At 49.5% G+C, this 71,238-nt stretch overlaps 1 protein-coding gene across 2 annotated transcripts; it reads left to right on the top strand.

Moving 5' to 3' along the window:
- Positions 1-22,341: 22,341 nt before the first annotated feature.
- Positions 22,342-69,827, top strand: ABHD17A (abhydrolase domain containing 17A, depalmitoylase). Of its 2 annotated transcripts, XM_029052801.2 has the most exons (6): positions 22,342-22,495; positions 23,730-24,293; positions 32,009-32,203; positions 35,818-35,997; positions 37,015-37,075; positions 69,529-69,827. In XM_029052801.2, the coding sequence occupies exons 2-6, from the start codon at positions 23,965-23,967 to the stop codon at positions 69,556-69,558; spliced, it is 795 nt and encodes a 264-aa protein (XP_028908634.1). In that variant the 5' UTR covers positions 22,342-22,495; positions 23,730-23,964; the 3' UTR covers positions 69,559-69,827. The 2 variants fall into 2 exon arrangements, with proteins under 2 accessions (XP_028908634.1, XP_028908633.1); XM_029052800.2 differs by lacking the exon at positions 69,529-69,827 and having other exon boundaries at positions 37,015-38,191.
- Positions 69,828-71,238: the final 1,411 nt, after the last annotated feature.

Raw genomic sequence — 71,238 nt, 5'->3', positions numbered from 1 at the left:
GACTTGTAGCAGATTGCCTTCCACTTGCTAGTTACTGCCCAAGCTAGGAATGGAATAGGTAGGACTCCGATTGACTCTTCCTCCCATAGCTGAGACTGGTACAGTACTGGAAACTCTCCAAATGTGATCCTGAGAAGGGCTAACTGTGGTAATGAGAAGCAAAACAGTTTAGGATTGAATATGAGTCCTTCTAGGCTACACTGCTTCACACTGCTCCAATAATGACATATTTTTTTCTTACTTAGATAACAATTAGCACAGTGCATGTATTACAGTGTCTGATTTCCCTGGTAGACTGTAGGCTCTTTGTGGGCATGGATCATGTCTCCCAACTGTTGCATTGCACTCTCCCAAGTGCCTAGTACAGTGTTCTGCACCCAGTAAGTGCTCAATAAATACCACTGATTGATTAACTGATTGATTGACCTACCTCTCCAGCTCTGACCTCTATACAGGTGATACCCAAATCTACATCTTCAGCCCTGATCTCTCTCCTTCTCTGCAGTCTCACATTTCCTCCTGCCTTAGGACATCTCTATCTGGGTGTCCCACTGAAACCTTAAACCTAATATATCCAAAACAGAACTCTGCATCTTCCCACTCAAACCCTGTCCTCCCTATCGCTGTAGACAATTAATCAATCATATTTATTGAGTGCTCACTGTGTGCAGAGCACTGAACTAAGAGCTTGGAAGAGTATAACACAACATTACACGTAACATAACACAACAGGGACACATTCCCTGCCTGCAATAAGCTTACAGTCTAGAGGGGGAGACAGAAATTAATATAAATAAATTATGGATCAGTTCACAAGTGCTGTGGGGATGAGGGTGGGGCAAATAAAGGGAAGGATGTCTACAGATTACCCTATGCCTGGAATGAAAGCTCCAAGGGTTCTAGAACAATGCAGTGACAAGTCCAGATACCCTAGAGCCTAGGATTTTCCATTAGGAGGAGAGCTGGGGAACCCTTAACTTGTTATAGGGACACCATTCCTTCTGGTGAGACAGACTCCGAAGAGTTGTTACTGCACAGGGCAGAGGGGAGAGCACAAGAATCATCACACACCAGGGTCACACCAGTATCCCATCCTCCTTCCCTCACTGCCCTATGCAGCAACAGCTCTCCAGAGTCCCACTCACTGAGAAGGATGGGGCCTCCTAGGTGTGGAGCCAAGGACCACTGGGACTCTCACCAGGAAGGGCAGGGAAATAATAATGTTGGTATTTGTTAAGCGCTTACTATGTGCAGAGCACTGTTCTAAGCCCTGGGGTAGATACAAGGTCATCAGGTTGTCCTAGGTGAGGCTCATAGTCTTCATCCCCATTTTACAGATGAGGTAACAGAGACCCGGAGAAGTTAAGTGACTTGCCCACAGTCACACAGCTGACAAGTGGCAGAGCTGGGATTCAAACCCATGACCTCTGACTCCCAAGCCCAGGCTCTTTCCACTGAGCCACACTGTTTCCCTAAATGCCAGTACAATGTTGGTCCAGAGGGGGAGGGAAATTTAAGGGCAATTTTCCACTTCAATTCTTAAACTTCCACTGCTTAAGAGTTCCTTCTCTCCATTTCCCAAATGTGACAGATTAGTTAGTTGCTCTGGGTCCCACTCTCACCTAAGGGCAAGCCTGCACACATGGCCCTGTCAAGTAGTCATTTGCAGCTTCTTTTCCAACAACTGCTCCTGATCCCGTTCTCTGCCCTGCACAGTAGCAACTCTCAGATAGCTACACCATGGTCTAAGCTCTAGTCATACCTCACATATTCAATCTGTCACCAAATCCTCTTTGTTCTACCTTCACAATATTGCTAAAATCTACCCTTTCCCCTTCATTTCAACCGCCACTACACCGGTCCAAGCACTTATCCTATCCCTCCTTGACTACTGCATCAACCTCCTTGCTGACCGCCCCACCTCCTGTCTACCCACTCCATTCCTTACTAAACTCTGCTGCCTGGGCCATTTTTCTACAAAACTCTTCAGTCCATGTTTCCCCATTTCTCAAGAATCTCCAGTGGTTGCCCATCCTCCCCGACAACAAACAGAAACTCCAGCTCAACGGCAGGGCGCAGTCTCGAGCTGCAGGAGAGTGAATTCTCCGGGACTGCGGTCATTCTCGGGGAGGTTGCATGGTTCCTCTAGCTCGTAACTTCACCTGGCTGGAAGTGCCCCCATCCCCCCCACCCTCAAGCCCCCCCCCCCGGAGATGGGGGTGGGACCCAGGGACCACGGCAGTTCCTAGCCCAGAGGAACAAACTCCCTTATTTGTAGCCTAGGGGCTCCGGTTGGACCCCCGGCACCATGAGCTGGCTGTTGGCATGTCCGCGCTCCTAGCCGCCGCCACCCACAGTGAGGAGCCAGGGCTGGGCTGGGGCCACCCGGGAGGCTGAGCGGAGCCACCCGGTAGGTCTGCGACCCCGACTTGCTGCACAGGTTCCCGTGATTAGACTAGACTAAAGCATGGGTCTGGGAGTCAAAGCACCTGGGTTCGGTGGGGGGAAGGGGGCGGGGGGAGCCGGGGGGGAGGGGGGCGGGGAGAACCGGGACTCCCAGCCTCAGCTCCGCCTCTGGAGTCCAGCAGGGTGGTGTGGGGAAGGAGGGGGCCGGTGCAGAGCGAGCAGCGGAGACAAAGAGGGGCAGGCTGCGGGCTGAAGTGGGGGCTGAACAGCAAGGGAGGAGGGGAAGGGGAAGACCAGGGAGTAACCGAGGAGGCTGAGTCGGAAATGGTGTCTCTGTGTGATCGGTGACCTGGGGTGGCGGGGAGTTACGGAGGGGGAGGGAGAGAGGGGTACAGGAAGAGAAGGGATGCAAGAGCGCTGGAGCAAGGTAGGGGTGGAGGGGGTGTCTCTCATCAATCGGAAGAATCGTTCCGGGTTGGAGTTATTTCCTCGGGACGTCATTCACATGCAGAGTTTTGTGTTGGGGAGAGGGAGGTGGGTGGCGAAATGCCAGAAGCCCGCCCAATTCAATCAATGGCATTTACTGAGCGTTTACTATATGCAGAGCACTGTACTAAACGCTTAGGAGAGTACGAGAGAGTTCGCAGACACGTTCCCTGCCCACAACGAACTTAACTCCTAGACAGGGCCCCCGTGCATGGAGAAGGGTCCGATTCTCTACTAAGTGGCTCTGCTAAGTGTATAGGGACAAGAGAGGATGCAGTGGCTTTGACCGCTTTTCCCGCCATTCAACTCTTAGCTTTGTGCATCAAAAAACAATCAAAATGAGAGTTCAATGCCAATTTCCCTAGAGCATTATTATTCTTCCCCTAGCTAGTCCTTCAGAACTCTGATTTAAAATTGAAAACTTGACAATACTGGTACCCGTCAGTGCCAAGGAGAATAAGGAGCATTCCCTAGGGGCTCCCTGAGCTCAGCCTAAACTAACTGACTTTCCTGACTTTCCCCTGACTTTCCCATCACTGTAGATGGCACCACCATCCTCCCTGTCTCACAAACCTGTAACCTTGGCGTTATCCTTGACTCCTCTCTCTCATTCAATCCACGTAATCAATCTATCACTAAATCCTGTCAGTTTGACCTTCATGACATCGCTAAACTCCATCCTTTCCTCTCCATCCAAAATGCTACCACCTTGCATGGCTCAGTGGAAAGAGCACGGGCTTGGGAGTCAGAGCTTATGGGTTCACATTCTGGCTCTGCCACTTGTCAGCTGTGTGACTGTGGGCAAGTCACTTAACTTCTCTGTGCCTCAGTTCCCTCATCTGTATAATGGGGATTAAGACTGTGAGCCTCATGTGGGACAACCTGATTACCTTATATCTACCCCAGAGCTTAGAACAGTGCTCTGCACATAGTAAGCACTTAACAAATACCAACATTATTATTATTATTATTATTGTTATTAATCCAATCACTTATCCTCTCCTTCCTTGATTACTGTATCAGCCTCCTTGCTGACCTCCCAGCCTCCTGTCTCTCCCCACTCCAGTCCCAACTTCACTCTGCTTCTCGGTTAATTTTTCTACATAAATGTTCAGACCATGTTTCCCCACTCCTCAAGAACCTCCAGTGGTTGCCCATCCACCTCCGTATCAAAAAGAAACTCCTTACCATCAGTTTTAAAGCACTCAATCACCTTGCCCCCTCCTAGCTCACCTTGCTTCTCTCCTACTACAACCAGCCCTCACACCTCGCTCTCCTAATGCCATCCTTCTCACTGTACCTCAAGCTCATCTATCTCGCCGCCGACCTCTCGCCCACGCCCAGCCTCTGGCCTGGTGCGCCTTTCTTCTTCAGAGCCGACAGGCAATTACTTTCCCCTTCAAAGCCTTACTCAAGGCACATCTCCTCCAAGAGGCCTTCCCTGACTAAGCCCGCCTTTTATCTTCTCCCACTCCCTCTGCGCCACCGTGACTTGCTCCCTTCATTCATCCCTCCCCTCCCAGCCCCACAACTCTTACGTACATATCTGTAATTTTATTTATATTAATGTTTATCTCCTCCTCTAGACTGTAAACTCACTGTGGGCAGGGCATATATCTGTTATATTGTTAATTTGTACTCTCCCCAGTGCTTACAGTGCTCTGCACACAGTAAGCGCTCAATCAGTACGATTGATTGACTGACTTAGCTCCTCCTTCGTGTTCCTCCTCAAGAGGGGCATGGAAAGAGCATGACCTGGGTTCCAACCCCCTCATATGGGACAGAGACTATGTCAGACCTGATTAACTGATTAACAGTGCTTATCATAGTAAGAGCTTAACAAATATCTTTAAAAAATGATCACAATAGTATTTTTGAGTGCCTACTGTTTGCAGAGCTTGAGAGAATACAAAAGTGTTAGAAGACATGATCCCTGTCCTTAATGAGTTCACAGCCTAGTGGGGGAGGCACACATTTAAATAGGGGGAGTAAGAGGCAGTGTAGGCCAGTTGAGAGAGTACAGGCCTGAGGGTCAGAGGACCTGAGCTCCACCACTGGTCTGCTATGTGTCCTTGGGCAAGTCACTTTTCCTCATCTGTAATATGGGGATTTTACAGATTCTTCCTCCTACTTACACTGGGAACCCCTTGTGGGCCAGGAATTGTGTCTGATCCAGTTATATTGTATCTACCCCAGCGCTTAGAACAGTGCTTGGCACATAGTAAGCGCTTAATAAATACCAATATTGTTAATAGTGTTTGAAATGAACATAAGTGCCATGGGATCTGGGGTAACAAGTTAAGGTGGTGCAGAAGGGCCAAGGTGGCTACTGGAGGCTGCAAGTACTGCTGAAAAAAATCTGTAACTGAAATACCAGTGGCCTCTGCTGCTCACTCCCACCATCTCCTTGTTGCCTCTTCTGCTTCCCTGAGGTGAAGGGAGGTGAAGGGGGAATGCCAATGATGATAAGCAAGCAGGTTTTCAGCAAGGAGCGGGAAATGGCTGGTCAGCCAATCAGTTAATGGTATTTATTGAGCACTTCCTGTGTGCAGAGCACCATACTAAGCTTTGGAGGGAGAATGCAATACAGTAGATTTGGTAGACACTATCCCTGCCCACAAGAAGCTTACAGTGCAGGGGGGAGCCAGACATTAAAATAAATTACAGTGGATCAAGTGGTATTTATTTAGTGCTTAGTGTGTGCAGAGTAAGCAGCGTGGCTTAATGGAAAGAGCACGGGCTTGGGAGTCAGAGGAAGTGGGTTCTAATCCCGGAACCACCACTTGTCTGCTGTGTGACCTTGGGCAAGCCACTTAACTAAGCAGCGTGGCTCAGTGGAAAGAACCTGGGCTTCAGAGTCAGAGGTCATGGGTTCAACTCCCAGCTTTGCCACTTGTCAGCTGTGTGACTGTGGGCAAGTCACTTAACTTCTCTGTGCCTCAGTTCCCTCATCTGTAAAATGGGGATTAACTGTGAGCCTCACGTGGGACAACCTGATTACCCTGTATCTCCCCCAACGCTTAGAACAGTGCTCTGCACATAGTAAGCGCTTAACAAATACCAATATTATTCTTTACCACGTGGGCTCGGGATCTCTGCTCTCCTGGGGGTGAGTTTTGGACCGCCGGTCCCCTTATTCCCGACTGAATCGGCCACCACATGGACTCGGGAGCTCTCCTCCCTTTAAGCGGATCCTTGGACTGCCGACCCCCATTCCCGGCTAGCTCTTTGGCAGCTGGTTGGCCGCCGATCGCCGACTCATCCACGCTGGGACCGCCTCTCCTGGGAGCTTAGCCTTGTGACCGCCCGGACCCTTGGAGCCATTACCACGTGGGCTCAGGATCTCAGCTCCCCTGGGGCGCAGCCTTGGCCCGCCCGGCCCCTATTCCCGGCAAGCCCCCCCTTCGCCTGCCGCTCGCCGACTCATCTGCGCCGCCACCGCCTCCCCCGAGGAGCTGCGCCCTGGACAGCCCGGACCCGCGCCCGCCTCATCCTTTCGCAACCTGGATCTCCGCACCCCCGCTCAAGGACTCCGACACTAAGGATCTTCCCCCCCACCCCTCACCGCCCCCACAGACCCCCAGCCACCAGCCCCCATTCTGCCCCCCTGCTCGGCCCTGGGGACATTGTGCCCCCCTGCTTGGGCCCGGGAACATTGTGCCCCCCTGCTCAGCCCTGGGGACATTGTGTCGCCTGGGGGCATTGTGTCCCCCTGCTCGGGCCCGGGGACATTGTGCTCCCCAACCACCCCCCCTACCCACTCCGCTTGCCCTCACCCCCTCTTCCCCCGTGAAGTGATTGATCTCCCCCGCCCTGGGCGACGATGTCCTTGTTCTCACCGTGTTACCTTACCTTAGCCGCCACCTACGCCCACAACCCACCCCGAACAACCTTAGGGCCCCCGCTGCCGCCTCAGAGACATTTGGTCATGAGCTCTGGGACTCTCCTGGCCGCTGGGCTTTTGACTTTGAGTTTGATCAGGTCGACCCTTAGTCAAGCCGACCCCCGACCCTGGTCATCGCCCGCTTATTAACACTATTTTATTGTATCATACTGTATCATGTTACTATATTACCAATTTCGCTTGTTATTGTTTATTATTGTCAGTGCTGCCACCTACCTCTCTGGCCTCACCATGTCCCTCCAACCCCCTTCCTCCCTCCTGCCCCTTCCAATCCTCCCCTTCCCCTTCCCCTCTCTCACCCAGCTCTTTCCCGCTCTCTCCTCTGCCTCCTCCCCCCTTTTCTCCCCCGCCCTAGAACCCCACTTTACCAGCGCCACCCCTCTTCCCCCTCCCCCTACTCTCCCCACCAAACCCACTCCTCACACCCTCCCCCCTTCCCTCTTCCCCACCCACGCCCCATCCCAGTCCTCCTGTCCCACCGCCACCCCTCCTCCCCCTCTTCCCGTCCAAGGTCCTGCCACCTCGTTCCCATCCAAACCCTCCCCTCCCCCCGCTCTCCTCCCCCCTCCCCTTGCACCCACAGCTACTTTCAAGTTTGGCCTCAGGAACCCCCGCTCTATTACAGGAAAACTACCTTTCATCCATGACCTTTTTCTTTCTGGCTCTCTCCTCCTCCTCGCCCTTTCGGAAACTTGGCTCACTCCCGAAGACATGGTCTCTGCCGCTGCTCTCTCCAGCGGAGGCCTCTCCTTCTCCCACTCCCCCAGACTCACCGATAAGGGAGGAGGCGTCGGCTTCCTCCTCTCGCCCCGTTGCCGCTTCTGCACTATCCCTCCTCCCCCTTCCCGCTCCTTCCCCTCCTTCGAAGCCCATATCATTCGCCTCTACCACCCCCTCCAGATACTTGTTGCTGACATCTACCGCCCTCCTGGTCCCACCTCCGACTTCTTCAACCACCTAGACCCCCTTCTCACCTTCCTTCTCTCCTCTCTGCCCACTCTGATCCTCAGAGACTTCAACATCCACATGGATGTACCCAATGACTCCTCTGCCGCCCGCCTGCTATCCCTCCTCGACTCTGCCGACCTCCTGCTCCACCATACTTCGCCCACTCACTGACTCGGTCACACCCTCGATCTCGTCATCTCCTACCGCTGCACTACCTCCTCCCTCACCAACTCTGAAATCCCTTTTCTGACCATAACCTTCTCATCTGCCTCATCTCTCACACTCCCTCCCCCTGCAAATCTTTGCTACTTCCCCACAGAGAGACCTCCGCTCTCTTGATCCCATCCATCTCTCCAAAAGCATCTCTCCCCACCTTGTCCCCCATCCTCTCTTCCCACTCTCGATGACCAGGTCACCGCTCTCAACTCCACCCTCTCTACTCATCTCAACTCTCTCGCCCCACTAACCCACAGCCCTGGGTTACCGCCTCTGTCCGCCTCCTACGCTTCTATGCTCAAGCTGCCGAGAGCTGTTGGCGAAAGTCCAAGCACCAAGCCGACCTCATACATTTTAAATTTATCTTTTCCTGCCTTAACTCTGCCCTCTCCTCCGCCAGGCAAAACTTCTTCTCCCTCATCGACACCCATGCCCGTCACCCCCGCCAATTGTTCTGGACCTTTAACTCTCTCCTTAGGCCCCCTGTTCCTCCCCCTCCCCCATCCCTCACCCCCAACAATCTGGCCACCTACTTCATCACTAAAATTAACACAGTCAGGTCTGAGCTCCCCAAAGTCACCCCTCCCCCTCTTGCCTCCCTCCCAACCCTCTCCCCTACTTTCCCATCCTTCCCTGCAGTATCCTCAGAGGAGATCTCCTCCCTCCTCGCAAGTGCCACCCCCTCCACCTATGCCTCGGACCCCATTCCCGCGACCCTTATAAAAACCATCGCCCCTGCCCTCCTCCCCTCCTTAACTTCTATCTTTAACCACTCAATCTCCAATGGCTTCTTCCCCTCTGCCTTCAAACATGCCCATGTTTCCCCCATCCTAAAAGAACCCTCTCTCGACCCCACTTCCCCTTCCAGTTATCTCCCTATCTCCCTACTACCCTCCCTTTCCAAGATCCTAGAACGAGTCGTCTACACTCGCTGCTTAGAATTCCTTAACTCCCATTCTCTCCTGGACCTCCTCCAATCTGGCTTCCGTCCCCTCCACTCTACAGAGACTGCTCTCTCTAAGGTCACCCATGACCTACTTCTTGCCAAAGCCAATGGCTCCTACTCTATCCTAATCCTCCTTGACCTCTCAGCTGCCTTTGACACTATTGACCATCCCCTTCTCCTTCACACCTTATCTCACCTTGGCTTCACGGACTCTGTCCTCTCCCGGTTCTCCTCTTATCTCTCTGGCTGGTCATTCTCGGTCTCCTTCGTAGGCTCCTCCTCCCCCTCCCATCCTCTAACTGTTGGAGTTCCTCAAGGGTCAGTTATTGGCCCTCTTTTGTTCTCCATTTACACTCACTCCCTTGGTGAACTCATCTGCTCTCACAGCTTCAACTACCATCTCTACGCAGATGACACACAGATCTACATCTCTGCCCCTTTCCTCTCCCCCTCCCTTCAGGCTCGTATCTCCTCCTGCCTCCAGGACGTCTCCACCTGGATGTCTGCCCGCCACCTAAAATTCAACATGACCAAAACTGAGCTCCTCATCTTCCCTCCCAAGCCCGGTCCTCTCCCAGACTCCCCTATCACCGTGGATGTTACGACCATCCTTCCCGTCTCTCAGGCCCACAACCTCGGTGTCATCTTTGACCCGTCTCTCTCGTTCACCCCACACATCCAGTCCGTTACCAAGACCTGCCGGTCTCACCTTTATAATATCGCCAAGATCCGCCCTTTCCTCTCCACCCAAACGGCTACCTTACTGCTACAGGCTCTCGTAATATCCCGGCTAGACTACTCTGTCAGCCTTCTCTCCGATCTCCCTTCTTCCTCTCTATCCCCGCTCCAGTCTATTCTTCACTCCGCTGCCCGGCTCATCTTCCTGCAGAAACGCTCTGGGCATGTCACTCCTCTTCTTAAAAACCTCCAGTGGTTGCCTATCAACCTCTGCACAAAATAAAAACTTCTCACTCTAGGCTTCAAGACTCTCCATCACCTTGCCCCTTCCTACCTCTCCTCCCTTCTCTCTTTCTACTGCCCACCCCGCACGCTCCGCTCCTCTGCCACCCACCTCCTCACCGTCCCTCAGTCTCGCCTATGCCGCCATCGACCCCTGGGCCGTCGACTCCTCCCGCAGTCCTGGAATGCCCTCCCTCCTCACCTCTGCCAAACTAATTCTCTTCCCCTCTTCAAAACCCTACTTAAAGCTCACCTCCTCCAAGAGGCCTTCCCAGACTGAGCTCCCCTTTTCCCTCTGCTCCCTCTACCCCCCCTTCACCTCTCTGCAGCTAAACCCTCTTCTCCCCCCTTTCCCTCTGCTCCTCCCCCTCTCCCGTCCCATCCCCTCAGCACTGTACTCGTCCGCTCAACCGTATATATCTTCATCACCCTATTTATTTTGTTTAATGAGATGTACATCACCCTGATTCTATTTATTTGCTATTGTTTTAATGAGATATTCTTCCCCTTGACTCTATTTATTACCATTGTTCTTGTCTGTCTGTCTCCCCCGATTAGACTGTAAGCCCGTCAAAGGGCAGGGACTGTCTCTATCTGTTGCCGATTTGTACATTCCAAGCGCTTAGTACAGTGCTCTGCACATAGTAAGCGCTCAGTAAATACTATTGAATGAAGAATGAATGAATAAAATGGGGATTAAGAAAGTGGGCCCCACGTGGGCCCCACGTGTTTACCTGGTATCTATCCCAGCGCTTAAAAGAGTGCTTGGAACATAGTAAGTGCTTAACAAATACGATCATTATTACTATGCAGAGCTCTGTGTGCGGAGCTCTTGAGAGAATACAATGCAACAGAGTTGGTATATATGTTCCTTACAAGGAGCTTACGGTCTAGAAGGGGAGACAGACATTAATATATATAAATTACAGATATGTACAGGTAGGGGAAATGGCAGAGTGTAAGGATATGTATGTACCTAAATGCTGTGGGACTGAGGGCGTGGCAAATATCAAGAGCTTAAGGGGTAGTAGCAGTTTTTATTAAGCACTTATCTGAGTGCATAGGCAATGCAGTGGGGAGGGGGAATGAGGGGTTTATCAGGGAAGGCCTCTTGGATGAGATGTAATTTTAAGAGGGCTCTGAAGAGAAACCTGGCCTTCCTAGCCATCCAAGAGATAGTTACAGTGCACCGCTGCCCAGTGTGGGAAATGCACTCGGCAACAGCCATCCTGGGGACAGTTGGTTCAATCAGTCATATTTATTGAGAACTTCCTATGTGCAGAGCACTGTACAAAGCACTTGGGAGAGTACAATATAACAATAAACAGACACATTTTCTGTCCATAATTAGCTTACAGTCTAGAGGGGAGATGGGCTTAATGTAAATAAATAAATTACAGATATGGACACAAGTGCTATGGGGCTGGGGCTGGAGATGAATAAAGGGAGCAAGTCAGGACGATGCAGAGGGAGTGGAAGAAGAGGAAAGGGGGCACTTAGAGAAGGCCTCTTGAAGGACATGTGCCTTCAGCGTGGCTTCAAGACTTTGAAGGTGGGGAAAGTAACTGTCGGATTTGAGGAGGGAGGGCATTCCAGGACAGAGGCAGGACATGGGCGAGGGGTCCGCGGCCAGATAGATAATAATAATAATAATAATGTTGGTATTTATTAAGTGCTTACTATGTGCAGAGCACTGTTCTAAGCGCTGGGGTAGATACAGGGGAATGAGGTTGTCCCACGTGAGGCTCACAGTCTTCATCCCCATTTTACAGATGAGGGAACTGAGGCACAGAGAAGTGAAGTGACTTGCCCACAGTCACATAGCTGACAAGGGGCAGAGTCGGGATTCGAACCCATGACCTCTGACTCCCTAGCCCGGGCTCTTTCCACTGAGCCACGCAACAGTCCCCCACCCTGACCCTCCAGGCAGGGCCTTGGAGTGGAAGACCACAGACAGTACACAGCAGGGGCTGCAGGTGGGGCTGGGCAGTATAGGCCTTTCCCAGCCCAGCTCCATCTGGAAGGGGGTGGGCCCATCCCTACATAGGTGGGAATGCCAATCCCTACTGCTGTTGCTGCTGCCACTACCCTCTCCAACACACTTACAGTCTCTGCCATCCCAGGATGCCTGTGCTAAGACTTTTTCTTATTCCAGAGTTGAGTTCAGGCAGATTACAATTTACTTCCAGCAGTGGTGAATATTAGAGATTATTCAGGGAAGGCTTCTTGGAGGAGATGTGATCTCAGAAGGGCTTTGTAGATGAGAAAAGCAATGCTGTGTTTGATATGAAGAAGGGAGACGTTCCAGACAGGAAGGAGGATGTGAACAAAAAATTGGAAGAGAGCAGCGAAAATCTCAGTGCTGCCAACTCCCCCCTCTGTTGCCCCTTTGCCAACTACTTTGCTGACAAAATCAAAACCATCAGATGTAAACACCTCAAAATCTCCTTCTCACCCACTCAGCTTTCTTCCCCACCCACATACACCCTTTCATCCTTCTCAGCCATCTCTCAAGAGGAGATCTCCCATCTGTTTTCATGATCAACCCCCTCCACCTGCTCCTCGGAGCCTATCTCTTCCCACGTTCTAAATTCAGTGGTGCCCACTCTTCTTCCCTACAAGGACTGCCATCTTTATCTGCTCACTCTCCGATGGATCCTTCCCCCCTGCCTCCAAACAATCCCATGACTCTCTCATCATAAAAAAAAAACCCTTCTCTGGACCTCAGAGCACCAACCAGCTCTTGCCCCAGTCATTCTCTTCCCATTCTGCCCAAGTCCCACAATGGATTGTATACATCTGGTTTCTCTATTTCTTCACTTCCAACTCCCTTTCTGGTCCTCAACAATCTGGTTTCGGCCCCTTTCACTCTACTGAGACCACCCTTTCCAAACTCACCAAGAACCTTTTCCTTGCCAAATCAAAGGAACACTATGCTGTTTTAATCTTCTTTGACCTTTCAACTGCCTTCAACACTTGTGAACCTCCTCCTTTTTCTGGAAACACTAACCTTGATTTTTAAATACACCATTGTCTCCTGGTTCTCCTCTTACCTCTGGCTGATCTTTTTTGGTATCTTTCACCGACTCTCCTCTGCTTACCACACCCCAACTATAGGTGTTGCTCAAGGTTCTGTTCTGGGTCCTTTTCTCTTCTCTTTTGGGTCCTTTCCTTTTTCCCTTGGCTTCAACTACCACCTGTATACATATGACTCACAAATCTACCTCCCTACCTCTGTCCTCCTTTTCTACAATCTCAAATTTTCTCCTGTTTCCAGAACATCTTTACCTGGATGTCCTGCCAGCACCTCCAGTTCAACGTGTCCAAATCTCATTTTCTCTGACAAATCTCCTTCACCTAACTTTCTCATCACAATTGAAAATGTCACCAACCTCCCTGTTTGCTAAACCTTGGCATTATCCTTGACTCTACCCTCTCCTTCAACCTCCAGATTCAATCTGTCACCAAATCCAGTCAGCTGTATCCACAACATTTCCAGAATCTACCACTTCTGCTACATCCAAGTGACCACCACACCTGTCCAGGCACTTATCATATCCCAGCTTGACTACTCCATCAGCATCCTTGATGAAGCAGCATGGCGTAGTGGATAGAGCACAGGCCAGGGAGTCAGAAGGTCATGGGTTCTAATCCCAGCTCTGCTGTGCGGCTTCAAGCAAGTCACTTCACTTCTCTGTGCCTCAATTTCCTCATCTGTAAAATGGGGGTTAAGACTGTGAGCCCTCTGCAGGACAGGGACTGTGTCCAACTTGATTTCCTTGTAACCATCCCAGTGCTTAATACGGTTCCTGGCACATAGTAAGTGTTTCATAAATACCAAAATTAGTATTATTATTATTACCCGGCTTCCAGTGTAAATCAAAAAGAGAAAGGGACCTATTACAGAGCCTCAGTGACACCTGCAGATAAAGGGGTGGGAGCTGGAGGAAGAGCTGGTAAAAGGACAGGTCAGAGACGTAAGAGGAGAACCAGGAAAGAACTGTAAGAAAAACTAAGATTAGATAGTATTTCCAGGAGAAGGGAGTGATTGAAGGTACCAAGAGATCAGGGAGGATTAGTACAAGATAGTATCCATTATATTTGGCAAGGAAGAAGTATTGATGTTATGACAGAAGACAGGACGTTCTGGAGAAAATATATCCACAGAGTCGCTATGAATAGGAAACAACTTGATGGCACTTGATAATAATAATAATAATAATAATAAAGTATTGATGACCTTGGGGAGAGCAGACTCAGTGGAGTGAAGAAGGCAGAAACCAGATTGTGGAGAGCCAAGAAGAGAATTAGAGGAAAGAAAATGGAAGAAGTACGTGTTTATAACTCACTGGAGGAGTTTGGACAGGAATGGATGGAGGGAGATAGGGTGCTAGCTAAGTGATGCTGTGGGGTTCAGAGAATGTTCCATAGGATACAGGAGGCATGGGCGTGTTTGAAGACAGAGAAGGAACTATCAGAGAGTGAGTGGTTGAAGATGGTGAACATGGAGGAAGAAGAGTGGGCACATGTATTTTTAAAGGGTGAGAAGGGATGGGGTCGGAGGGGGAGGGGCCTGATTTTTAAAGCAGGCTGTAAATCCCTTGAGAGTTGGTCGAGAAGGATTAAAGAGTGGATGTGGGAATATGAGAAAGCTGAGTGGATGAGGGGGAGATTTGGAAAAGCTCATGCTTGATGGTTGCAATTTTGTCAATAAAATAGTTGGGAAGGTCCTCAGGGGAGAGAGCTGGGGAAGTGGGGGTACTGTGGGTTTCAGGAGAGAATTAAAGGTTTGGAATTGTTGGTGGATTCAGGAAGTTTGGGAGTTGATGAGGAAGGAGAAGTAATGTTGACGTAAAGAGAGGGCAGAGTTATAGCAGTGAATTTGAAGTGACCAAAGTCAACCTAGTGCAGGGATTTCTGCCCACACTGCTCTACAGCATGCACAACATAAGCAAAGAAATCATGCTGTGGAGGTGATCCAGGGCTGGGGGTTGGTAGTGTGACATCAATGGAAAGATAGGGGCACAAGGAAGTTGAGTTCCTCCACCTTGCCCTTGAATGCAAATCCAAGAAGCTTTCAGACACTTGGTAAGGAGGGACTTCCTGATCCAGTCCCCAACAGGTCCAAAGACTGAGCTCCTTATCTTCCCTCCCAAACCCTGTCCTCTCCCTGACTTTCCCGTCACTGTGGATGGCATTACCATTCTTCCTGTCTCACAAGCCCGCAACCTTGGTGTCATCTTTGACTCTGCTCTCTCATTCACCCCACATATCCAATCCATCACCAAAACCTGCCCATCTCACCTTCACGACATTGCTAAGATCTGCCCTTTCCTCTCCATCCAAACCACTACCACATTAGTACAGTCACTCATCATATCCTGATTGGATTACTGCATCAGCCTCCTTTCTGACTGCCCAACCTCCTCTCTCCCCACTTCAGTCTATACTTCACTCTGCTGCCCTGATAATCTTTCTACAGAAACGCTCTGGGCATGTCACCCTGCTCCTCAAAAATCTCCAGTAGTTGCCTATCAACCTTCGTATCAAGCAAAAACTCCTCACTCTTGGCTTCAAAGCTCTCCATCACCTTGCCCCCTCCTACCTTACTCCCTTCTCTCCTTCTACAGCCCAGCCCGCACACTCCGTTCCTCTGGTGCCAACCTCCTCACTATGCCTCATTCTCGCCTTTCCCGCCGTCGACCCCTGGCCCACGTCCGACCTCTGGCCTGGAATGCCCTCCCTTCCTCACATCTGTCAAACTAGCACACTTCCCCTCTTCAAAGCCCTACTGAAAGCTCACCTCCTCCAGGAGGCCTTCCCAAACTGAGCCCCCCTTTTCCTCTGCTCCTCCTCCTCTCCCTATCACCCTGACTTCCTCCCTCTGCTCTAGCCCCCTCCCCGCCCCACAGCACTTGTGCATATATGTACATATTTATTATTCTCTTTATTTTATTAATGACATGTATATATCTATAATTCTATTTATTTATATTGATGCTATTGATGCCTGTCTACTTGTTTTGTTTTGTTGTCTAGACTTCTAGACTGAGAGCCCGTTGTTGGGCAGGGATTATCTCTGTTGCAGAATTGTACTTTCCAAGCACTTAGTACAGTGCTCTGCACAGAGTAAGTGCTCAATAAATATGACTGAATGAATGAATGAACATCCCTGTCCTCGCTCCTCTCTTCTCTGCAGGGGGTGTGGTTCCGAGGGAAGAGAACAGTGTTGCCTACTGGAAAGAACATAGGCTTGAGAGTCAGAGGATCTGAGTTCTAATCCTAGCTCTGCTACTTGCCTGCATTATGACCTCAGGTAAGTCATTTAACTTATCTGTGCCTCCATTTCCTCATCTGTAAAATGGGAATGAAATACCTGTTTTTTCTTCTACTTAGACTGTGAGCCCCTTGTAGGACAGGAATTGTGTCTTAGCTGAGCAACTTGTGTCTATCCCAGAGCTGCCGAGCACACTGTTGGCCATAGTAAGTACTTAACAAATACCAAAACTAAGAGAACTTGGGAGTCAGAGAGGGAAGGCCAGACCTAGAAATCTTTGGAAGGATGGGGTCACAACTAGGTGGCTCTGTAAGTGGGTGTAGGGAGGAAGGGGTGGTTTACCAGTTAGAGGTCAGAACCAGTGACCAGAGGGAGCCAGTAATCAGTAAGGGGTGGAGGTGGGGAAGGTTAGAGCCAGTGGTCAATGAAAGGGAGATGGGGGTGTTAGTTGCTGCTGTATGTGTAGGAGGGGGGTCATTTGGGAAGGGGTTTAAGTGGGTGGTGTTATTGAGGACAACTTGGACACAAACTCGATCTCATCATCTCTAGCCACTGCACAATCTCTCTCCTCACCAACTCTGAAATCCCTCCATCTCACCACAACCTCCTCACATGCCTTCTCTCCCACACATCTCCTCCCCATAAATCTGTACTGTTCCCCACAGAGATCTCTGAGTTTTTGACTCTATCCAATTTTCTCAACTCATCATGCCCCACTTAGCCACCATACCCAAACTACCTTCCCTTAATGATCAAATTGACTCCCTCAACACCACCCTCTCTACTGAACTCAACTCACTTGCTCCTCTATCCCATAATCAATCTCGTACCACTAACCCGCAGCCCTGAATCACCTCCTCAGTCCACCTCCTTCGCTCTTATGCACAAGCCACAGAGTGCTGCTGGCAGAAATCTAGATATCAGGCTGACTTCATCCACTTCAAATTGATCCTTGTGTACTTTAACTCTGCCCTCTTCTCTGCCTGGCAAAATGATTTCTCCACCCTTATCAACACCCATGCCCATCACCCTCGCCAGTTGTTCCAGACATTTAACTCCCTCCTCAGGCCCCCTGTTCCCCTGACTCCCCCATCCCTTGCCCCCAAATGACTTGGCCACCTATTTTATTAAGAAAATTGACACTATCAGCCATGATCTCCCTAAAATCTCCCCTGTCCCTTTCCAGTCCCTCCCCCCTTCCTGCCCCTTCTTCAACTATCCCATCTTTCCCAGCAGTATCTCTAGAGGAGATCTACCTTAACTCAAAATCCACCCCTCTACCTACACATCCGACCCCATTGCTTCACACCTTATCAAAAAACTGATCTCTCTCTTCTTTCCTCCCTAACAGCCATTTTCAACTGTTCATTCTCCAATGGGTTCTTCCCCACTGCTTTCAAACATGCCCATGTCTCCCCTATCCTAAAAAAAAAAAAACCCACAGCTCCCTCCAGTTATCACCCCATCTCCCTCCTATCATTCCTCTCCAAACTCCTTGAAGGAGTTCTCTACACCCGCTGTCTCAAATTCCTCTCCTCCAATTCTTTCCTTGACCCTCTCCAATCTGGCTTCCATCCCCCTTCACTCCACAGAAATAGCCCTCTCAAAGGTCACCAGTGGTCTCTTTCTTGCCAAATCCAACAGCCTCTACTCTATCCTAATCCTCCTCGATCTCTCAGCCGCCTTTGAAACTGTCGACTTCCCCCTCTCCTGGAAACATTATTCAACCTCGGCTCCACTGACACTGTCCTCTCCTGCTTCTCCTCCTATCTCTCTGGCCACTGATTTCTCAGTCTCTTTCATGGGCTACTCCTCTGCCTCCCACCCCTCAACTGTGGGGGTCCCTCAAGGTTCAGTTCTGGGTCCCCTTCTGTTCTCCCTCTCCCTTGGAGAACTCATTTGCTCCCATGGCTTCAACTACCACCTCTTTGTGGATGACATCCAAATCTACATCTCCAGCCCTCATGTCTCCCCCTCTGCAGTCTTGCATTTCCTCCTGCCTTCAGGACATCTCTACTTGGATGTCCTCCCATCACCTCACGCTTAGCAAGTCCAAAATAGAACTCCTTACCTTCCCACCAAAACCCTGTCCTCCCTGCAACTTTCCCATCACTTAGATGGCACCATCATCCTTCCTGTCTCACAAGCCTGTAACCTTGGCGTTATCCTTGACTCCTTTCTTTCATTCAACCCACATATTCAATCCATCACTAAATCCTGTCGGTTCCAATTTCACGATGTCGTTAAAACCCACCCTTTCCTCTCCATCCCAACTGCTACCACGTTAATGCAATCACCTATCCTATCCTGCCTTTATTACTCTATCAGCCTCCTTGCTGACCTCCCGTACTTCTGTCTCTCCCCACTCCAGTCCAAACTTCACACTGCTGACCGGGTCATTTTTCTACAAAAACGTCCAGGCCATATTTCTCCATTCCTCAAGAAACTCTGGAGTGGTTGCCCATCCACCTCTGCATCACATAAAAACTCCTCACCATTGTCTTCAAAGCCCTCCATCACTTTGCCCCCTCCTACCTCACCTCGCTACTCTGCTACTACAACCCAGCCCCCCCACTTCATTCCTCCAACGCTAACCTCTCAACTCCACCCTTTCTACTCATCTCAACTCTCTCGCCCCCCTTTCCCTCCGCCGCTCTCGCTCCACTAACCCACAGCCCTGGATCACCTCCTCTGTTCGCCTCCTATGCTCCTATGCTCGAGCTGCTGAGCGCTGCTGGTGAAAGTCCAAGCACCAAGCCGACCTCATACATTCCAAATTTATCTTTTCCTGCCTTAACTCTGCCCTCTCCTCCGCCAGGCAAAACTTCTTCTCCTCCCTCATCAACACCCATGCCCGTCACCCCCGCCAATTGTTCCAGACCTTTAACTCTCTCCTTAGGCCCCCTGTTCCTCCCCCTCCCCGATCTCTCACCCCCAATGATCTGGCCACCTACTTCATCACAAAAATCAACACAATCAGGTCTGAGCTTCCCAAAGTCACCCCTCTCTCTCTCCCCTCCCCCCCCACCAACCCTCTCCCCTACTTTCCCATCCTTCCGTGGAGTATCCTCAGAGGAGATCTCCCTCCTCGCAAGTGCCACCCCCTCCACCTGCGCCTCGGACCCCATTCCCGCTCACCTTATAAAAACCATCGCCCATGCCCTCCTCCCTTCCTTAACTTATTTTTAACCACTCAATCTCCAATGGCTCCTTCCCCTCTGCCTTCAAACATGCCCACGTCTCCCCCATCCTAAAAAAACGCGCTCTCGGCCCCACTTCCCCTTCCAGTTATCACCCTATCTCCCTACTACCCTTCCTTTCCAAAATCTTAGAACGAGCCGTCTACAATCGCTGCTTAGAATTCCTTAACTCCCATTCTCTCCTGGACCCCCTCCAATCTGACTTCTGTCCCCTCCACTCTACAGAGACTGCTCTCTCTAAGGTCACCCATGACCTCCTTCTTGCCAAATCCAATAACTCCTACTCTATTCTAATCCTCCTTGACCTCTCAGCTGCCTTTGACACTGTCGACCATCCCCTCCTCCTCCACACCTTATCTCACCTTGGCTTCACGGACTCCGTCCTCTCCTGGTTCTCCTCTTATCTCTCTGGCCGGTCATTCTCGGTCTCCTTCGCAGGCTCCTCCTCCCTCTCCCATCCTTTAACTGTTGGAGTTCCTCAAGGGTCAGTTCTTGGCCCTCTTCTGTTCTCCATTTACACTCACTCCCTTGGTGAACTCATTCGCTCTCACGGCTTTGACTACCATCTCTACGCAGATGACACGCAGATCTACATCTCCGCCCCTGTCCTCTCCCCCTCCCTTCAGGCTCGCATCTCCTCCTGCCTCCAGGATGTCTCCACCTGGATGTCTGCCCGCCACCTAAAACTCAACATGAGCAAGACTGAGCTCCTCATCTTCCCTCCCAAGTCCGGTCCTCTCCCATACTTCCCTATCACCATGGATGGTACGACCATCCTTCCCGTCCCTCAGGCCTGCAACCTCGGTGTCATCTTTGACTCGTCTCTCTCGTTCACCCCCCACATCCTATCCATTACCAAGACCTGCCGGTTTCACCTTTACAGTATTGCCAAGATCCACCCTTTCCTCTCCACCCAAACGGCTACCTTACTACTACAGGCTCTTGTAATATCCCGGCTAGACTACTCTGTCAGCCTTCTCTCTGATCTCCTTTCTTCCTCTCTATCCCTGCTCCAGTCTATTCTTCACTCCGCTGCCCGGCTCATCTTCCTGCAGAAACGCTCTGGGCATGTCACTCCCCTTCTTAAACACCTCCAGTGGTTGCCTATCAACCTCCGCTCCAAACAAAAACTCCTCACTCTAGGCTTCAAGGCTCTCCATCACCTTGCCCCTTCCTACCTCTCCTCCCTTCTCTCTTTCTACTGCCCAGCCCGCACGCTCCGCTCCTCTGCCACCCACCTCCTCACCGTCCCTCAGTCTTGCCTATCCCGCCGTTGACCCCTGGGCCACGTCCTCCCGCGGTCCTGGAATGCCCTCCCTCCTCACCTCCGACAATCTAATTCTCTTCCCCTCTTCAAATCCCTACTTAAAGCTCACCTCCTCCAAGAGGCCTTCCCAGACTGAGCTCCCCCTTTTTCCCTCTGCTCCCTCAACCCCCCCTTCACCTCTCCGCAGCTAAACCCTCTTCTCCCCCCTTCCCTCTCCTCCTCCCCCTCTCCCATCCCACCCCCTCAGCACTGTACTCTTCCGCTTGACTGTATATATCTTTATCACCCTATTTATTTTATTTTGTTTAATGAGATGTACATCACCCTGATTCTATTTAGTTGCCATTGTTTTTATGAGATGTTCTTCCCCTTGACTCTATTTATCGCCATTGTTCTTGTCTGCCTGTCTCCCCCGATTAGACTGTAAGCCCGTCAAAGGGCAGGGACTGTCACTATCTGTTGCCGACTTGTTCATTCCAAGTGCTCAGTACAGTGCTCTGCACATAGTAAGCGCTCAATAAATACTATTGAATGAATGAATGAATAGCCTACTCATTGTACCTCAATCTCATCTATTTTACCTCCGACCCCTCCCCCACAACCTACCTCTGGCCTGGAACGCCTTCCCTCCCTTCCTCAAATCCGACAGTTACTTCCCCCCTCCTTCAAAGCCATATTGATGGCACTTCTCCTTCAAGAAGGCTTTCCTAAGACCCCCCCTTTCTTCTTTTCCCAGTCCCTTCTGCATCACCCTGACTTGCTCCTTTTATTCATCCCAGCATGGTTTAGTGGAAAGAGCCCGGGAGTCAGAGATCATGGGTTCTAATCCCAGCTCTGCCACTTATCAGCTGCGTGGCTTTGGGCAAGTCACTTAACTTCTCTTTGCCTCAGTGACCTCATGTGTAAAATGGGGATTAAGACTGTGAGCCCCACGTGGGACGACCTGATTACCCTGTATCTACCCCAGTGCTTAGAACAGTGTTTGGCATATAGTAAGCGCTTAACAAATACTATAGTAATAATGATAATCACCTCCCCCACCCCAGCCCCACAGCATTGTAATTCATTCATTTACACTGGTGTCTGTCTCACAGTCTAGAGTCGTGGGCAGGGAGTGTGTCTGTTTATCGTTACAGTGTGGATTGGTGGAAAGACCTCGGGCTTGGGAGTCAGAGGTCATGGGTTCGAATCCCTGCTCTGCCACTTATCAGCTGTGTGACTGTGGGCAAGTCACTTCACTTCTCTGGGCCTCAGTTACCTCATCTGTAAAATGGGGATTAAGACTGTGAGCCTCACGTGGGACAACCTGATTACCCTGTATGTCCCCCAGCGCTTAGAACAGTGCTCGGCACATAGTAAGCGCTTAACAAATACCAACATTATTATTGTACTCTCCCAAGCGCTTAGTACAGTGCTCCACGCACAGTAAGCGCTGAATAAATACAAATGAATGAATGAATGAATGAATGAATGAGAGGAGGTCGTGGAGCGGCTGGTGGAAGTGTCAGGGGGAGAAGGCAACTCCGTCGGCGACTGAGGGAAGTTTGAGCGGCTGTCGAGGACTGGCGTCCGAATGTCGGCTGTGATGTCAGTCAGGAGGATACGCGGGAGGCGGGGGAGGGGGTGTGGAAGACGAGCTCCCTACCGTCCTCCCCCTCCCCCGTCCTCTCCGCGCTCTTCCTCCCTCCCTCCCTCCGTCGCGGACACGGGCGGCGACGGTGGCGGTGGCTGCGTCACTTCCAGGCGGCCGAGCGAGGCGATCACATCCGCCGCGGGCCCGGGGAGGGCGAGGCCGGGGCGGAGAGGGAAGCTCACAGCCGGAGCCCGCAGCCCTACCCGGCATGGAGCGCGGGCTTGGAAAGGGGTGGCCTCCAGTCCGAGATCGGTGAGTGCGGGGCTCATGAGGGCCGGTAGCACACCTGCCCCTCGGCCCCTCTAGACCGGCCCCCATATAGCCTGCACCAGCCCTCAGTAGCCGCTCAAACTTCCCTCACCGCCCCCGAGAGAGTTTCCTTCTAGCTCGTTGCGGGCAGGGAGTGTGTCTGTGACATTGTTGGCCGGTATTCCCCCAAACGCTCAGGACGGTGCTCCGCACAAAGTGAAAGCTTAATAAATACGATCGATCGAGGCCCATCACCACCCGCTTCCTTCAATCCCAAGTGACTGCTTGAAGGGAGGCGGGGGTCAGCGGTGATCTCCCCGCACCCCCCGCCCAACGGCCCCTCCTGCTCCAGGCCCCAGTGCGACCGTTTCCGGAGGAGAACCGTCCGCGCCTTTTCCTCCCTCCGTTCCTCCCCCCCACCCACCCCCCGATTCTGACGTGCGCGTTGTGTTGTGTCCGTGAAACTGTCGGTGTTTGCCGGGCTCATCCCCGACGTCTCTGCTGGCGCGGGGGGGGGGTGTGTGTATGTGTGTGTGTCATTGTGGATACCCTGCCGGGGTTTGTTAGCTGGGCACAGACGTCTGTGACTGTGACATCCACAGCTTGTACCTTCACCTAACGATTCCCCTCACCGCATTTTGGGTGGAGGCTTGTACTCGGAACATTGACTGGGGAGGGCCCCTCGTCCCGCTTGCTATATGAGTAGAGCAGTAATCCCTGGGAGAGGAAGGCCAAGGGATGGAAAATGCAATGATCTTGGGGGTAGATGGAGGAGTGGTGGTGCCGGGCCTCTTACTCTCCACCTCATTCCCCAGAGCATCCCCCCACCAGTTGGCACATTCCTCACTGCGGGGGAATCCCATTAAACTGGCATATCTCTCCCGATGATTTATTTTCATCCTGTATCGTCATCTCCCTCGATTGCCTATGTGACTTCACCCTTTTGCCTCTCCTCTCCCTCCCTCCCCCTCTTGCTCTTTGATTTCCTTCCCGCAACTTCAGAGCAGATGGAGGATTGCAGGGTGTGAGCTCGGCTGGGTCCACAGCCCTAGAAATTGTAAGTGGGACCTAGGAACTCTGCCCCAGTTCACTGCAAACCCTGAATCTAGCTAGACTTTCACCTCCATTCTGCTCGATTTGCCGCATCATCCCTTTTGCTTAAGGGGAAGAAGGAGGTATCACCTTAGTGCCTGGCTCCTGATGGCTTCCTTTTTCTCCCTCCCCCTTTTCTCTGCAGGATGTTCCCATCTGGAGTTGGAAGGAGAATGAACAGTTTGCCCCAGAAGGCTGGAGTTGGACAATCCTAAAAGATTTTTACAGGGTGGAAGGAAAACTTAGCTTCTCCTCGTGGTTTTTTTTTTTAATTTTTGTTTACATTTTAAGAAATTGTGGTCCCAGGATTCTCTGCTGTCCTCAGTCCTTTCTCTGGGATTTTAGATCCTCCATCCAGCTAGCCTGATCTGTCCCCCGCCATGAACGGCCTCTCCGTTAGTGAGCTCTGCTGCCTCTTTTGCTGTCCTCCTTGCCCCAGCCGGATTGCTGCCAAGCTGGCTTTTCTGCCGCCAGAGTCTACCTATACCATTGTCCCTGAACTGGATCCAGGCCCTGGGGGTGGGGGCTCCGCTGCTGCAATCCTCCACGGAGGGGCTGGGGCCCCAGGTCACTGGAAGTTACACCTGACCGATCGAGCGGATTTCCAGTACACTCAGAGGGAGCTGGATACCATGGAGGTGTTCTTGACCAAAAGCAACCGGGGCAACCGTATCAGCTGTATGTATGTCCGCTGTGTGCCGGGTGCTAGGTAAGCTATGACCTTCCCTGGCCTTGGGGAATAGGAGGAGTGGGGAACTGGGGAGAGCCCTCTGGGGCTGGGTTCAGGCTACAGTCATTTTGAAGTTGAGTTGTTTGGCTAATCTCACAGAGCTCAACACACCCCTTACCCATTGGTGGGGCAGGGGGGAGGGTCTCTTAAAGTTCTCCAGTCTAGGTAATGGAGAGGCAATCGTCCTGGGGTCTATCCTAAGAGATTTAGTGCAGCTCTCTTCCTCTTCCCACACCCATCTTGCTGTAGCCCCTTCCTCCCAGGCATATAAGGACATATATCCCAGGGTAGGTTTCCAGGGAATGGTGGGGCTTGAAAGGGAAAGAGAAGGGATATTTCTTGCTTATTAACCTGTTTCTGATGGAGAATTAAATCCTCAAGATCCCCCACCCTCCACCACACACACACACACACGCACGTACGCACACACCAGTTTGAGCCCTGACCTCTCCCTTTAATGGATGACAATGTGAAACCTACAGCCAGGTATCCAGAACATTGTTCCCTGAGTAGGCCAAAATTATTTGTCCTCTGTGCTGAGGGTCTTGGCAGGGAGCCTACCTGGTCCCTGGGCTCTTTCAACCCTATTCTTTCCCCTACCCCTATGTGGCTTTCATTCTATCACTTTGGTTTCCTAATTCGGCCATCTTCATTTTTTTTTTTTTGGCTTCTGTGTTCTGCTCCCTCTTTGTCTACTGTAAGCGCTGTGACTCTTTCTCCCAGGCTTCCAGGACTTCTATAGGCCCAAGTGTGGGACCCAAAAGGTTACCTCAAGCCCCCCATGCCTGGGAGACACCTGAAGGGGTCAGAGGAGATTGTTGGACAGTACCTTCTTGCTGTCTTGAGTCATATTTCTTAGATGAGATCCCTGAATTGATCCTTAGCCAAGCTCAGGGCCCTGGACTTCAGTTCTGTGAGGAGCAGCAGAACTTGGGCATCTGGAAAACTACTCTCATTTCCCCTTTCTTTGCTCTTGGACCCTGGCCATCAGGGTGGAGAACCCAGTCTCAGTGTAAAGAAACCTTGTCATCTCTCAGTTTGTGTGAGTGTGCATTATTGGGTGTGAGTAAAACGGATAGGAACAGAAGTAAAATTGAGCATGAGAATCTTAGGAAGGGCAATGGCACTTATTTGTGGTGGGGCAAATGAGATTGTGTGGTTTTAACAACTGTCACAATCCACTACACTAGATTGCAAGCTCCTTGAGGGTAGGTATCATATCTACTAACGCTATTGTACTCTCCCAGCCACTTAGTAAGGTGTGCTGCATGTGGTACAAGCTCAATGAATCCCATTGATTGATTGTGTGACAGGCTTTTATATATGTGGGTCTGATGTAGGGTTTAGAACTGGGGGTATTATGAAGTATTATTAAAAATCTCCTGGTGGAACACTTTGTACTAAGTGCTTGGGAAAGTACAGCAGAAGCAAAAACCTTGCTCCCTCCCCATGAGGAGCTTATAATTCTCCCTTCTGGTCTGTCTATGCACCTCAATCTGTGACCTTTGGACACTTGATATTCTCCCCATTCCCAACACCACAGTACTTATCCTTAAATTAAATATTATAAATTATATATTCATATAAATGTCTGTCTCCCTCTCTAGACTGTAAGCTTGTTATGGCTTGTCACCCCACAGCCTACAGCGAAGCTGTATGTGTTCCCAGCTGCACCTGACTTGATTTGGATGCTGGAGGGGCACTTGAACTGGCCAGGTTTGACTTCCAGGCTAGACCTGCCCTGTGAAGGTCCTCTTTGTAGCCCAGTAGGATGACTGATGGCTGAAAGAAGCAACCAACTCCACTCTTCAGACTGGGGATGACTGGCTCTGTGGGCAAGGCTTGTTGGAAGCAGCATGGCATACTGGATAGAGCATGGGCCTGGGAGTCAGAAGGTCATGGGTTCTAATCCTGACTGCCACTTGTCTGCTGTGTGACCTACTAATACTAATACTAATGGTGACTATTGGGTTGATATGAAACGGAGTGTTGGCAATTCACCGAGGAAGGCTTCCTGGAGGAGGTAATATTTTAGCAGGGCTTTAAAGATTGGGAGAACTGAGGTATGGCAGATTTGGAGGGATGTGGAGTTCCAGACATTGGAACAATGTGAGCAATGGATCAGAGGTGGGCTTTTCAGGAGTGGAGTACAGTTAGAAGGTACACTTGGCAGGAACATGGAATGAACTGAGGAGCAGAGAGCTAACTTGGCACAGAGTATTGAGGGGACAAGGCATTGAGGGAGTGACGGGAAAAGAGAGGGAGAAATAGGGGGAGAGAAGTGAAGCAGCAGGTAGAAGGGATAGAGAAGGAGGAAGGGGCAGAGAAAGAATGAGGTGGTAGAGGAGGAGGAGAGGAGGAACAGAAAAGGGGGAGGAAGGGAGAGGAAGGGTAGAGGGCACTTGTGAATGTGTCTTTTACTTCTATTGTACTCTTCCTAGTGATTAGTACAGTGCTTAGTGAATCAACTTCCTGCTGCACTGTCTCTGTCTTACACTCCTCCACTGGCACTGCTGCTGTTGTTTAGGTCATTCTCCCTGTGTTGCGGGCCAGGCCAGAGGTTGCCCTCACCCCTGGCCCCGGAGGGCCACTTGAATTCGTTGCATGTCCCTACCTGGCAGTCGGCCGTGCCAGGGAAACCACAACTCATGTTTCAGTGGTGGCAGTTTTGCTATTGTGAGCTCCTTGAGGACAGGAACTATGTTTACTAACCCTGTTGAACTCTCTCAAGCACTTGGTTCAGGTTTCTGCAGAGAACAAACACTCAAAAAACACTATTGATTGATGGCTCTGGCTTAGCCAGCCTGTCCCTGGTGCCGCCACCATCTGCCAATTTTAGCAGTGGGTGGAGCAGCTCTGGACAGCCTCTCCCTCCCCTTCCTCCCCCCATCACCCTCCTGGGGGTACAGGGACAAGGTGGGGTCTCTGGCCTGGCCCCACAGCCCATTAAGGACAACAGAAACCCCACAGGTACCGGGAGCCGGGCACCATGTAATCAGTCAATCAGTGAACCAGTGGTATTTATTGAAAGCCTACTGAATTCTAAATATTGTACAGAGCACTTGGGAATATACAAGAGTAGCTCAGCCCTCAAGGAGCTTACAGTTTAATGGGTGAGACAAATAAAGTGAAAATAAGTGAAAGCAAGAGAAAGAATAATGATGGAGTAGGAAGTAGGGCAAATACATCATGATGAAACAGCTGAATAGTTGTATGTATAAATCAAAATATACATATCTAAATGAGTGCTGAGGATAGAAATAAAAACATAAGTGGGTTGATGTCACTGGGATTTTGTGAATTAATTTGGAGGGGGGAGACTTCCTGGAAGAGGTGAAATTTTTGGAAACTTTTGAAGATGGGGAAAGCAGTGGTTGAACATATTGTTGGGGGAGGGAGGTCTAAGCTGGGAGAACAGTGTGAGCAAGGGATCAGAGGGGGAAGAATTGAAAGTGAAGTCATCCTGCCAGTAGTGGGCAAGACGGAGCTGTCATCTTGATTCCACTTCTAGCTTCAACAGCTACGGTAGGCTAGCTATGGCTGCTCATCCTGCCCTAAAAGGTATGGGGACGGAGTCATTAGGTTTGCCCCCAGGGTGCCACACTTGTGGGGACAGTTGTTCCCTTTGCCCTCATGGAGTTAGACCTAGACTGGAGCAAGGTGAAGAGAGCTGATATATGAAAGATGGAGAAAGCTGGTGGAGTGACTTGAATTCAAGCCTCTGGTAAGGAGTTTTTGTTTGTTATGTGTTGTGGAGGGAGAAGGATTCCTACTGGAGATCTTTGAGGACTGGAGAGATTGGTTCTGAGATGTTTCAGGAAGCTAATCTTATGTAGTAAGAACTGAAAGAGGAAGAAACTAGAAACAGTGAGGAGGTCAATACACTAGTCTAGCCACAGAATGAGAGGTGCTTTATCCAGAGTGGTGACTGGGTGGAGAGGGGCAGTTGGGAAAAGTGTTGTGGAGGAAGAATGGCCAGGATGTACAATATGAGAGCTGAAGGATGGTGAGGAGTTGAGGATGACATCAAGGTTGCAAGATGGGAAGGTTAGGCAGAGGAAAGAGATTAGCAGGGAAGATGAGAAGTCCAGTTTGGGACAGGTTGAGTTTGAGGTGTCGGCGGGTCATGCAAGTGGAAATGTTTTGGAGGCAAGATTGGATAACAGGAGGAGCTAGAGAGGTAGATATGGGAAGCAGCATGGCCTAGTTGCTAGGCCTAGAGAGCACGGGCCTGGGAGTCAGAGGACTTGGGTTCTAATCCTAGCTCTGCCACTTGTATGCTGTGTGATCTTGAGCTAGTCACTTAACTTCTCTGGGTCTCAGTTACCTCATCTGTAAAATGGAGATTAAGACTGTCACCCCTATGTTGGGCAGGGACTGTGTCCAACCCGATTATCTTTTATCTCTCCTAGTGCTTAGTACAGTACCTGGCCAGTTGTAAACTCTTAACAAATATTTTTTTTTTAAGTGGTAAAAGCCAAGGGAGTAGAGGAGCTCCCCAAGGGAGAAAAGAAAGCGACCAAAAACAGATCCCTGAGGGACAGTTCATTTAGGGGATGAGAAGTGGAAAAGGAGCCGGCAAAAGAAATGGAGAAATATGAGAAGTATGGGGAGAACTAGGTGAAGTACCATATCAGGAAAAACCAAGATCTGATAGCATTCCGAGGAGAACGGTGTGGTTGAAAGCAGCTGAGAGCTCAGGGAGTAGAGCCCTTTGGACTTAACTCTAAGGAGATTTATCAGATTTTAGGGAGTGCATTCTCAGTGGAATGAAACGGAGTGAAACCCTGACCTGTAGTGGGTCAAGAAGAGAATTGATGGAGAGGAAGTGAAGGTTGTGGATGTCAAGGATTTTGGACAGGAATGAGAGGAGGGAGATGGGGTGATAGCTGGATGGGACTGTGTAGTAGTAATAGCATTGCTTCAGCATTGTACTAAATGCTGGAAGAGAATACACAGGTGGAAATAGTCCCTGTCCCTTGTGGGGCTCATAATTAAGAGTTTTTAGGTGGAGAGAAGGGATTGGAGATGGACACATCAGGAGCGATGAAGCATTAAAATACAGCACAAAATCCCAAATAGGCTCAAAGCCTTGGCAGTGAAAGATGCAGAGGAAGCTTTTTAAGGTAGGGGAGGCTTAAGTGTGTTTAAAGGCAGAGGAGAATGAGCCATCTGAGAATGAGAGATTAAAGATAGCAGTAAGGGAGGGGAGGAGAGCGGGACTGAGCGTTTTTAAGAAATGGGAGGCGATGGGGTAAGACATGCAGGTAGAGGGGGTAGGGTTAGAGAGCAAGCAGGAGTTCTCCTGAGAGAAAGCTGGTAAGGAGGAGAAAATTATATTACAGTCTGTCTACCCATATAGGCTGTAAATTCATTATTGGCGGGGAACATGTCTGCTAATTCTGTTGTATTGTACTCTCCCAGCCACTTAGTACAGTGCTCTGCACACAGTAAGCACTCAATAAATACCATTGATTGGTTGAGAAAGAAGAGGGGTGAGAAGTAGAGCAGAGGGATTTGGGGACGTTCACCCCTGTTGGTTTTTGTTTTGTCAGCCAAGTAGCTGGTGAGGTCATCAGGAGTTAGGAAAGGAGGCAGCGGGGAAACTGGGAGTTTCAAAAGAGAATTAAAGGTCTGGGATTGTAGGTAGGGAATTTGGGCATAAGAGTAGGTAAGGGCGGAATTGAAGTGTTGTTGAGCAAGAGAGACGGCTGAATTGCAGCAGGACAAAGTGAATTGGAAGGGTCAGAAGTCGGTCCAGTGCCTGGATTTTCCTCTGCAGCACTCAGCTGCACAAGGGCTAGAGTGGAGGAAGTGGACTGAAGGGGTGATGCAAGACTGGGAGTTGGTGAGAGAGCGATGGGTAGATATTATGTTTGGTAGTGAGGGCTGTATTGAAAGTGTGGACTTGAGTATCAAGGGATGGGAGGGTGGTAGGGAGTCCAGGTTGGTGCGAGTTGAGTGGGCTCAGAATTGTGAGAGGTGAGGACAGAATTTGAAGGTAAGGAAATTTCGGTAAGGTGGCACTATGTGGGGGGAGCTTCTGGGTGGAGGGAAAGGAAAACAGCCCCTCATTTCTCTAGACTAGCTAGCCCTGGGCACCCTGTACACTGTAAGGCTTGACAAGTTCTGGGCATTTGTCACCAAGACACCAACACAGGGACACCAAGACAGGACCATCAGCAACAGCATGGTCTAGATGACCTAGGGGGCAGGGGACTCCTGGAGTCAGACTCCTCCAGATTAAACATGTTGGGAGGCAGATTGTCCAAATGACAGGAGCAGCCGATATTTGTACACTACAGCTCCTAAGAGGCTATCCTTCTGTAGCCTAATAACAATGGGAGCTGATGCTGCAAATAGGGGGCCCTGATTGGAACCTAACTCTGGGGTACCCTCCCTAGAGCAGTGCTAGTTCTCAGTGGCTTTGGTGTTTGTTCTGAATGGAGAAGGATTGGGGCCTCCATTGCTCCTAAATCCAGCCTGGGCCTTATCACCATTGGCTTGTGGCTCAGGGCCTCCCAAAACATACCACTTGGATTCCCTGAGCTCAGAGAATTAGGCTGAGGAAGTGTCAGAAGGGACAGTCTTCCCAGAAGTCCAGAAGGACTAGGATTGGAGTGGTTCCACGGACCAGTCTGGGGATCTCAGGGACTAATCCATAGCAGCTAGACCCTTGGGGCAAGTTGTCGCCCAGACCAATCCCACCTGCCAGAAGTCCTGTTGGGGATACAGCCTGCCTGCCCCACCACCACCAGGTGCCAGGTTTCTGTTCTCTCCAGCTGCCACCTTTTCTCTTGGCTTTCGGGAGCTCTGAGGCCTGACTCCCTACAATAGCAGCTGGAAGAGAACTGCGAAGAACACGAACCAAAAGCGGGCAGGCACCCTCTCCCCTGCATATCCCCTTGCTGCCCCTGAACACTCAAGCCTGCCATTGGGATTCACCAGTCTTCACCCTTACCAATCCTCTTGCCCTTCTCCCTTCTCTTTGATCAGAGGCACGGAGAAGATAAAAAGTGAAGTGGCAAAGGGAGTCATGGGGAGGCCAAGCAATTGTCTGCTGCCCATTCTCCCTTGGGTGTTTTAATTGGCACTGTGGGTGCAGGTGTCGGTGGATGTAAAGGCCTAGAAAAGTACACACAAGGGAGTATTAGCTCTGGGTTTGTGTGTGTGTGCCATGTGAACAAGAAGAGTGCCCTCATACAATCAATCAACAGCATTTACTGATTGCTTGAAAGAGTACAGATAGAATTTGCATATATGTGTGTGTGCATACATGTGCTTGTGCATGCATGCATGCATGCATGCAAAGGCCCTCTGTGGAGATCAAAACAAAACATTTGGGGGGCAGTGATGGTTTTGAGGGGGTAGAGCCATAACTGAGCTCCTCCTTTGTGCTTTTTAAAATTCCTTCCTCCTCTGCAGTGATACACGTGAGTGCACTCACATCCAGTCCCCGCTTCTCCTTCCCTTTTTTCACCTCTCCATTACTCTGCCCCATCCCTTTTCTTTCTACCATTCCCTAGTGACCCTTACTCCTGGTTGTCTTGGGAATGTCTGACACACTCAACCCTCAGGGAGGCCAGGATTCACCTCCTCAGCCCTTCCCAGCAGAGAGGGAAAGCTGTGCCTGGGAGCCCAGAGGGAAGGGATCAGGGAGTGACAAGGCCTCGGCCACTGCTCACCCCTCCCAGGTTTACGGTGCTCTTCTCCCATGGCAACGCGGTGGACCTAGGCCAGATGAGCAGCTTCTACATTGGACTCGGTACCCGGATCAACTGCAACATCTTCTCCTACGACTACTCGGGCTATGGAGTGAGCACAGGGAAACCCACGGAGAAGAACCTATATGCTGATATTGATGCAGCCTGGCAGGCCCTGCGCACCCGGTGAGCCCCCACTCTGCCTGCTGGTAATCCCTTGGTTGGGTCAGGCTGGCTTGGTTGCTCAGAGAGGGTCTGGGGATGCGGAAATAGGAATGTGAATCTCGATGGAAGGGCCCAGCCCACTAACTCCCTTTTGGCCCTTGGGAATCCAGCTGGAGAGTTCTCTTGTTTTCCACTAAGGACGAAAACTCCAATTTGGCATTGTTCATTTCTCTTCATTCTGAGCTCACAGTACAATTCTTGGAAACGGTAGAAAAAAAAGCAATTTGTCCACCTGGCCTGACTTTGGTCACAGTACCAGGCTTCCTCCTGAGACAGGAAAGACACCACCCCGGCAGCTTACCCCACTGGGGTTGCCGCCTGACTCCCAAATGTTCAGATTGATCCTACTTGGTTCTCCATCTGGGAAGGAGACATGGTTGAGAAGTGTGGTTACCTCTGTGGGGAAACTAAGGCACCAAGCTCTGGCTGGGGAAGATTGCCTGAGACCCCACTGGGAGTTAAGGGGCAGACTCCATGTTCCTGGCTGGGTCATGGGGATGGCCCTGGTTGTTTCTGGGGTGATAGACCCCAGGAGGCATGGCCACTCTCGCAACCCTGAAGGTTCTTGTTTGCTGTACTGTAGACTGGTTCATGGAATAAGCCTGATTCTCCATGACAGCCCCAAACTACTGGTTCAAACTCACCTTGACCTGGGCCAGATTCAGACCTCCCTCTGGGAGTGGCAGACAGGAGGATGAGACTGTGTGGCTAGTCACTTGCCTGGGGGAATTCTTCGGAAAGGACTCTTGGGATGGGAAATGGAAGATATCAAGATGGGACAAGGGAGAACATGTCAGTCCCTTTTGGGGCAAGCAAGCAGCCTGGTCACACATGGTGGAGAAAGCAGCACCAAAATGGCCACCGGCTGAACCTGAGACTTTAGTAGCCTAGATTTCCCCAGTGGCTTCATCTTGACACTCTGGACTGGCAAGACCCTGTCGGGAACCAGAACCTTTCAGGAAATCAAAGGCACCTAGGAAGCAGTTCTGAAGTCACTGCCCATCTGAATAGGAAGACCTGGAAGCCATTGGCCCCAGGGGGCAGGCGAGAGGACTGGAAGAACTAGAGGGAAAGGAAACTATGCAACCAAGTTACGTTTCCTCCTGTGCTGGCAGCACATACTGTTCTTCTTGGGCCAATCCCTCAGCCTCCCGAATTGGGCCCCAAGCTGATACTTCTGCTTAGATCCCAGCACGTGGCCCAATGGTGTTACTGGCCAGACCAGTTCCACTTGCTCTCAGAGCTGGTGAGAGAGAGGGGGTGGCAGCTACTGCTGAATCAGCCAAGCCTGGGGCTGATGGCAGGGTTGGCAATGCAGTGGTTACCATGACAACCGGTGGACCCTGCCCCTTTCCTGCTCCCCCCATTCACCTCTGGCATGGGCCCTTCCTGGAGCTGATGATGATCATGATGATGTAGGAGTTTGGCAGGGTGGGGCACCTGGAGGTTCACTGTTTCCCACTGGGCCCAAGGCTGGAGCTGACTCATGAAATGATGAGTTGGTCTTCACATCAAACTTCCTGATGGCACCTAATCCAGAGTGGCGGGCTAGCTCAGTTTACTTGCCCAACTGTCCAAAGAGAAGGAATGGGCCCATGGAGAACTCAGGGGACACCAAGAGCATCTCTTACTTCTGTCCTCCCTTCCTGACCCAGCCCTCTGTTCCCTACATGGATCCTTTCCTCAGTCTGCTCCAGCTCTTCACCTCAGTTCTGCTGTTCCTCCTGCTGCTCTGACACTTCTCCCTGTACCCTCAGTTTTGCAGGTGCCTGCTCTGCCTGCACCCCTGGGCCACCTCAGGGCCTGCTCCAAAGGCAGGTTTGGGTTGAATTCTCACATTAGTGAGTCCTAGTGAGGCACCGTCCATGAAAGCTTCAAAGTGGTCTCAGGCCCATTTCCATTGGATGCCTTGTTTGCCTGGCTTCCCCAGCCTCCAGGTTTGAGTGATTCTCAGCTGGCCCCAGCCAAGGCCAGATGAAGAGACTTTGTTCCTTCAACCTCTTTCCTCTCTACAAAGTGGAGATTTGGAAGAACTGGGCCCTTTTATCTTAGAACAACTGGGCCTGTAGAAAAAGTGTCTGACTGGTCTCATGCCCAGGTCTGCCATCACATCACTACATGTAAGCCATTGCACTTCTCTCCTCATAGAGTTTGGGACAGGAAGAGTCTTCGGAGAAAAGGGAGTGACCCGGGCAAAAGGCTGATTCCGACTGAAGAGTTTTGGAGCCCACTGGGGCCCAGCCTCCCCATCTTCCTTTTCCATGCCAGATATAGGATAGAAAGCTTGCCCCCTGCTGGCTGGCAGTCCTAGGAGCGGGATGACTTCTGTTGCACTGTGATTCCTGCAGGTCTAACATGTATTTCACTGGTCTCTAACCAGATGACCAGATAAGTCATCCTCCCCACCTTCTGGCCTCTCCCTCCCCTTCCCGTCCACCCTCTCGGTGGCTCTTCAACCCCCACCCCCCCCCCCCCCGCATTTCAGCTTTAAACTTTTTTTTGCCATTACCCCGCAACTCTCATTTGCCTCCCAACCCCACCACACCTCCAAATCTACCTGCCCCACCTCCACAATCCCCCTCTTTTCTTGCTCTCCGCAGTTTGAGCCTCTATCTGCAGTGACCTGACCCTACCTTTCTTCCTACCCTGGCATGTTCCGCTATCACTGCTTACAAAAAGAATCTTTAATTTCCTCTTCAAGAAATGGAGGGGAGGGGGGAGGTATGTGGTGAGGGCAATTATGCGAGTAAATTCAGTATAAGACGGCACTGGACTTGCATTATAGGGAGCCTAAAGGAGAAGCCAGCAAACCACAGTTGACTCCCATTCCCTGTGATTCTGGGTTTGATCTAGTTTTACACCAAAACCCTTGGATCCTAGTCAAAATTGGGTCATCCTGAGTCTCCCTTGGAGAGTGAGTATGTGAGATGGTCATAGAGTCCAGTTATGGGTCTGTGAGCATCACTGTCCAGTTTAATCTGGGACCTCACCCTTCCCCTCAAGCTACTCCAGTATCTAGACTCTACCAGGAACTCAGCATCAGGATGGATCCAGAAGCCCCCAGGGTCCATTGCCCACAGATGCAGGCCCCTGTGGAGAGCCATCTTATCAGTTCAGGAGGCTCAAGACCCTTTTCTGCCTCACTGGAAAGGAAATGGCAGGCAAATGTCACTCGGCCACCTATTTCTTGCTCCTGGCTGGCTGACCATCAGCTTCTTCCCCTCCAGCCCAAAGCCCTTTCCCCTGAGAGATTCCCTGCCCCAGCACAACTGGCCCTGCCATGATGCCATGATTTCCTAGGTGCCTTCTGCTTTAGCCCATTGTTCTCCCCTTCCTGCTCTTGTCCATCCCTCCCCAGATCTTCAAACCCAAACTCTCCTTTCAAACACTGCCCTGTGATTGTGGTCCAGGAAAGAAGCAAGCATGGATGTGTAGCAGGGGAGATGAGCAGAGCCCAGAGGAACTGGAGGGAGAAAACTGGGCTAGAGGGAGGAAGGTGGATGAAGCCAGGATTTGGGGCCAGTGGATGACTCAGTTGCCTCTACCCCTTCCTCACCCCTTCACCCCCACGCCAGGTATGGCATCAGCCCGGAGAACATTATCCTGTATGGACAGAGCATCGGCACTGTGCCCACTGTGGATCTGGCTTCCCGCTACGAGTGTGCTGCTGTGGTGCTGCACTCACCCCTCACCTCCGGCATGCGCGTCGCCTTCCCTGACACCAAGAAGACCTACTGTTTTGACGCCTTCCCCAAGTGAGGGTGCCTGGTGGCCAAGGAGCTGGGTGGGACAAAGACACAGACTAGAGGGGGTGGCACTTGGGCTGTGGAGGTGCAGGGGCATGGAGTGGGGATGGGGGCCTAGTATTGATGGGATCATAGGTATGGCTGGGACCCAAGATCTCTGACAGATGGTGGCTGGGTGGGGTGGGAAGGGGGTGCCCTCTTGTGTCATCTTATCCCAAGGGCCAAAGTCTTCCTTCTAGAGAAGTTTGTTGCTGGGGTGCCAGGAGCACCCTTCTGTCCAAACTAGGCCTGTAGAACTCTCTTGACCTTGACTGCAGCACTCCCCACCGTTAAGGGGGTAAAGGACTCTGGACCAAGAATCTGAATCCCAAACAGATTCTGGGAGGAAGCTAAATTTTCCTGGAGGGTGGAGGTTGTGGGCACCCTGGGTTGGGATCTTTCTGCCCCTTCCCAGCCCTAAACTTGAAATCTTAGAGAGAAACAGCACAAATGGTTAAAAGGATCGGGTTTCCAAGCCTAATTCACCTTCTCTGGCTTCCTGTGAGGTGTGGTTGGGGAATGGGAGAGGGGAATCAAAAGAATTCAGCCCAACTCAAGTCTCTCCACTGCCCAAGAGTTCCCTGAGCAATCTCAGAGTGCTCCATTTCTCAAACGAGATGCTGAGCAACTGCTTGCTGGGTGGAAAGTGGACAGAAGAGAAGATAAAGACAAAGAGAAGGAAGTGATGGGTCAGATCCAGAATACAGAGGAAATTTACCCAGGAGTTCTGATTCCCAATTGCCTCTTTAACTGCTTTGAAATCTTAAAGAGAGAAGTTCCTTGAGAAAGGAGTGATTTAGGGTGGGAGACAGAGATCAGGTGAACTAGCGGCCCAGCCTCTGGAGAAATTAAGCCATCTGCTGTCATCTGGGTACCCTAGGGTGAGGCTGGATTGGAGAGCAGGAGGCTCAGAAGGATGCGAGGTGGGAGAAACTGGGCTGCTCCCTTCCCCTACCCTGGGCTGACTCTTGTCCTCCCCTCCTTCAGCATTGAGAAGGTGGCGAAGATCACATCTCCAGTGCTCATCATCCACGGCACCGAGGACGAGGTAATCGACTTCTCCCATGGCTTGGCGTTGTATGAGCGCTGCCCTAAGGCTGTGGAGCCCCTCTGGGTGGAGGGTGCAGGCCACAATGACATTGAACTGTACAGCCAGTACCTGGAGCGCCTACGCCGGTTCATCTCCCAAGAGCTGACCAGTCAGCGCAACTGAGGGGCTTCCCCAACCTCCTGGCCCCCATCCTAAGGGATAGCCTGCCAGGGACTCACACCCCTGACTGTTGCTGGAGTTGGGACTGGACAAATAGAACAAATAGACAGGTCAGCAGCTTCTGGTTGCCACAGATACAGATGGAGCTCAAAGATTTTGGCAAGGTTGCTTAGAGGACCCAGTCGTTTGGGACTTGGGAACTCCTGGGGTCTTCCCTGTGCCTACCCCATACTCTACAAACCAAGGTTGGTCCTGGAAAGGGAAGGGGAATTCTCCCCCACCTATCCCTTCAACCCCTTTCTTTCCCTATCTGGCGGCCTCTACCACCAGGTGAGCAAATTGCCCCTCCTCCTCCCCCGCCACCCTTACTGACATACAGCAATGCCTCCTCCCTCCTTCCGCCAACTACTGCTAGTGCAGTTGGCCTGGGGTCTGGCCTATGCTCAAGACAGGCTGAGCAATCTCCCCTCAAAGACTTCCCCTGATGTCCTCCTCTACTGCAACAAGAGCAATAAAATGCCTGCCCAGAATTGGGCGGCGCATCTGGTGGCCGGGGCCTCCCTGTTGTACCTCACTGCTCCTGCCGCCCCAAGGAGCTGTTGACTTGCATGTCACCCACTCAGTAGCTTGCTCCACCTTACTGTCCCCTCCCATCCCCAGAAAAGTCAGCTCTTCCCCCAGCAGGGATTTGGGCCTGACCTCTGTCCACTTTCCCCATCTCCAGTGACTCTCCCCAAGGGGAGACTTCCCTTACCACAGGAGCCCATCCTGGTGGGACAGCAGGAAAAGAAGGCCCAGGACCACCCACTGTTTCCCCCCCATAGTCCGTCAGTCCATTAGCCTGCCCCCACCATGTACAGATATTTAGCTAGATGAAGCTATATCTCTCAAATGGTTTTGGAAGCCAAAAGAAAAAGAAAGAAAGAAATTAAAGGTTTAAAATTTTACAACTTTTCTCTTTTTTCTATTGAAACTCTTTCTTTCTAGTCTATGCCACTGCCCCTCACCCCCAGGCAACCCACTGGGGAAGACTGGGTCCTTTACACCCCTCATACTGACACCATCCCCAATCCTGAACTCTATTTCCATCATCCCGTTACAACGGCTCTCAAGCACCTAAAGTGAGGTTGATGGAGGCTACGGCTTGGTGCTCCTTAAAGGTCATACAATCTCCCAGATTTGTGGAGAAGGCCCACACCTCCCCATTGCACATACACCCTCTTCATCTCTCACTTTAGCCTCCCCTTGCAGGTGGAACTGTCCTGGCCAGAGGCTTGATGGCAAACCCAGCCCTGCTTTTCACATATCCAGGAAACACATTGGTCATTTTCAACCTGACCAGGAAGATGGGTGGGGGTCCCCGAATTTCAACCAGAGGTACAGGTACCTTGGGGTACTTTGATAAGCAAGGCTATTATGGTAACAGCAGCATGGCCTAATGGGTAGAGCACGGGCCTGGGAGTCAGAAGGACGTGGGTTCTTGTCCTGGCTCTGCCACTTTGTCAACTGTGTGACCTTGAGCAAGTTTCTTAACTTCTCTGGGCCTCAGTTACATCATCTGTAAAATGGGGATTATGACTGTGAGCCCCATGTGGGTCAGGGACTGGGTCCAACCTGATTACCTTGTATCTACCCCAGCACTTAGAATAGTGCCTGGCACATAATAGGCGCTTAACGAATACCATTAGAAAAAAAAAAGGAGCAGGTGGAGTGAAACACCTACTGGTGTAATTGTCATGCCCACCAACTCCCTGGAGCTTGTACCCCTTCCAAGAGACAGCAAGAAGTAGCCCACAGTTCTGGAAGCACAAATTTGGAAGAGCTGGCAGTGGAGCAGTTGAGAAGCAGTGTTGCCTAATGGAAAGAGCATGGGCCTGGAAGTCAGAGGACCTGTGTTCTAATCCGGGGTTCTAATCTAACCCCCACCGCTTGCCTGCTGTGTGACCTTGGGTAAGTCTCTTCACTTCTCTGAGCCTCTGTTTCCTCACCTATAAAATGGGGATTCCATATCTGTTCTCCCTCCTATTTAGACTGTGAGCCTCATGTGGGATAGGGTCTGAGTTCAACTTGTGGAAGCAGCGTGGCCTAGTGGATAGAGCATGGGTCTGGGAGTCAGAACGACTTGAATTCTAATCCTGTGGGCAAATCACCTAACTTCTCTGTGCTTCAGGTACTTCAGCTGTAAAATAGGGATTAAGACTGTGAGCCCCATGTGGGACAGGGACTGCGTCTAACCCGATTTGGTTATACCCAACCCAGTGCTTAAAACACTGCCTGGCACATAATTATTATTAGTAATAATAGTAATGATCTTGAGTACACGATAATCAGGTTGGACACAGTCCCTGTCCCATATGGGGCTCACAGTCTAAGTAGGAGGGAATAGGGTTTAATCCTCATTTTCAGGTAAGGAAACTGAGGCACAGAGAAGTTAAACTACTTGCCAAAGATCACACAGCAGGCAGTGGGCAGAGCCGGGATTAGAACCCAGGTCCTCTTATTCCCAAGTCAGTGTCCTTTCCACTAATAATAATAATAATAATGTTGGTATTTGTTAAGCACTTACTATGTGCAGAGCACTGTTCTAAGTGCTGGGGTAGATACAGGGTAATCAGGTTGTCCCACGTGAGGCTCACAGTTAATCCCCATTTTACAGATGAGGGAGCTGAGGCACAGAGAAGTTAAGTGACTTGCCCACAGTCACACAGCTGACAAGTGGCAGAGCCGGGATTCAAACCCATGAACTCTGACTCCCAAGCCCGGACTCTTTCCACTGAGCCATGCTGCTTCTCTCTACCCTTCTAGAACATCTCAGAGTTCCATTACCTCCTCCCATTCTCCTTATCTTGGTTAGGGGAGATGGAGGAGGAAAGCAGGTATAGAGAGGACCCTTAGTTCCTTTGTGGGGAATATGAATGGAAGAGGGTAAGGGAGGCAGCCGGAAGGTATGGGAGTTACAGAGACTCTACTCCATCCTAATCTTCTTAGACTTCTCAGCAGCCTTTGATACTGAGGACCACTACCCCTCTAAACCGTAACCTCACTGTGGGCAGGGAATGTGTCTGTTATATTGTTCTATATTCTGTCTACACCCACTGCCTTGGGGAGCTCATTCGCTCCTGCAACTTGGGTGGCTCCCAAATCTCACATTTCTTCCTGCCTTCAAGACATCTCTACTTGGATATCCCACTGACACCTCAAACTTCACATGTCCAAAACAGAACTCCTTATCTTCCCAAATAATCAATCGTATTTAATGAGCACTTGCTGTGTGCAGAGCACTGCACTAAGCGTTTGGGAGAATACAATATAATAGAGTTGGTAGACCTGTTCCCTGCCCACAGTGAGCTTTCATTGCATTGGGGTAGACATTAATATAAATAAATTACGGATATGTGCATTAAGTGCTGTGGGGCTTTGGGAGGGCTGAATAAGGGTGCAAATCCAAGTTCAAGGGTGACACAAGGGAATAGGAGAAGGGGAAATGAGGGCTTAGTCGGGGAGTGCCTTTGGGAGGAGATGTGCTTTTAATAAGACTTTGAAGGGGAGAGATTGATTTATCTCACCTTGGCTTCATGGACTCCGGCTTCTCCTGGTACTCCTCTTTTCTTTCTGGCCGTTCATTCTCAGTCTCCTTTGCGGGCTCCTCTTCCCGCTCCCATCCACTAACTGTAGGGGTTCCTCAAGGATCAGTTCTTGGCCTTCTTCTGTTCTCCATTTACACTCACTCCCTTGAACTCATTCGCTTTCGCTCCCACGGCTTCAACTATCATCTCTACACAAATGACACCCAAATCTACATCTCCCCTGTTCTCTCCCCCTCCCTCCAGGCTCCTATCTCTTCCTGCCTCCAGGACATCTCCACCTGGATGTCTGCCCTCCACCTAAAACTCAACATGTCTAAAACTCAGCTCCTTATCTTCCCTCCCAAACCCTGTCCTCTCCCTGACTTCCCTGTCACTGTGGATGGCACTACCATCCTTCCTGTCTCACAGGCCCGCAACCTTGGTGTCATCCTTGACTCAGCTCTCTCATTCACCCCACACATCCAATCTGTCACCAACCCCTGCCGGTCTCACCTTCACAATATCGCCAAGATCCTCCCTTTCCTCTCCATCCAAACTGCTATCGTGCTGGTACAAGCTCTCATAATATCCCGACTGGATGATTGTGTCAGCCTCCTTTCTGATCTCCCTTCCTCCCGTCTCTCCCCACTCCAGTCTATTCTTCATTCCGCTGCCTGGATCATCTTCCTACAGAAACACTCTGGGCATGTCACTCCCCTCCTCAAAAACCTCCAGTGGTGGCCTATCAACCTCCGTACGAAACAAAAACTCCTCACTCTTGGCTTCAAAGCTCTCCATCACCTTGCCCCCTACCTCACCTCCCTTCTCTCTTTCTACTGCCCACCCCATATACTCCGCTCCTCTGCCACTCACCTCCTCACAGTCCCCTGTTCACACCTGTCCCGCCATTGACCCCTGGCCCACATCCTACTGCTGTCCTGGAATGCCCTCCCTCCTCACATCCACCAACCTAACTCTCTTGCCCTCTTCAAAGCCCTACTGAGAGCTCTCCTCCAGGAGGCCTTCCCAGTCTGAGCCCCCCCTTTCCCTCTGCTCCTCCTCCCCTCCCACCCTCTGCTCTTCCCCCTTCCCCTCCCCTCAGCACTGTGCTCATTTGTATATATTATTTATTACCCTATTTATTTTGTTAATGAGGTGTATATCTCCTTGATTCTATTTATCTTGATGATGTTGTCTTGTTTTGTTTTGTTCTGTTTTGCTTTGCTCTCTGTCTCCCCTGTTTAGATTGTGAGCCCGTTACTGGGTAGGGATTGTCTCTATCTGTTGCCGAATTGTACATTCCAAGTGCTTAGTACAGTGCTCTGCACATAGTAAGCACTGAATAAATACTATTGAATGAATGAATTGTCTGTTGGATACGAAGAAGGAGGAAGTTCCAGGCCAGAGGCAGGATGTGGGCGAGATAGACAAGATCGAGGAACATTGAGTAGGTTGGTGTTAGAGGAGCAAAGTGTGTGGGCTGGATTGTAGTAAGAAATCAAGGAGATAAGGTTGGGGTGGGGGGGCAAGGTGATTGAGTACTTTAAAGCCTTTGGTAAGGAGTTTCTGTTTCATGTGGAGGTAGATGGGCAACTACTGGTGATTCCAACACAAACCCTGTCCTCCCACTGTGTTTCCCATCACTATAGACATCACAACTACCCCTGTCTCATAAGCCCATAAAATTGGCACTATCCTTGACTCATCGCTCTCATTCAACACACATTCAGTCTGTCATCAGATCCTATTGGTTCTACCTTCGCAAAATCTCTAGAATCCACCCTTTCTTCTCCATCCAAAAGGCTACTATGTTTTAATCCAACCACTTATCCTGTGCCTTAACTACTGCATCAGACTCCTCACTGACCTTGCCCTCTCCCCACTCCAGTCCATACTTTATTCTGCTGCTCAGATCATTTTTATGAAAAACCGATCAGTCCATGTCTCGCCATTCCTCAAGAACCTCCAATGGTTGCCCATCTACCTCTAAAGCAAATTTTAAAGAGTTTCTGTTTGATGCAAAGTGTTGAATCACCTCTTCTCCTATCTTAACTCACTGATTTCTTACTACAACCCAGCCTGCACGTTTCACTTCTCTAATGCCAATTTACTCACTTTACCTCAATTCCAACTGTCTCACCTCCAACTCCTTGCCCATGTCCTGCCTCTGGCCTGAAACTCTCTCCCCCTTCATATATGACAAACCACCACTCTCCCCACCTCCAAAGCTTTATTAAGGTCACATCTCCTCCAAGAGGCCTTCCCTAATTCAGCCCTCATTTTTTTTTAAACGGTATCTATTAAGTGCTTATTATGTGCCAGGCACTGTACTAAGTGCTGGAGTAGAAACAAGGTAATCAAGTTGGACACAGTCCCTGTACCACACAGGGCTCACAGCTTTAATCCTCATTTTACAGATAAGGTAATTGAGGCACAGAGTCGTTAAGTGACTTGCCCAAGGTCAGAGAGCAGACAAGTGTTGGAGCTAGGATTAGAAATCAGGCCCTCCACTAGGCCATGCTGTTTTTCATTTTCCCTAGTCTCTCTCCCTTCTGTGTCACCTATGCATTTGGATCCGAACCCTTTGATCACTTGATATTCACCCCACCCTCAACCTCATAGCACAAGTCCATATCTGGAATTAATTTTAATGTCGGTCTCCCCCTCTAGCTGTAAGCTCATTGAGGGCAGGGAACGTGTCTTCCAACTCTGTTGTATTGTACTCTCCCAAGCACTTAGTTCAGTGTTCTGCACACAGTAAACACTCCATAAATACTATTGATTGATTGATTGATCTACCTTTCCAGTCCCTACCTTTCGCCTCTACAATCCCGTTTCCTCCTGCCCTCAGGACATCGCTTCTTGGATGGTCCTGCCAATACCTCAAACTCAACATGTCTAAAACTGAACTCATAATAATAATAATAATAATTGTGTTTTTTAAGCACTTACTATGTATCGAACACTGTGCTAAGCACTGGAGTAGATACAAGATAATCAGGTCCCCCCATGGGGCTCACAGTGTAAGTAGGAGGGAAAACAGGTATTGAATCCCCATTTTGCAGATGAGGGAACTGAGGCACAGAGAAGTTAAGTGTCTTGCCCAAAGTCACTCAGCAGACAAGTGGTAGATTTGGGATTTGAACTCAGGTCCTTTGACTTCCAAGCCCATGATCTTTCCACTAGACCACACTGCTTCCCTATCTCCTCATCTTCCCACCCAAACACTCTCCTCCCACTGAGTTTTCCCTCATTGTTGACAGCACCATCCTCTCTGTATCACAAGCCCATAACCTTAACCTTGACGTATAATCGCTTCTTCAACCCGCATATTCAGTACGTCACCAAATCCTGTCAGTTCTATCTTTAAACATCTCTAGAATCTTCCCCTTCCTCTACAGTCAAACTGCTACCTCCCTGGTCCAAGCACTTGTCAAATCCTGTCCCAACTATTGCCTTTTCCTTCTTCAATCCATATTGTATCCTTTTTCTAAAAAATCATTCTGCATATATCTCCCAACTCCTCAAAAACTCCAGTGGTTGTCCTTCCATCTCTGCATCGAACAGAAACTTCTTATCATAGGCTTTAAAGCACCCAATCACCTCTCCCACCCAGCCTGCATACTTCACTCCTCTAATGTCAACCTACTTACTGGGCTTTGCTCTTGTCTCTCGCTGTTGACCCTTTGCTGATTCCATCCCTCTTGCCTGTAACTCTCTCCCCCTCTTCATATTGTCAGCTGTATGACTGTGGGCAAGTCACTAAACTTCTCTGTGCCTCAGTTACCTCATCTGTAAAAAAATGGGGATTAAGACTCTGAGCCTCACGTGGGACAACCTGATTACCCTGTATCTACCCAAGTGCTTAGAACAGTGCTCTGCACATAGTAAGCGCTTAACAAATACCAACATTATTATTATTATTATTATCTGACAGTCCACCACTTTCCCCATCTTCAAAGCCCTATACTTTAGAGAAGCAGCGTGGCTCAGTGGGAAGAGCACGGGCTTTGGAGTCAGAGGTCATGAGTTTGAATCCCTGCTCCGCCACTTGTCAGCTGTGTGACTGTGGGCAAGTCACTTAACTTCTCTGTGCCTCAGTTACCTCATCTGTAAAATGGGGATTAAGACTGTGAGCCCCACGTGGGACAACCTGATTCCCTTGTGTCTACCCCAGTGCTTAGAACAGTGCTCGGCACATAGTAAGCGCTTAATAAATACCAACATTATTATTAAATCATATCTCCTCCAGGAAGCCTTCTCCGATTAATCTCTCATCTCTTCACCCCATTTTCTCTTCCTGCTGTGTCACTGCTACCCTTGAGTCTGTACCTCCTAAGCACTTAGGTACTCACTCTACTCCCACAGCACTTATATACAGATCCTTATACTCTGCTGCTTCCTCTACCTATAATTTATTTTAATGTCTGTCTTCCAGCTAGATAGTAAGCTCTTTGAGGCAGGGATTTTGCCCACTTACTCTTTTGTATTCTCCCAAGTGCTTTGCACACAGAAAGTCCTCAATAAATACCATTGATTGATTGATTGATTGGATTGATTTGAGGGAGGGGGGAGAGGGAATTGGACTGAAGCATGGATTAATGGGGGGAGGGGAGAAGAAAAGAGAGGGAGGGAAGAGTGAGGGGTTGGATGAAAAGTGAAGGTGAAGAGGAAGGAGAGACAGAAAGGAAACCCTCTCCAATCCTTTGTTCTGTCTTCTTCTGGTCCTTCAGGATCTGTGAAATCCAGACCTGGCTAAAGCTGCCCCTGCCCCTGTTTTTGTTTGTTTGCTTGTTTGTTTTATGGTATTTGTTAAGGGCTTCCTCTATGCCAGATACTGTACTAAGCACTGATTACAAACTAATCAGGTTGGGGACAGTCCATGTGCCACATGAGATTCAGTCTTGAACCCATTTTACAGATGAGGTAATGGATTCATGGAAAAATTAAATGATTTTCCTGCCTCCTTCCAGCCCTCAGTTCCCGAAAGGTCTTGCTGGCAACTGATACATCTCATCTCCTCTAGACTGTAAGCTCCTTGTGGGCAGCAAATGTGTCTACCAACTTTGTTATACAGTACTATCCCAAACTGCTTAGTACAGTGCTCTGCACACAGTAAGCACTCAGTAAATATGATTGATTGATTGATCTCACCTCCAATCTCCAGAGAGGAAGCATTAATGGCCCAAAGGGCTCTGGAGACTTCATATATATCAGCTCGCTCTGACCACACCACCCCTTCTTGCTTCCTGCAGGTTCCTCTTCTCCTTTCCTGCTTCTCCTGTAGTTCCACACTGTGGGGCTCCTTTGTTCTTGCTTCCTTCTCTTTCTCTCCAATCAGTCGATCAATTGGTGGTCTTTTTTGAGTTTCTCTTCTGTGCAGAGCACTGTATTAAACAGTTGGGAGAGCAAAATTGAGTAGGGAAAGTGGTCCCCTGACCTTAAAGTGTTTACCATCTAAACAGGGGAGATTTACAGACACAAGCCATTCACTAATAGTTGGAGAGGGTAATAGCAGGAGTAGTTAATTAGATAAATAAGTGTAACTTTAATGTAAGTTGAAACTATCCATAAATGCTAAAGTAGGTGAATAAACTTAAGGGCTAAGGGCAAGTTGGATAGACCCACCTCCAAGGCCCAAGCTGTGCTCTCTTCCCTGCCCAGACATTTGAATTCCATGACCTACTCTGGGGAGCTTCTCGAGGCAAAGAGGTTCAGAGTCTGTAAAAGAGAGCTCTGAAACAGTTATTCTTATGGTATTAGTTAAGTCCTATATCTGTGTCAAACACTGTTCTAAGCACCAGGGTAAATACAACTTAATCAGTTCAGACAGGTTTTGGGGAAGAACATGGTGGGAAGGAATTTCCAGTGGACATTTTTCAATTCACCTGTCCCGAACACTACTTCCCAAGTCAAGGCAGAGAACTCCAATGAATTGAACTCTCAATCCCTTCCTCTAACCTCTCCACTCTGGAATCTCACTTGCCCCAGTCCCCCATTCCCTCCCTGTCCCATTTAGCAGTCATTTCCCTCCTGCTCCAGACTGTCCTGTGCTGCTCCAACCGCTACCATCTCTTTTTTCTCTTCCCCTCTCCCTCCTTATTCTGGTCCTAATTCCTCAAAACAACTCAAAGAGCCCATTTGCTGTAAGTTCTCTCCAAATTCACTGGGTCTTCTCAGAATGAGGAATTTCAGAGTTAAAGGTGCTCAGACATGTTCTCCTGCTCCCTCTCCATTTTATCTGTCCTGGTTTGACACTTCTCCTTCTTCCTTCTGTGTGGGGCAGCACTGACTACTCCCAAAGATTTCATCTCTCCCAGCAGTCAACCTCAGCTCCCTCTTATCATTTCATTAGATTGAACTTCTCTGTCCCTGTCCCCCCACTTCTCTAACCCATGATCCCTCTCCCCTGCTCTCTAACCCCATTCCACAGTCTACATCATCCTCTCTCCTCTCTGTCCCTTGCTCTCAGCCACCTCCTTCGACTCCCCAACCCCATCCTTCTACTTTTCTCAGCTCTGGTGACCACCAACCTTCCAATATACCCTGCAGGGCATCTCCTCCCCACCCTATCAGAGATTAGAATGGGTGTTCAAGCCCTGAGAGGGAAGGAGATGCTCTCCAATCCAGTTCTCTCCTTGACACTCTACAGTCTGACTTCCATCCCCTTTGCTCCACAGAAACCGCCTCTCAAAGGTCACCAGTGATCTCCTCACCAAATCCAACAGTCTCTACTCCATCCTAATCCTCCTCAACCTCTCAGCTGCCTTTGACATTGTCGACCACTCCCTTCTCCTGGAAACATTATCCAACCTCGGCTTCTCTAACACTCTCCTCTTCTGGTTCTCCTCGTATCTCTCTGGCTGTTCATTCTCAGTCTCTCCTCTGCCTCCCATCCCCTAACTGGGTGTCCCTCAAGGTTCAGTTCTGGGTCCCCTTCTTTTCTCCATCTATACCCACTCCCTTGGAAAACTCATTCGCTCACATGGCTTCAACTATCACCTCTATGCCAAATCTACATCTCCAGCCCTGATCTTTCTCCCTTTCTGTAGTCTCACATTTCCTCCCACCTTCAAGACATCTCTACTTGGATGTCCTCCCGTCACCTCAAACTTAATATGGCTAAAACTGAACTTCTTATCTTCCCACCCAAACCCTGTCCTTCCACTCACCTTCCCAACACTGTTAATGGCATCACCATCCTTCCTGTCTCACAAACCCATAATCTTGGCATTATCCTTGACTCCTCTCTCTCGTTCCACCCACATATTCAAGCCATCACTAAATCCTATCAGTTCTACCTTCACAACATCACCAAAATCCACCCCTTCCTCTCCATCCAAACTGCTACCACATTAATGCAAGCACATATCCTATCCCACCTTGGTTACTGTATCTGCCTCCTTGCTGACCTCCCTGCCTCCTGTCTTTCCCCACTCCAGTCCATATTCCATTCTGCTGCCCGAATCATTTTCCTTCAAAAATGTTCATGTGTCCCCACTCCTCAAGAAACTCCATTGGTTGCCCATCCACCACCGCATCAAACAAAAACCCACCACTGCATCAAACAAAAACTCCTCACCATTGGATTTAAAGCACTTAATCACCTTGCCCCCTCCTACCTCACCTCACTACTCTCCTACTACAACCCAGCCTGGACACTTCATTCCTCTAATGCTAACCTTCTCACTGTACCTTGGTCTCATCTATCTCACTGCCGACCATGCACCCACATCCTACCTCTGTCCTGGAACGCCCTCCCTCTTCATATCAGATAATTGCTCTCCCCCACTTCAAAGCCTTATTGAAGGCACATCTCCTCCAGGAAGCCTTCCCTGACTGAGCCCTCCTCTCCTCTTCTCCCACTCCCTTCTGCGCTGCTCATACTTGCTCCTTCATTCATCCTCTCTCCCTTCCCCACAGCACATATGTATATATCAGTAATTTATTTATTTATATTAATGTCTGTCTGTCCCTCTAACCTGAGAGTTCATTGTGGGCAGAGAATGTGTCTTATGTTATACTGTACTCTCCCAAGGGCTTAGTAGAGTGCTATGCACACCGTAAGTGCTCAATAAATACTACTGAATGAATGAATGAGAGGGACCCTTCCCTTAGCCAGGCAATGAAGGGTCCTGGCATCAGAACTCTTTTAAGGTTTGGTTCTGTTGTCTGGCTGAGTATCCACAGAGACTGTTCTGCTCCTTCAGGTCCCCAGCCAATGACTTATAAAATGAAGGTTTGCACTGCATGGATGAAAGGTGATGATGTGACCTAGGAAGGTATAGGGAGGAGAAGGGAGAAGAGAAAGAGGAGGAGGCGGAGGAAGAAGAGGAGAAGGAGGAAGAGGAGGAGGTGGAGAAAGAGGAGGGAAAAAAACCCATTTGCTATTGTTGAATGTTAAACACGATCTCCAGGGACTTGCAATTTAAGAATAAAGGTGGAGCAAGGGACATTGGAGAGACACATAAGGAGAGATGAAACAATAAAAGCACCAAAAAACATGGCAAGGAAAAATATACATAAAGTAAAAACAAGCAGAACAAAAGCAGTAGGCTACTGTGGCTAGAGGAGTGGAGGTATGGGGTCTTCAAGGCTCAGATTCCAGTAGTCACACCTGCAGCCAAAGTACCCACCACAGCTACAGCAGCTGCCACAGCTTAACTAATGCTCCAAACTCTGTGGTGACCTTATGCTGTTTCTGCTTCTGTCCTTCCCACCATAGTGGTACATGGCAGAATGGGATCCCAGGTCCAGGATGATGCACAGGGGCCTGATGGCAAGGCAGCTCAACTGTCTAGTGGGTGGGAGACTGGGGGTGCTGCCCCTTCCGCTGCTTTTGCCCCCTAATCCCCAAGCAGGAGAGGGTTTGCTCAGAGCCAGAGAATGTTCATTACCTTGGGGCCACCTCCCCAGGGAAGATCAATGATCCAGTTGTTCCCTAGATCGACCAATGAGTAGTATTTATTGAGCTCTTACTCTGTGCAGAGCACTGTACTAAAGTGCTCAGGAGAGTGCAATACAGTTGATAGACATGATCCAAGCCCTCAAAGAGCTTACGGTCTAAAAGATCAGTTTCAGTCTAACAGTCTTGGCTGTTCCCAGGGTGGGGCAAAGTAGCTGCTCTCTGTCCTTTCCTCCAATTCCCAGGAGAAAGGCCCAGGCTGAATTTCACTGGACATGTTGTCTACATAAGGGATTGAATTTAGAATTGGGGTTATTTCCATTCTAATGTGATGCTGCCAAGGAATCAACGATGGTATCTAAACTTGGCTACCACTCACAACCACAAATGAGGCCAGGCCTTCTCTTCAGGGAGAATCCAAGATGGCAGGGAAGTCTTCTTAGCCCTTGTCCCCCACAATAATTTGGTGGTAGTTGGTTGGGAGGGTAAACACAGAAGGCAATGTACCATCCTGAGCTAGCGTGCAAGTCTCTAGCCCAGACAGGGAGGATCAATCAATCAATTAATGGTATTTAGCGAGTGCCTTCTGGGTGCACTGCACTGTTACTAAGTTCTTGGGAAAGTACAACTAAGAGGCATGGTCCCTGACTTCAAGGAGTTTAAAATCTAAAAGAGAAGATAGATAATAATAATAATTAATAACAATTATGGTATTTGTTAAGTACTTACTATGTGCCAAGCACTGTTCTAAGTGATGGGGTAGATACAAGGTAATCAGCTTGTCCCACATGGGGCTCACAGTCTTCATCCCCATTTGACAGATGAGGTAACTGAGGCCCAGAGAAGTTAAGTGGCTTGCCCAAGGTTACACAGCAGACAAGCAGCGGAGCCAGGATTAGAACCCATGTCCTCTGACTCCCAAACCTGTGCTCTTTCCACTAAGCCACGCTGCTTCTCTGCTGCTTATCGCTGCATATCGATAGGCACAAGCCATTCACAAATAGTTGGAGAAAGCAATAATATAGAAGAATAAAGAGCTAAAAAAGTGTTCTATTATAAATTGAAATTATGCATAACTGTTAAAGTGAATAAACATATGTGATTAGACACCACCTAAGAAGGTAGGACTTCCCTGGAGGACGTGGGATTTTAGGAAAGCTTTGAAGATGGGACAAGCTATGATCTGGCAGATTTAAAGGAGGATGGAAGTTCCAGGCAAGAGGAAGGGTTGGAAGGAAGACAGTTTTAAAAGGTGGCATAAGAAGATTAGTTTGAAGGTCTTTGGGGAAGGGGAAGACGAAGGAAGGGGCTCAGCCTTCAAGCAATCAATTAATCAGTGATATTTATTTATTCATTCAATAGTATTTATTGAGTGCTTACTATGTGCAGAGCACTTACTAAGTGCTTGGAATATACAATTCGGCAATAGAGACAATCCCTGCCCAATAACGGACTCACAGTCTAAATGGAGTACTTGCCCTGTGCAAAGCACTGTACTAAGTGCTTAGGAGAGTATTATACTTTGTAGACATGATTCCTGCCCTCAAGCAATTTACAGTCTACTGGAGGAGACAGACACTCAAATAAATTACATGTAAGGGAAGCAATAAATTAGAAAGATATCTACACAAGTGCCCGGGGGTTGGGGAGGGGGTAAGTACTCGAGTGCTTGGGTGACGGGAAGTGCTGAAGTGGCAGGACAGGGGAAGTTGGTTGGGGAGAAGAGAGAGGGATCAAGGAAGGCCTCCTGAAGAAGATATAATTTCAGATGGGTCTTGAAGATCCAGTAGTTTGCTGGATGTGAAGGGGAAAGGCTACAACCATGATTCCCCTCTCGTTCAACCACCATAAACAGTCCATTACCAAACTCTGTCAGTTTTTCCTTCACAACATCTCTAGGATCTGCCCTTTTCTCTCCATCCAAACTGCTACCATGCTAGTCCACACACTTCTCATATCCTGATTTGACTACTGCTCCAGCCTCCTTGCTGACCTCCCTGCCTCCAATCTCTCCCCTCTCCAGTCCATACTTCACTCAGCTGACTCGAACATTCCGCACACCTCTCCCCTCACCTCAAAAATCTTTACGGGCTGTCCATTTCTCTCTGCATGCCAAAAACTCCCAACTACTGACTTTAAGGTACTCAGTCAGCTCTCCTACTTACCCACTCTTTTCTCCCACTTCACCGCAGCTCACATTCTTTGTTTCTCTCAAGCGCACCCACCTACATCATGCCTTGTTCTCATCCCTCCCACCAACAACCTCTTGCTCATGCCCTCTCTTCCATCTGGAACTCCTTAATGATAATAATGATTGTAGTATTTGGTCAACACTTACTATGTGCCAAGTGCTGGGATAGATTCAAGATAATCAGGTCAGAGAGAGTTTCTGTCCCACATGGGGCTTACAGTTTGAGGAGACAGAACAAGTACTGACCCTCTGTTTTACAGATGGGGAAACTGAGGCACAGAGCAGTTAAGTGACATAGAAGGACAGTGGCAGAGCCAGGATTAGAACACAGATCTTCTGACTCCCAGGGCTGTGTTCTTTCCATGAGGTCACACTGCTTCTCTGTCATCCACATAGAGGTGGTTGTGGAAGCTGTAGGTGTAGAAGGGGCCTCCAAACTGAGCCTGGAGGGAGCCCCCGCAGCTAGGGGATTTGAGGGAGAGGAATAGCCAGCAAAAGAGACTGAGAAGAACTCAATCTAAGAAGAGACTGGACAAATCACTTAACTTCTTGGTGCCCAAGTTACCTCTTCTGTAAAATAGGGATTAGGACTGTGAGTCCTATGTGGGACATAAACTGTGTCCAACCCGATTATCTTGTATCTACCCCAGCGCTTAGTAGAGGGCCTGGCACATACCATTTTTTAAAAATACCATTTTTTATAAAAAGAGGAGCTACCAGAGAGTTAGGAGGAGAGCCAGGAAAGCACAGTATCAGGGAAACCATGATTTGACATGCTTCCGGAAGAAAGGGTGGTACAAGACTTTAAGCTCATTGTGGGCAGGGAATGTGTCTGTTTGTTGTTATATTGTACTCTCCCAAAAGCTCAGTATAGTGCTCTGCACATAGTAAGAGTTCAATAAATACGAGTGAATGAATATAGTGTCTAAGGCAGCCAAGAGGTCAAGAAGGATTAGGACAGAGTAGAATCCATTAGATTTGGTGAGGACATCATTGGTGACCATGGATAATCCACTCCTGAGGGAATCAAGAGAGCAGTTTCAGCAGAGAGCAGAAGACAAGTTATAGCGAATCCAAGGAGTTAGAGGAGAATAGGTGGAGGCAGAGGGTATAAACAGGAGTTTGTTGGAGGAGTTTGGGCCAGAATGATAGGAGGGAGATGGGACAATAGATGGTGCAGTGGGGTCAAGGGTTTTTTGTTTTGTTTTGGGTTTTTTTAAGGTTAGGGAACAAATGAGCTTATTTGAAGGCAAAGGGGAAAGAACCATCAGAGAGTGAGCAGTTAAAGATGGCAGTCAGAGAAGGAAGAAATGTATGTGCAAGTGATTTTATAAGGTGAGAACAGATGGGGTCTGAGGCACAGGAGGAGGGAGTAGATTTTGAAAGCAAGTGGGAGATCTCCTGAAAATGGCCAGGAAGGATGAGAGAGTAGATTAGGGGATAAGAGGAAGCTAGGAAGATGATTTTGAGGAGTTTCCACCTGATTTCCATTTTATCAATATGTAGTTAGCAAGGTCAACAGGAGTAAGAGTGGAGGGAGATGGCGGTACTGCCGGAGTTTAAGGAGGGTGTTAGACTGAAATACTTAGTGGGGGGCAGTGGGAATGGGAGTCAATAAGGAAAAGTAGTGTTGCAGAATTATAGCAGGTGAGGATGAAGTCAGTCTGGTGCCTAAATTTCCACCAACAGCACTCTATTGCATGAGTACAGGAGTGGAGAAAGCAAATTATGAAGGAATACAGGGCTAGAGGTTGGTGGTATGAGATTGATGAAGGGACAGGAGGTGCAAGAGAGTCTACTCAAGGTTGGTGGAGAAAGCAGAAAGAATTGAGGGCAGGGATTTGTGCCTCAAGAGGGAGGGAGACATTGGGTAGGGAGACCAAATGAGGCATGATGGCCTGGGAGAAGGGATCAGAGTTCTCTGTGTAGGGAGAAGACAGTTGTGCAGAAAAGAGGTATGTGGGAGAGAAGGCAAGTAAGGAGGTTGTGATCTGAGAGTGGCCTTTCAGAATTGGTGTGGTGAGGTTAGAGATTATAACTTGATTACAGATTATGGGACCAAGTGTGTACCCAATTTAGTGAGTGGATGAGGTGAATTAGAGCAGAAGGTCAGAAGAGTTGAGTGAGAGGAAGCAGATGACTGGGAGGTCATCAGGAACATCCATGTGGATATTGAAGTCCCCAAGGATCAGTTTAGGATGGAGAAGGAGAGAAATCAAGTGAGAAAGGCATCACAATTGCTCAAAAAATTGGCAGCTGGGCCTGGGGAGCAGTAGATGACAACGACTAAAAATTGAAGTAGGTGGTAGAAGCATATGATATGGGCTTCAAAGGAAGAGAAAGAAAAGTATGGAGAGGGTGGGATGATGCAAAAGTGGCACTGGGTGGCAAGAAGAAGTAGGCCAATTCCTTCTCCTTTCCCAGTGAGTCCAGTGGGGATTGGAGTCAGCCAGGCCTTGGTGATGGTGAAGAGGAGCAGTGACAGAATCAGAGTCTTCCCGGGGATTGGAAAACCCAGAACCACGCTGGGAACCCAGAGGGATGGGTTCCTATCTCAGACACTCCAGCCACCCCAATCCCCTGCCCCCCTTGACTTGAGCAGTCGATCAATCATATTTTTGAGTGTTTACTGTGTGCAGAGCACTCTATTAAGCACTTGGGAAAGTACCATATAACAGACTTGGTAGACACGTACCCTGCCCACAACAAGCTTACAGTCCAGAAGGGGAGATAGACATTAATATAAATAAATAGATTAAATTACAGATATGTACATAAATGCTATGGGACTGAGGGAGGGGTGAATAAAGGGTGCAAACCCTAGTGTAAGGGTGACTCAGAAGGGAGTGGGAAAAGAGGAAATGGGGGCTTAGTCAGGGAGGCCTCTTGCAGGAGATGTGACTTAAATAAGGTGCTTTGAAGGTGGGGAGAGTAAACGTCTGTCAATATGAAGGGGGAAGGAGTTCCAGGCCAGAGGCAGGATGTGGGCGAGGGGTGGCAGTAAGATGGACAAAATCGAGGTATAGTGAGTAGTTTGGCATTAGAGGAGTGAAGTGTGTGGGCTTGGTTGTATTAGGAAATCAGGTAGATAATAATAATAATAATAATAATAATAATAATAATAATGGTATTTGTTAAGTGCTAACAATGTGCAGGGCACTGTACTAAGCGCTGGGGTGGATACAAGCAAACCGGTTTGGACACGGTCCCTGTCCCACATGGGGCTCACAGTCTCAAACCCCATTTTACAGATGAGGTAACTGAGGCCCAGAGAAGTGAAGTAACTTGTCCAGGGTCACATAGCAGACAAGTGGCGGAGCCGGGATTAGAACTCATGACCTTCTGACTCCCAGGCCCGGGCTCTATCCCTTACATCATGCTGCTTCCCAAGATAAAGTAGGAGGGGGCAAGGGATTGAGTGCTTTAAAGCCTTTGACAAGGATGGGCGACCACTGGAGATTCTTGAGGAGTGGGGAAATATGGACTGAACATTTCTGTAGAAAAATGACCTGGGCAGCAGAGTGAAGTATGGACTGAAATAGGTAGAGACAGGAGTCAGGAAGGTCAGCAAGGAGGCTGATGCAGTAATCACGCTGGGATAGGATAAATGCTTGGATTAACATGGTAGCAGTTTGGAGAGCAAAGGGTGGATTTTTGCGATGTTGTGAAGGTTGGACTGACAGGATTTGATGACAGATTGAATAGGTGGGTTGAATGAGCGAGATGAGTGGAGGATAACGCCAAGGTTATGAGACAGGTTTGTGAAACAAAGGGTGATGGTGGTGCTTCCTACAATGTTGGGAAAGTCATGGGGAGGACAGGGTTGGGGTGGGAATATGAGGATTTCTGTTTTGGACATCATACATTTGAGGTGTCCTGAAGGCAGAAGGAAATATGAGACTGCAGAGAAGGAGAGAGAGCAGGAAAGGGCGGAAAGTGGCTGCCGCCCATTCACTCCGGCGGGGTATGAGGGAAAAACAGCCACAAGCCGTCCTCAACCCGGTACCTTTATTTGCAAGCATTTCCACATTCCACTCGACCACAATTCTTCCAGGGCGCACCCCAAATCCCACCCAGTCCCCTTGTGTTGCCTGGAACTCCACCCTCCATTCAGGACCATTTCTTAGGAGTGGCCCTTATAAGGTAATGTAATTGACACATCGTTACCCAAATTTAACTGATTGATCTAACAGAGGAAGGAGATTAAATGGAGACAGGATGTCTAGCACAATATTGGAAGGAGATAGAATGGAGACAGGATGGTTAATTGCCTAGTACAATATGGGAAGGAGACAGAACAGAGACAAGATGGTAAATCGTCCAGGACACTTCCCAGCCTGAGCTTCCCCTTTTCCCTCTGCTCCCTCTGCTCCCCCTCTACCCCCCCTTCACCACCCCTCAGCTAAGCCCCCTTGCCCCCTTTCCCTCTGTTCCTCCCCCTCTCCCTTCCCCTCCCCTCAGCACTGTGCTCATTTGCTCATTTGTATATATTTTTATTACCCTATTTATTTTGTTAATGAGGTGTACATCCCCTTGATTCTATTTATTGCTATTGTTTTTGTCTGTCTCCCCCGATTAGACTGTAAGCCCATCAATGGGCAGGGATTGTCTCTATCTGTTGCCGAATTGTACATTCCAAGCACTTAATACAGTGCTCTGCACATAGTAAGCACTCAATAAATACTATTGAATGAATGAATGAATGAATGAATGAGATCAGGGCTGGAGATGTAGATTTGGGAATCAACCACACAGAGATGGTAGTTGAAGCCATGGGGATGAATGAGTTCTTCAAGGGAGTGGGTGTAGATGGAGAATAGATGGGAGACCCAGTCCTGAGGGACTCCCAACAGGGAGTGGGAGGCCAAGAAGAAGCCTACAAAAGAGACTGAAAATGAAAGTCCAGAGAGATAGGAGGAGAATGGGGAGAGGACAATATCAGTGAAACCTAAGTTGGATAAGGTTTCCAGGAGAAGGGGGTGGTCGACAGTCTCAAAGACAGCTAAGGATTAGGATGGAGTAGAGGCCACTGAATTTGGCAAGAAGGAAATCATTGGTGACCTTTGAGAGGGCAGTTTCTGTGGAATGAAGGGGGCGGAAGCCAGATTTAATATGATTGATTTACTATCAGGGAAACCTAAATTGGGTAATGTTTCCAGGATAAGGGGGTGATTGACAGTTTCAAAATACAGCTAGGAGAATTAGGATGGAATAGAGGCTGCTGAATTTGGCAAGAAGGAAATCATTGGTGACCTTCAAGAGGCAGTTTCTGTGGAGTGAAGGGGATGGAAGCCAGATTGGAGGGGTTCAAGGAGAGAATTGGAGAGGAGAGGAAGTGGAGGCAGCAGGTGTAGACAACTCACTCAAGGAATTTAGAGAGGAATAGTAGGAGGAAGATGGAGGGGATAACTGGAAAGAGCCGTGAGGTCAAGGGAGAGTTATTTTAGGATAGGGGAGACGTAAGCATATTTGCAAGCAGTGGTGAAGAAGCCATTCGAGAATGAACAGCTGAAGATGGCTATCAGGAAGGGAAGAAGGGAGGGGGCAAGGGTTTTGATAAGGTGGAAAGGGGTGGGGTAGGACGCACAGGTGGAGGGGATGGATTTTGAGAGAAGGTGGGAAATCTGCTATTGAGATACAGCTAGGAAAGATGGGAGACAGGAGGAGGGAGAGACTGGAGAGGAGCAGGGGAGATTCTAGGGAGATCATGGCTGATGGTTTCAATTTTCTCAATAAAGTAGGAGACCAGGTCATTAGGGGCAAGAGCAGTTTTCAAGGCATCTGTAGTCAGGTAAGCATGGTAACTACCCATCCCAAATCCTGGTAAAAGCAATTTTGGGACCTTCTAATTGACACCTCTGCCCAGATCCTGGAGCTGGAATGGTGCCTACCATTCATTCATTCATTCATTCATTCATTCAATTGTATTTATTGAGCACTTACACAGCGCTTGGAAAGTACAGTTCAGCAATAAATAGAGACAATCCCTACCCAACAATGGGCTCACAGTCTAGAAGGGGGGAGACAGACAACAAAACAAAACAAGTAAACAGGCATCAATATAAATATAGCATCAATGTAAATAAATAAAATTATAGATATATACACATCATTAATAAAATAGAATAATATGTACATAAGTGCGTGGGACTGGGATGGGGGGGTAGAGCAGGGGAGGGAGTCAGGACGATGGGGAGGGGAGGAGGAGCAGAGGAAAAGGGGGACTTAGTCTGGGAAGGCTTCCTGAAGGAGGTGACCTTTCAGTAGGGCTTTGAAAGGGGGAAGTGTGCTCGTTTGGCAGATGTGAGGAGGGAGGGCATTCCAGGCCAGAGGTAGAATGTGGGTCAGGGGCTGACAGTGGGACAAGCGAGAACGAGGCACAGTGAGGAGGTTAGCACCAGAGGAATGGAGTGTGCGAGCTGGGCTGTAGAAGGAGACAAGGAAGGTGAGGTAGGAGGGGGCTAGGTGATGGAGAGCTTTGAAGTCAAGAGTGAGGAGTTTTTGCTTCATGCGAAGGTTGATAGGCAACCACTGGAGATTTTTGAGGAGTGGGGTGACTTGCCCAGAATGTTTTTGTAGAAAGATAATCCAGGCAGCAGAGTGAAGTATAGACTGAAGAGGGGAGAGACAGGAGGTTGGGCGATCAGAAAGGATGCTGATGCAGTAATCCAGTCGGGATAGGACGAGTGATTGTACTAACGTGGTAGTGGTTTGGATGGAGAGGAAAGGACAGATCTTGGTGATGTTGTGAAGGTGAGACCGGCAGGTTTTGGTGATGTATTGGATATGTGGGATGAATGAGAGAGCAGAGTCAAGGATGACACCAAGGTTGCGGGGGTCCACAGTGACAGGAAAGTCAGGGAGAGGACAGGGTTTGGAAGGGAAGATAATTATGAGGTTTAGGTGGCGGGAGGACATCCACGTGGAGATGTCCTGAAGGCAGGAGGAGATGCAAGCCTGGGGGGAGGGAGAGAGAACAGGGGAGGAGATGTAGATTTGGAAATCATCTGTGTAGAAATGATAGTTGAAGCTGTGGGAGCGAATGAGTTCGCTAAGGGAATGAGTATAGATGGAGAACAAAAGGGAACCAAGAACTGACCCTTGAGGAAACCCTACAGTTAGGGGATGGGAGGGGGAGGAGGAGCCCGTGAAGGAGACTGAGAGTGAACGGCCAGATAAATGAGGAGAACCAGGAGAGGACGGAGTCCGTGAAGCCAAGGTTGGATAACATGTTGAGGAGAAGGGGATGGTGAACAGTGTCAAAGGCAGCTGAGAGGTCAAGGAGGATTAGGATAGAGTAGGAGCCATTGAATTTGGCAAGAAGGAGGTCATTGGTGACCTTTGAGAGGGCAGTTTCGGTGGAGTGGAGGGGACGGAAGAGAATTGGAGGAGAGGAATTTGAGGCAGTGAGTGTAGATGACTCACTCTAGGAGTTTGGAAGGAAGGGTAGGAGGGAGATGGGGTAATAACTGGAGGGGCAGTGGGGTCAAGGGAGGGTTTTGGGGGGCATTTTTGAAGACAGCGGGGAATAAGCCATTGGAAAGTGAGGGGTTGAAGATGGAAGTTAAGGAGGGGAGGAGGGAAGGGGTGAGAGTTTTTACAAGGTGAGAGGGAATGGGGTCAGAAGCACAAGTGGAGGGGATGGCACTTGAGAGGAGGGAGGAGATCTCCTCTGAAGATACTGCTGGGAAGGATGGGAAAGTAGAGAAGGGGGCGGGGGGGGGGGTGGAGAAGGGGGAGGAGTGACTTTGGTGAGCTCAGACCTGATGGTGTTAATTTTCCTAATGAAGTAGGTGGCCAGATCTTTGGGGGTGAGGGATGGGGGAGGAACAGGGAGCCTAAGGAGGGAGTTAGGTGTCAGCTCCATATTTGCCCTCTGTATTTCCAGCAATGGAGTAAGACCGCTAATTTTGCCACTACAGCTGTTGAAGCTGGCCTCCCATCCTCATTCACCTTAGGTCTCTGAAAACATCAGAAAAGACTCTAAAGAGATGAAAGTTTCTGCTGAAAAGTGGTGCTGAAAGGTCCCAATTTTGAAATTGGGTCTCTCTGATCTACTAACTCTTTGACTCTGCCTGTGACTCCCAAGTCCCATCCCATTTACCCTTCCCCTAAAAAACCCAATATCTTCTTGCCCTCACTTTGCCCCTGTCTCTGAGCTGTGAAAATGGGTGATGCCTCTCTCTTGAACCCCCTCCAATCTGGCTTCTATCCCCTCCACTCCACGAAACTGCCCTCTCTAAGGTCACCCATGACTTCCTTCTTGCCAAATTCAATGGCTCCTACTCTATCCTAATCCTCCTCGACCTCTCAGCTGCCTTTGACACTGTTCACCATCCCCTTCTCCTCAACATGTTATCCAACCTTGGCTTCATGGAGTCCGTCCTCTCCTGGTACTCCTCTTTTCTTTCTGGCCGTTCATTCTCAGTCTCCTTCGCGGGCTCCTCCTCCCGCTCCCATCCACTAACTGTAGGGGTTCCTCAAGGATCAGTTCTTGATTCCCTTCTGTTCTCCATCTGTACTCACTCCCTTGGTGAACTCATTTGCTCCCACGGCTTCAACTATCATCGCTATGCAGATGACACCCAAATCTACATCTCCCCTGTTCTCTCCCCCTCCCCCCAGGCTTGCATCTCCTCCTGCCTCCAGGACATCTCCACCTGGATGTCTGCCCTCCACCTAAAACTCAATATGTCTAAAACTGAGCTCCTTATCTTCCCTCCCAAACCCTGTCCTCTCCCTGACTTGCCTGTCACTGTGGACGGCACTACCATCCTTCCCGTCTCACAGGCCCACAACCTTGGTGTCGTCCTTGACTCAGCTCTCTCATTCACCCCACACATCCAATCCGTCACCAACACCTGCCGGTCTCACCTTCACAATATCGCCAAGATCCTCCCTTTCCTCTCCATCCAAACTGCTATCATGCTGGTACAAGCTCTCATAATATCCTGACTGGATTATTGTGTCAGCCTTCTATCTGATGTCCCTTCCTTCCGTCTCTCCCCACTCCAGTCTATTCTTCATTCCATTGCCTGGATCATCTTCCTACAGAAACACTCTGGACATGTCACTCCCCTCCTCAAAAACCTCCAGTGGTTGCCTATCAACCTTTCATTCATTCATTCATTCAATAGTATTTATTGAGCGCTTACTATGTGTAGAGCACTGTACTAAGCACTTGGAATGTACAAATCGGCAACAGATAGAGACAGTCCCTGCCCAATGACGGGTTTACAGTCTAATCGGGGGAGACAGACAGACAAAAACAATAGCAATAAATAGAATCAAGGGGATGAACATCTCATTAAAACAATAGCAATAAATAGAATCAAGGTGATGTACATCTCCTTAACAAAATAAATACGGTAATGAAAATATATACAATTGAGCGAACAAGCGCAGTGCTGAGGAGAGGGGAAGGGAGAGGGGGAGGAGCAGAGGGAAAGGGGGGAAAAGAGGGCTTAGCAGAGGGGAGGTGAAGGGGGGGTAGAGGAGGAGCAGAGGGAGCAGAGGGAAAAGGGGAAGCTCAGTCTGGGAAGGCCTCTTGGAGGAGGTGAGCTCTAAGTAGGGTTTTGAAGAGGGGAAGAGAATTAGTTTGGCAGAGGTGAGGAGGGAGGGCATTCCAGGACAGCGGGAGGACGTGGCCCAGGGGTCGAGGGCGGGATAGGCGAGAATGGGGGACGGTGAGGAGGTGGGCGGCAGAGGAGCGGAGAGTGCGGGGTGGGCATTAAAAAGAAAGAAGGGAGGTGAGGTAAGAGGGGGCAAGGTGATGGAGAGCCTTGAAGCCTAGAGTGAGAAGTTTTTGTTTCATGCGGAGGTTAATAGGTAACCACTGGAGGTTTTTAAGAAGGGGAGTGACATGCCCAGAATGTTTCTGCAGGAAGATGAGCCGGGCAGCGGAATGAAGAATAGACTGGAGCAGGGAGAGACAGGAGGAAGGGAGATCAGAGAGAAGGCTGACACAATAATCCAGCCGGGATATTATGAGAGCCTGTAACAGTTAGATAGCCGTTTGGGTGGAGAGGAAAGGGCGGATCTTGGCGATATTATAAAGGTGAGACCGGCAGGTCTTGGTGATGGATTGGATGTGTGGGGTGAAAGAGAGAACCAAGTCGAAGATGACACCGAGGTTGCGGGCTTGAGAGATGGGAAGGATGGTGGTACCATCCACAGTGATAGGGAAGTTAGGAAGAAGACAGGGCTTGGGAGGGAAGATGAGGAGCTCAGTTTTGGCCATGTTGAGTTTTAGGTGGCGGGCAGACATCCAGGTAGAGACGTCTTGGAGGCAGGAGGAGATACGAGCCTGAAGGGAGGGGGAGAGGACAGGGGCAGAGATGTAGATCTGTGTGTCATCTGCTTAGAGATGATAGTTGAAGCCGTGAGAGCAAATGAGTTCATCGAGGGAGTGAGTGTAGATGGAGAACAGAAGAGGGCCAAGAACTGACCCTTGAGGAACTCCAACAGTTAGAGGATAGGAGGGGGAGGAGGAGCCTGCAAAGGAGATCGAGAATGACCGGCCAGAGAGATAAGAGGAGGACCAGGAGAGGACGGAGTCCGTGAAGCCAAGGTGAGATAAGGTGTGGAGGAGAAGGGGATGGTCGACAGTGTCAAAGGCAGCTGAGAGGTCAAGGAGGATTAGGATAGAGTAGGAGCCATTGGATTTGGCAAGAAGGAGGTCATGGGTGACCTTAGAGAGCACAGTCTCGGTAGAGTGGAGGGGACGGAAGTCAGATTGGAGGAGGTCCAGGAGAGAATGGGAGTTAAGGAATTCTAGGCAGCGAGTTTAGACGACTCGTTCTAGGAGCTTGGAAAGAAAGGGTAGTAGGGAGATAGGGCAATAACTCTAAGGGGAAGTGGGGTCGAGAGAGGGTTTTTTTAGGATGGGGGAAACATGGGCATGTTTGAAGGCAGAGGGGAAGAAGCCATTGGAGAGTGAGCAGTTAAAAATAGAAGTTAAGGAGGGGAGGAGGGAAGGGGCGATGGTTTTTGAAGGTGAGCGGGAATGGGGTCCGAGGCACGGGTGGAGGGGTTGGCACTTGCGAGGACGGAGGAGATCTCCTCTGAGGATACTGCAGGGAAGGATGGGAAAATAGGGGAGAGGGTTGGGGGGGGAGGCAAGAGGGGGAGGGGTGACTTTGGGGAGCTCAGACCTGATTGTGTTGATTTTTGTGATGAAGTAGGTGGCCAGATTGTTGGGGGTGAGGGATGGGGGAGGGGGAGGAACAGGGGACCTGAGGAGAGAATTAAAGGTCCGGAACAATTGGTGGGGGTGACGGGCATGGGTGTCAATGAGGGAAGAAAAGAAGTTTTGTCTGGCGGAGGAGAGGGCAGAGTTAAGACAGGAAAGGATAAATTTGAAATGGATAAGGTCGGCTTAGTGGTTGGACCTTCGCCAGCAGCGCTCAGCAGCTTGAGCATAGGAGCGTAGAAGGCAGACAGAGGTGGTGACCCAGGGCTGTGGGTTAGTGGAGTGAGAGCGGCGGAGGGAAAGGGGGGCGAAAGAGTTGAGATGAGTAGAGAGGTGGAGTTGAGAGTGGTGACCTGATCATCGAGAGTGGGAAGAGAGGACGGGGGGCAAGGTGGGGAGAGATGTTTTTGGAGAGATGAATGGGATCAAGAGAGCAGAGGTCTCTGGGGGGGGAGTAGTACAGATTTGCAGGGGGAGAGAGTGTGAGAGAGGAGGCAGGTGAGAAGGTTATCGTCTGAGAGAGGGATTTCAGAGTTGGTGAGGGAGGAGATAGTGCAGCGGTAGGAGATAGCGAGATCGAGGGTGTGACCGAATCGGTGAGTGGGCAAGGTATGGTGGAGCAGGAGGTCAGCTGAGTCGAGGAGCGATAGCAGAGGAGTCACCGGTTACATCCATGTGAATGTTCAAGTCTCCGAGGATCAGAGTGGGCAGAGAGAAAGAGAGAAGGAAGGTGAGAAAGGGGTCTAGGTGGTTGAAGAAGTCGGTGGTGGGACCAGGAGGGCAGTAGATGACAGCTACAAGTATCTGGAGGGGGTGGTAGAGGCGAATGATATGGCTTCAAAGGAGGGGAAGGAGAGGGAAGGGGGAGGAGGGATAGTGCGGAAGCGGCAACGGGGTGAGAGGAGGAAGCCAACGCCTCCTCCCTTTCCAGTGAGTCTGGGGGAGTGGGAGAAGGAGAAGCCTCCGCTGGAGAGAGCAGCGGCGGAGACCGTGTCTTCAGGAGTGAGCCAGGTTTCCGTAAGGGCGAGGAGGAGGAGAGCGGGAAAGGAAAAGGTCAAGGATGAAAGGAAGTTTACCTGTAATGGAGCAAGGGTTCCAAAAGCCACACTTGAAAGTAGCTGTGGGTGCAAGGGGGGGAGCAGCCAGGGGAGGGTTTGGATGGGAACGAGGTGGCGGGGCCCTGGACGAGGAGGGGGGAGGAGGGATGGTAGTGAGACAGGAGGACTGGGATGGGATGTGGGTGGGGAAGAGGGAAGGGGGGAGGGTGGGAGGAGGGGGTTTGGTGGGGAGGAGCGTAGGGGGAAGGGAAAGAGGGGTGGTGCTGGTAAAGTGGGGTTCTAGGGCGGGGGAGGGGAGGAGAGGAGGAGGCAGAGGAGATAGCGGGAAAGAGCTGGGCGAGAGAGGGGAAGGGAAAGGAGAGGATTGGGCAGGGCAGATGGGAGGAGGGGGGGGTGGAAGGACATGGTGAGGCCAGAGAGGTAAGTGGCAGCACTGAGAACAATTAATAATAACATGCGAAAGTGGTAATATAGTAACATGATACAATAAAATATTATTAATAAGCGGGTGATGACCAGGGTCAGGGGTTGACTTGACTAAGGGTCGACCTAATCAAAATCAAAGTCAAAAGGCCAGCGGCAAGGAGAGTCCTGGGGCTCATGTCCAAATGTCTCTGAGGTGGTGGCGGGAGCACTGAGGATGTCCGGGGTGGGTTGCGGGCGTAGGTGGCGGCTAAGGTAAGGTAACACAGTGAGAACAAGGACATCGTTGCCCGGGGCGGGGGAAATCAATCACCTCACGGGGGAAGAGGGAGTGAGGGCTTCCCAAAATGGCCGCTTCCGGGCGGAGTGGGGGGAGGGCGGTTGGGGAGCACAATGTCCCCAGGCCCAAGCAGGAGAGCACAATGTCCCCAGGCCTGAGCGGGGGAGCACAATGTCCCCAGGCCTGAGCAGGGGAGCACAATTTCCCCAGGCCTGAGCAGGGGAGCACAATGTCCCCAGGCCCGAGTAGGGGAGCACAATGTCACCAGGAGCACAATGGGAGCTGGTGGCTTGGGTTCACATGAAACAAAAACTCCTCACCCTTGGCTTCAAAGCTCTCCATCATCTTGCCCCCTCCTACCTCACCTCCCTTCTCTCTTTCTACTGCCCACCCCGTACACTCCGCTCCTCTGCTGCTCACCTCCTCACGGTCCCCCATTTGCACCTGTCCCGCCATCCTACCCCTGTCCATGTCCTACCACTGACCTGGAATGCCCTCCCTCCTCACATCCACCAACCTAACTCTCTTCCCCCCTTCAAAACCATACTGAGAGCTCACCTCCTCCAGGAGGCCTTCCCAGACTGAGCCCCCCCTTTCCCTCTGCTCCTCCTCCCCTCCCATTGCCCCCCCCGCCCTCTGCTCTTCCCCTTCTCCTCCTCTCAGCACTGTGCATATTTGTATATATTAATTACCCTATTTATTTTATTAATGAGGTGTATGTCTCCATGATTCTATTTATCTTGATGATGTTGTCTTGTTTTGTTTTGTTCTGTTTTGCTTTGCTTTGCTGTCTGTCTCCCCCGTTTAGACTATGAGCCCGTTATTGGGCAGGGATTATCTCTATCTGTTGCCAAATTGTACATTCCAAGTGCTTAGTACAGTGCTCTGCACATAGTAAACTCTCAATAAATACTATTGAATGAATAAATGGATAGAACCTGCCTCAGCCCTTCTTCTCCCACCTCCTTTTCCAGGGCTTCCTCACTCTCCTCACCTATTTGCTTTTGGTCCACAGACTCTTTGCTACTGCTGCTCTACTCTCTACCTTCTCCCATCCACTGGACTCCTCATAGATTAGGGCCCATATCAAGGATGTGAGTGTTTTCTGTACTCAACAGGGCACCTGAAGCAGTTGGGGAGGAAAAAAAGACAATCTCCCCCACCATTGATGCCCATTGAAGGTTTTCCCTTAGTATCAGACACCTAGACCTTGAAGAGGCTGGATGAGGTGAAGAGGTGAAATGAGGCCCCGAGGGAGTTGGTTCCCCTGGGGAAAAGCAGCAGCCTATTGGAAGGGAGGAGTCATTAAAAAGAAAAATTGAGGTGTCCAGCTTATTTGGAACAACAGGGCCCTCCGCAAGTCTGCTTGGGGCCAGGAGGATTCAACATTGGATCAAACCCCTCTGCAAGGAGATAATGGGGTCAGACGAGCCAGTGATGCACACCAACATTCATTCATTCAATTGTATTTATTGAGCACTTACTATGTGCAGAACACTGTACTAAGCACTTGGGAAAGTACAATACAGTAATAAAGAGAGACAATTTCTGCCCACATTGAGTTAGAGGAGAGGAGAAAGACATCAATACAAGTAAACAGACATCAATATAAATAAATAAAATTACAGATATGTACATAAGCGCTGTGGGGCGGGGAGAGAGGGAAGAGCAAAGGAAGCAAGTCGGGGTGCTGCAGAATGGAGTGGGAGATGAGGAAAAGTGGGGGTTAGTCTGGGAAGGCCTCTTGAAGGAGATGTGCCTTCAGTAAGGCTTTGAAGGGGGGGTTGAGGGTAGTGATTGGCGGATTTGAGGAGGGAAGGCCAGAGGTAGGATGTAGGCAGTGAGACAGGCGAGATTGAGGAACAGTGAGAAGGTTAGCATCAGAGGAGCGAAGTGTGCTGGTTGGGTTGTAGAAGGAGAGAAAGGAGGTGAGGTAGGAGGGGGCAAGGTGATGGAGGGCTTTAAAGCCAATGGTGAGTAGTCTTTATTTGATACGGAGGTGTATACTGGAGATTTTTGAGGAGGGGGATGACATGCCCTGAACGTTTCCAACATGTGAATAGAGTTGTGTTTGTGTGTGTGCTCATGTGCGAGTGTTTTGAAGATATGAATGTGGGTGAGAGAGCGTGTGTGTGTGTGTGTGATTTAGTGTAACACTCAGTAACAGTGTTCATAACCACAGTTCCAAATTGGCTGCTGAAGGATGAAGCACAGAGCCAGAGACAGTTCCTGCTGTGCCTAATATATTCAATAAGGGTTAAGAATGAATTTATAATGATGTCACTGAGATCCCATCCACACTGACTTGATTTGCAAGACTGGGGCCTTCTTGCTGACCTATGAGGGGGAATGAATGAAGAGCAGATATACTGGCCCTCCTACCAACAGGACATAAAGGACAGAAGGAATAAAGGCAATAAGGAGTCTGTCCAGGATTCAAAAGAGAGTTCTACAAAGGTCTTGGTAAAACTGGCTGAGAGATAATGTTTTCCCAGACAAAATGATTACCAATAAATAATATTTTAATCAAAGCTACAGTTGAAAAGAATTCAAAAGGAGATTCAAATGGAAACCATGGATCGATCAATCATTCACTGAGTGTTTCTTGGGTGCAGAGCACTGTATTAAGCACTTGGGGGAACATAGTACAAAAGAGTAGGAATAGACAATCCCTGTTGACAAGGAGCTTACAGACTAGAGGAGGAGCTTAGAGACAAGAGGAGTTTACAGACTAGAGGAACTCAGAAGTAGATCACAAACTGAAAGCCCCTTACTGCTTGATTAACCTTATCATATGAATTGAGTAGTTGGTAAACAGGCTCCTTACCATGTACTCAGGATAAGTCCCGGGGCTAGGGACACCTTCACACTAAAGCTTTCATTTGGAAAAACTGAAATTAAAACCCTAAAATCTCCAAGTAAATCATCAACCTTTATTCCTCAGGACTATTTTCCCACAAGCACCATATTCTCTTGTGTTACACTGGAAGCAAAGCAGGTACAAACCTTTTCTTAGCAGAGTCAGAGGGCAAATGGTGGTGGTATTTGTTAAGCACTTACTATGTGCCAAGCACTGTTCTAAGCGCTGGAAGAGACCAGGGCTTAGCTTTGCCCTTTCAAGAGAACTCTGGGAGCTTGGCTTCATCCGGACTACCTGATACTATTGCGGAATGCAGTAAGTCAGACCCTTTGCCTCCTGGGAAATATAGTTTTCTCCCTTCTCAACAATTCTAATCAATCAATAATATTTAATGAGCACTTACTATGTGCAAAGCACTGTACTTAAGTGTTTGGGAGAGTATGATATAACAAAGTTGGTAAACACGTTCCCTTACCTTTCAACCAGACCCCTGAGTAGGATGGTTTGAAATCACACAGTTCTCACCAAAGACTCACTATAGCACAGTTTTCACTGAGGAAGCTTAGGGAGAAGTGGATGGAAGCACTAGGGAGAGGGAAGGCAAAATGTACGGGTGTGCTTATGTGTGTATGTGTCTCTGTATGATGTATATACATGAATACCTGTGTGTGGGTCTGTGTCATGGATAATTCTTGCCTGAGGCTCCTCTGCAATGTTCCCATCCCTCCAGGCTTGTTTTCCCTCCCTCTGTCCTCAAGGTTCGGACCTCTCTTTTTTATTCTCTGCAATAGCCCTGGCTGTGCACCACAGCCTGCTCTTTCCCAAGTTCTGTCCCTCATGAGCCAACTATGGCCTGGCCCATCTTTTCCTACCCATCTCCTTGCTGATCCCCCACCTTGGCACCCCTTTGCCTATCTTCCACTCCTTGCTCCCCAGCCCCTATGCTAGTCCCCTAATCCTCCTCCTCAAAACATCCAGTGTGGTTGTGGCCCACCCCTAGGGCTACTGGTCCAGTTTGAAGAACTCCCTGCAGTCTGAACCAGCCGTGAGTTAACCCATATTCTGAGAGTTCTGGAGAGTCTGGGGTAGTGCTGGGCCTATTCTGGAACTCAATGCTACTCACAGTGGTGCCTAAACTGATTACAGAGCCAGATGACTCCTGTGGATTCTTGGGCATTTACCCAGAGGCCTGCAGAGAAGCTCTGACTCTTCTGAGGGGCTGTGAACCTAAATAGAGTACTTCCTCAGTTTCCCCATTTGCTAAACAGTCCCTGTGGGTACTCCCATCCCCTTCCATATACCTAGGGCATTTTCTCTCTTAATGATGAAAAGCTTCCTTTGTTTAGCAGACCTAAACCAAGGCCAAATAACCATTATAAATCCAAAAGGTGCAAGATCTAAAGTGACCTAACCTGACCACGTCAGGCCCCGTGTAACCAAATCCCTTTTTTAAACATGGAGGTCGGGTTGACTAAACAAAACCTCTGCTGAGCCCCTGGGGTCACTCATTCATTCATGCAGACTCCATGTCCTGAGTGAGGAACATCAACAGATTGGGTTAAACCAAACTAGGTTATACCAGAAATGATTAGGTTGGGAGTGGGGGGATTCATATCAGAGTTCTTTTCCTTGTGGGGGCTCAGACTCAAAATGCTGCCAGTGTGGAGACAGGTTTAGGGTCTGCAGGACACTGAGGCTCCTGTATCCTCTGCATTACGTGTGATCAGGACCAACAACTGCACCAACTAACACAACTACTGTGCCCCCTAGAAGTTGCTATTGTTACCTCAAGACACTCCTTCTTGTTTCTCCTTCAGGAAAAATTGGAGGAAGAGCCTGGAAGTTAGAAAGAAAAAGGATGGTCTGAAGAAGGGCAAGAGGAAAGCAGAGAGCAGCAGGAGGGTCTCCCTGGGAAAGACCTTCCTCCCCCTTTGTTGCTGCTTTCCTGCCCACCATGCTGCTTCTCAAGTCCCTACTTACAAGGCCCAAATAGCCCTGGGGGCAAGTCGACTTGTTGTGGGCAGGGAATGTTTCCGTTATTTTGTTATACTGTACTCTCCCAAGAGCCTAGTACAGTGTTCTACATATAGTAAGCGCTCAATAAATACGATTGATTGACTTCTTTGGCACTGAGAGGAGAGGTGGAATTGAAAGGCGCTGAAGGGGAGGGCAGAAGGCAGTAGCTGGGTTGCCTCTGCCTTTGCCTTTGCTTACTTCTTTCAACCTACAGCAAACTGGGTTTTCACCCGTTCTTCTCACTCACACTGCAATCTGGTAGGGAAAGGGAAAGGTGCAGAACTCTTCCACCCATACCCTGCCCTCCCCCGACTTTCCTACCAAACAAAAATTCCTCACAATTGCCTTTAAAGCACTTTCTCACCTTGCCCCCTCCTACCTCACCTTGCAACTCTCCTACTACAACCCAGCCGGCACACTTGATTCCTCTAATGCTAACCTTCTCACTGTTCCTTGATCTCCTCTATCTCTCTGCCGACCTCTTGCCCACATCCTACCTCTGGCTTGGAATGCCCTCTCTCTTCATATCAGACAGATAACTGCTCTCCCCCACCTCAAAACCCTATTGAAAGCACATCTCCTCCAAGAAACCTTCTCTGACAAAACCCTCCCCTCCTCTTCTCCCACTCCCTTTTGTGCCGCTCTTACTTGCTCCTTCAGTCATCCTCCCTCCCATCACCACAGTATATATGTATATATCTGTATATATCGGTAATTCATTTATCTATTTATTTTTTTATATTAATGTCTGTCTCCCCCTCGAAACTCTGAGCTTTTTGTGGGCAAGAATGTGTCTGTTGTTATACTGTACTCTCCCAAGCGCTTTGTGCACAGTAAGCGCTCAATAAATACAGCTGAATTAATGAATGACTTTCCTATCACTGTAGGCGACACCACCATCCTCCCTGTCTCACAAGCTTGTGACCTCAAGTCATCTCTTTTGTTCAACCCACACCTCAGCCCCATAGCACTTCTGTTCATATCCTTATGCTTTACTATTTCCCCCTATCTGTAATTTATTTTAATATAGAGAAGCAGCTTGGCTTAGTGGAAAGAGCACGGGCTGGGGAGTCAGAGGACGTGGGTTCTAATCCCAGCTCCGCCACTTGTCTGCTCTGTGACTTTGGGTAAGCCACTTAACTTCTCTGTACCTCAGTTACCTCATCTGTAAAATGGGGATTAACTGTGAGCCTCACGTGGGACAACCTGATTACCTTGTATCTACCCCAGTGCTTAGAACAGTGCTTGGCACATAGTAAGTGCTTAACAAACACCACAATTATTATTATTAATATATGTCTCCCTCTGTAAACTGTAAGCTCTTTGTGGGCAGGAAATGACCCTACCAACTCTGTTGTATTGTACTTTCCTATGTGCTTAGTAGAGTGCTCTGCATACAATAAGTGCTCAGTGAATACCACTGATAGATTGAGGTGGAGGAAAGAGCAAATGGATTCACAGATTTCCTACAAAGGGTTTTGCCCAGCTCTCCAAGCATGGCATCAGGCAAG

Source organism: Ornithorhynchus anatinus, chromosome X2, assembly GCF_004115215.2.
Source record: "Ornithorhynchus anatinus isolate Pmale09 chromosome X2, mOrnAna1.pri.v4, whole genome shotgun sequence".
Lineage (NCBI taxonomy): Eukaryota > Metazoa > Chordata > Mammalia > Monotremata > Ornithorhynchidae > Ornithorhynchus > Ornithorhynchus anatinus.
The sequence above is the reverse complement of the archived record's forward strand: the minus strand, read 5'-3'. Positions and strand labels throughout refer to the sequence as shown.

Coding starts and splice junctions, on each gene's coding strand:
- ABHD17A (XM_029052800.2), top strand. CDS start 23,965: ATGAACGGCCTCTCCGTTAGTGAGCTCTGCTGCCTCTTTTGCTGTCCT. Junction 32,204..35,817: donor TGGCAGGCCCTGCGCACCCG/GTGAGCCCCCAC, acceptor CCCCCACGCCAG/GTATGGCATCAGCCCGGAGA. Junction 35,998..37,014: donor TGTTTTGACGCCTTCCCCAA/GTGAGGGTGCCT, acceptor CCCCTCCTTCAG/CATTGAGAAGGTGGCGAAGA.